Source organism: Oncorhynchus kisutch, linkage group LG1 (genome assembly GCF_002021735.2).
Source record: "Oncorhynchus kisutch isolate 150728-3 linkage group LG1, Okis_V2, whole genome shotgun sequence".
NCBI lineage: Eukaryota > Metazoa > Chordata > Actinopteri > Salmoniformes > Salmonidae > Oncorhynchus > Oncorhynchus kisutch.
The window spans coordinates 2,574,540-2,646,628 of NC_034174.2; the positions used below are offsets into that span (position 1 = coordinate 2,574,540).

The window sequence follows — 72,089 nt, forward strand, 5'->3', positions numbered from 1 at the left end:
TTCACCTGTAGGCTCAAATCTGAGTAAGTGGAAACACCGGTACTGTTTGCCCCCAGAGAGTTAGTTTTTGTTTTGTTGATGAAACTGAGGAGAGGAGACTCCAGCATCGTGGTGATCGTTTATTATTGTTTTGTTTCATTGATGAAACTGAGGAGAGGAGCCTCCAGCATCGTGGTGATCATTTATTATTGTTTGGTTTCATTGATGAAATGGAGAAGAGGAGCCTCCAGCATCGTGGTGATGAAACGGAAGAGCCTCCAACATGGTGGTGATCGCAGTACATACTCTGTTCTATCGGGCTACAATGTCAGAAAGGGCAAAAAAAGCTTCTTGTTTTGAAGTAACTTTTCCGGTTTTCCGGTGTTGTAATATCGTAAACAGACATGGCAGTTTCAGTACAGATTCCAGCTGTAAGAAAACGTTGTTTTCCTTATGAAACCTGTGGATTGCGATTACTTAATGTCTTTGACTACAGAATGATAGGTTCAGTAGGAAGATACTGTAGGAAACGGAGAGGACAGTAGTAGTCTCATATCACCTGTAGATGGTGCCAATGAACCAAACTAAACTTTCTTTGCCTATGTTCTGGCTCAACACCTCGGTTTCTGGGACCAATCAGACGGTCTAGAATGTGTTTCCATTCTAGAAATCATAGGGGAGGTACTCAGATCCAGACTCATTGGGGAGAAAAGTAGTATTTTGGTAGGGAATAGGGTGCAATTTGGTAGGGAATAGGGTGCCATTTGGTAGGGAATAGGGTGCCATTTGGTAGGGAATAGGGTGCCATTTGGGAGGATATAGGGTGCCATTTGGTAGGGAATAGGGTGCCATTTGGTAGGGAATAGGGTGCCATTTGTTAGGGAATAGGGTGCCATTTGTTAGGGAATAGGGTGCCATTTGTTAGGGAATAGGGTGCCATTTATTAGGGAATAGGGTGCCATTTGGTAGGGAATAGGTTGCCATTTGGTAGGGAATAGGGTGCCATTTGGTAGGGAATAGGGTGCCATTTGGTAGGGAATAGGGTGCCATTTGGTAGGGAAGAGGGTGCCATTTGGTAGGGAATAGGGTGCCATTTGGTAGGGAATAGGGTGCCCTTTGTTAGGGAATAAGGTGCCATTTGGTAGGGAATAGGGTGCCATTTGGTAGGGAATAGGGTGCCCTTTGTTAGGGAATAGGGTGCCATTTGGTAGGGAATAGGGTGCCATTTGGTAGGGAATAGGGTGCCATTTGGTAGGGAATAGGGTGCCATTTGGTAGGGAATAGGGTGCCATTTGGTAGGGAATAGGGTGCCATTTGGGAGGGAATGGGGTGCCATTTGCTGGGGAATAGGGTGCCATTTGGGAGGGAATAGGGTGCCATTTGGGAGGGAATATGGTGCCATTTGCTGGGGAATAGGGTGCCATTTGGGAGGGAATAGGGTGCCATTTGGGAGGGAATAGGGTGCCATTTGCTGGGGAATAGGGTGCCATTTGGGAGGGAATAGGGTGCCATTTGGGAGGGAATATGGTGCCATTTGGGGGGAATAGGGTGCCATTTGGGAGGGAATAGGGTGCCATTTGGGAGGGAATAGGGTGCCATTTGGGAGGGAATAGGGTGCCATTTGGGAGGGAATATGGTGCCATTTGGGGGGAATAGGGTGCCATTTGGGAGGGAATAGGGTGCCATTTGGGAGGGAATAGGGTGCCATTTGGGAGGGAATAGGGTGCCATTTGGGAGGGAATAGGGTGCCATTTGGGAGGGAATAGGGTGCCATTTGGGAGGGAATAGGGTGCCATTTGGGAGGGAATATGGTGCCATTTGGGGGGAATAGGGTGCCATTTGGGGGGAATAGGGTGCCATTTGGGAGGGAATAGGGTGCCATTTGGGAGGGAATAGGGTGCCCTTTGGGAGGGAATAGGGTGCCATTTGGGGGGAATAGGGTGCCATTTGGGAGGGAATAGGGTGCCATTTGGGAGGGAATAGGGTGCCATTTGGGAGGGAATAGGGTGCCATTTGGGGGGAATAGGGTGCCATTTGGGAGGGAATAGGGTGCCATTTGGGAGGGAATAGGGTGCCATTTGGGAGGGAATAGGGTGCCATTTGGGAGGGAATAGGGTGCCATTTGGGAGGGAATAGGGTGCCATTTGGGAGGGAATAGGGTGCCCTTTGGGAGGGAATAGGGTGCCATTTGGGGGGAATAGGGTGCCATTTGGGAGGGAATAGGGTGCCATTTGGGAGGGAATAGGGTGCCATTTGGGAGGGAATAGGGTGCCATTTGGGGGGAATAGGGTGCCATTTGGGAGGGAATAGGGTGCCATTTGGGAGGGAATAGGGTGCCATTTGGGACACAGCCTATGAGAAGAGAGCTCTGTGATGGAGGAAATCCTGTTTGGTTTATATTACTGCTCTTTTAAATTGGTTTTCCAGTCTGATTACGTTCACCTTGTCACACTGCCTGTGTGTGTGTGTGTGCCTGCGTGTTTGTGTATGTGTGTTTTTGTGTGTGTGTGTGTGTGTGTGTATGTGTCTGCGTGTGTCTACAGAATAATATTTTGTCATGTTGCCCCGATTTCTGTGGTACTTTGTCTCGTCTGAACAATGCACTCCAGTCCCCAAACAGATCATCTCTACTTTATTTGCATCTGGACTAATGCTGGCTGGAACAATCCATGTTGGCATGTAATTACTACTTATCCATCCAGTACTGTGCGTTAAAACTTCATCGATTGCAGATAGCACAGCCACAACTGTGGACACTTGAAGAACATTGAAGTGTCCCTCAGGGCCGTCCCTCAGGTCCCGTCCCTCAGGGCCCGTCGTTCAGGGCCCGTCCCTCAGGGCCCGTCCCTCAGGGCCCGTCGCTCAGGGCCCGTCGCTCAGGGCCCGTCGTTCAGGGCCCGTCGTTCAGGGCCTGCCCCTCAGGGCCCGTCGCTCAGGGCCCGTCGCTCAGGGCCCGTCCCTCAGGGCCCGTCGCTCAGGGCCCGTCCCTCAGGGACTCTCTCTCCTCAGGGCCTGTCCCTCAGGGCCCGTCGCTCAGGGCCCATCCCTCAGGGCCCATCCCTCAGGGACTCTCTCTCCTCAGGGCCCGTCGTTCAGGGCCCGTCGCTCAGGGCCCGTCACTCAGGGCCCGTCCCTCAGGTCCCGTCGCTCAGGGCCCGTCCCTCAGGGCCCGTCACTCAGGGCCCGTCGCTCAGGGCCCGTCCCTCAGGGCCCGTCCCTCAGGGACTCTCTCTCCTCAGGGCACGTCCCGTTTGGTTTTTCAGGGAATGAAGTCATTCCAAACCCTCTCTAATTAAACCACATGGAAATAACAATAATAGATATTTAATTGTTAGATTAAGCATTTCACTGTTAGTCTACACCTGTTGTTTACAAAGCATGTGACAAATAACATCAGATTTAATCTCACACAAACCTCTCCTGTAAATAAAAATCACATTGACCTATTGATCTGGTGAAAATATACCTCTTGATTAGAGGAAAACTCTGACTGTGTCTGAAAACATCGGACTACTGATTACACTGGGTAATCTACTGGTATAGACCAGGATTAAACTGGTCTGTCTAGGACTTAAAACTTAAAACCACTTTACAGATCAGCCAAAAACTATCCAGGAAGAACAAAGAGTCCTCCTCAGTCAAAAGTGCCAGTACTTGTCTTGAGTAATAGACAAAATGTACAATACTTAAAGGAGAAATACAGCTGTAGAGCATCCTGGTCACCAGAGACCAGGGAGACGTGCCAGGGAGACGTGCCAGGGAGACGTGCCAGGGAGACGTGCCAGGGAGACGTGCCAGTTTGTCACAGAGAAACAAGCTCTGAAGACTGACTTGAGAAGCTTTCTGGCAAAGTTGCGGCATAGTTGGAGAGTGGGAACAATACATCAGCCTCCTCACATCTCTCTTTCCCTCTCTCTCCTCACATCTCTCTTTCCCTCTCTCCTCACATCTCTCTTTCCATCTCTCTTTCCCTCTCTCATTACATCTCTCTTTCCCTCTCTTCTTTACATCTCTCTTTCCCTCTCTCTCCTCACATCTCTCTTTCCTTCTCTCCCCTCACATCTCTCTTTCCCTCTCTCCTCACAACTCTCTTTCCCTCTCTCCTCACATCCCTCTTTCATTCTCTCCTCACATCCCTCTTTCATTCTCTCCCCTCACATATCTCTTTCCCTCTCTCCTCACATCTCTCTTTCCCTCTCTCTCCTCACATCTCTCTTTCCATCTCTCTTTCCCTCTCTCATTACATCTCTCTTTCACTCTCTTCTTTACATCTCTCTTTCCCTCTCTCTCCTCACATCTCTCTTTCCTTCTCTCCCCTCACATCTCTCTTTCCCTCTCTCTCCTCACATCTCTCTTTCCCTCTCTCTCCTCACATCTCTCTTTCCCTCTCTCTCCTCACATCTCTCTTTCCCTCTCTCCTCTCCTCACATCTCTTTCCCTTTCTTTCCTCACATCTATTTCCCTTTCTCTCTTCACATTTCTTTCACCCTCTCTCCTCACATCTCTTTCCCTCTCTCTCTCTCCTCCCTCTCTTTCTCCCTCTCTCTCCTCACATCTCTTTCCCCCTCTCTCCTCCCTCTCTTTCCCTCTCTATCCTCCCTCTTTCCCTCTCACTCCTCCCTCTTTCCCTCTCTCTCCTCACATCTATTTCCCCCTCTCTCCTCCCTCTCTTTCCCTCTCTCTCCTCACATATATTTCCCTTTCTCTACTCACATCTCTTTCCCTCTCTCTCCTCCCTCTCTTTCCCTCTCTGTCCTCACATCTCTTTCCCCCTCTCTCCTCCCTCTCTTTCCCTCTCTCTCCTCACATATATTTCCCTTTCTCTCCTCACATCTCTTTCCCTCTCTCTCCTCCCTCTCTTTCCCTCTCGCTCCTCACATCTCTTTCCCTCTCTCCCCTCTCTCTCTTTCCCCCTCTCTCCTCACATCTCTTTCCCCCTCTCTCCTCACATCTCTTTCCCTCTCTCTCCTCCCTCTCTCTCTCTCCTCCCTCTCATCCCTCTCTCTCTCTTCACATTTCTCTTTCTTTCTCCTCACATCTCTTCCCCCCCTCTCTCCCATGAGGGGGAAAGAGAGATGGAAGAAAGAGTGACGTGAGGATGGAGAGAAAGTTGTGGTTGTGCTAAAGTGCTCAGTGGTGTAAAGTACTTAAGTAAAAATACTTTAAAGTACTACTTGGGGTATCTGTACTTACAATTTTTACTTTTACTTCACAACATTCCTGAAGAAAATGATGTACTTTTTACTCGTTACATTTTGAATGCTGGACAGAACACGACAGAGCAGAGCAGGACAGAAAATAGTCCAATTCGCACACTTTTCAAGAGAACATCCCTGGTCATCCCTACTGCCACTGATCTGGAGGACTCACTAAACAGAGAACATCCCTGGTCATCCCTACTGCCACTGATCTGGTGGAATCACTAAACACACATGTTTTGTGTTTAAATTATGTCTGATTGATGGAGTGTGACCCTGGCTATCCGTAAATAAATAAAAAACAAGAAAATTGTGCCATCTGGTTTACTTAATATAAGGAATTTTTAATTATTCGTACTTTTACTTTTGATACTTAAGTATATTTTAGTAACTACATTTACTTTTGATAAAGTATATTGATTAAGTATATCTAAAACAAACTACTTTTAGACTTTTACTCAATTTGTATTTTAATGGGTGACTTTTACTTGAGTCATTTTCTATTAAGGTATCTTTACTTTTACTCAAGTATGGGTTTTAGTACTTTTTCAACCACTGCTTGTACTTTAAAGTATTTTTACTTAAGTACTTTATACCACTGCGTTTTTGTGAGTGAGATATGGTTGTCCTTGTTTCATAGAGCTATTGGACGTCTTTCAGCGATGATCCTATCGGTCGATTCATTGCTAAATATACAAGCAGACACATTTTTTCCATTCTCTGAAAGACTACAACTTGTGTTGGGCGGTGCTTCATGCTCTGGCCCACATCTCTCCCCAAAGGCGGGCTTTTGTTTTACGTTCTACTTCGGGATCGGTGTTCCTTCCACGGGACGGTTGAGCTAACGTAGGCTAATGCGATTAGCATGAGGTTGTAAGTAACAAGAACATTTCCCAGGACATAGACATATCTGATATTGGCAGAAAGCTAAAATTCTTGTTAATCTAACTGCACTGTCCAATTTACAGTAGCTATTACAGTGAAAGACTACCATGCTATTTTTTGAGGAGAGTGCAAAATTTTGAACATGAAAAGTTATTAATAAACAAATAAGCACATTTGGGCAGACTTGATACAACATTTTGAACAGAAATGCCATCATCTTTGAAATGCAAGAGAAAGGCCATAATGTATTATTCCAGCCCATGTGCAATTTTGGCCACTAGATGGCATCAGTGTATGTGAAAAGTTTTAGACTGATCCAATGAACCATTGCACACAAAAATACAAAGAACGGTTGATTTATTCTTCGTATTATCTTTTACCAGATCTATTGTGTTACATTCCTTTCACATTTCCATAAACTTCAAAGTGTTTCCTTTCAAATGGCACCAAGAATATGCATATCCTTGCTTTTCAGGTCCTGAGCTGAAGGCAGTTAGATTTGGGTATGTCATTTTAGGAGAAAATTTAAAAATAAGTGGCTAATCCTTAAGAGGATGAAGGACACAAACAACAAACCTTTTGGCAAAACTGAAAGCACTGATCAGATGCAATGGCTTCAAGTGATTCCTCTCATCAACATGAATTTGACGAGCATCTATTAGCTACATCGTGACATTAAACCTGAATATAACAAAGAGGATTTGAAACAAATAGTTGGATTTAGCTAACATTATTTATTTATTCGTTATTTTACTGTGTAAGTTGACTGAGAACACGTTCTCATTTACAGCAACGACCTGGGGAATAGTTACAGGGGAGAGGAAGGGGATGAATGAGCCAATTGTAAGCCCCACTACAGCCGATGCAAGCACCAAGAGGGCAACTTAAGTTTATCTACTGAAAACATATTGTGTATTGGTGGCTAACATACTACTGTGTTAGTGGGGGATAATCAATAATGTTCTCTTTGCTAACTATGCAGCTAGCTAGGTAGGTAGCTAGCTAAACAACTACTAGTAGCCATATCTATGACTAAAAATAGAATATGTTGTACAATCAGAACTTTTGTATCTCGATTGTAAAACCTCTTCTCTTTTTAGTCGTAGATATGGCTACTAAACAGCAAGCTACAACCAGCCACCTAATGCTAGGTTTACCTGCGGACATTAACACATGAATGAAGCCTGGCACCTGCTAACTTGTTTTGCACCACAACTCACATTTGTAACTTGTTTGCAAATGTGTAACGTCAGCAACTGTAAATAATTTTACTGGCTAGCTATGTAACATAAGCCACTGTAAATCATTTTTACTAGCTAGCTTTGTAGGGTTGACATTGGTTATGATTATGACCGGGGATGCATTTTAATCTCACAAAATAATATACATGACACAAGATAGGATTCCAAACAGATGTAAATAACATTGCATATCCAGCTAGCTAGCTAGCTAAATTTACCAGCAAACAGTGAGGGGAAACAACAATATAAAATTAAAATCTCTAAATCTGAAGCTGGTATTACGTAAAAAAATATTTGCCTAAGCATGCTGTAGCTAAATATTGTCTGCCTACTTACTGTACCTAGGTACATCTACAGTGGGGCAAAAAAGTATTTAGTCAGCCACCAATTGTGCAAGTTCTCCCACTTAAAAAGATGAGAGAGGCCTGTAATGTACATCTATATGCCTATACTCATGTAAGCATGTTCAAGCATTTCGCTACATCTGCTAAAAATGTGTATATGAACCAAAAATGTGATTTGATCTGAACTAGTCTACCCTAATGTTGATGTTATGCTGGCATGGTTCAACTGTTGTTCAAACTGTACAATGGTATAATTTAAAAAAAGAATTATTATAGACAATAACATGTGGTGCCTGGGCTTCTTCCTGGAGACGATTCTATATGGGGAGAAACATAATTAATTTGCCTACGTGTGTCATTGTAGCAGAACTGTATCTCGTGATCTCTATCCCTCTTGAGGGATTAGACATTATGCTGAATTTCAAGCTGATGCCTCATGAGGAGCTGAATGGCAGTTTGGTCATGCGAACACTCCTCCCACAGCTTTACAAGTATTTCCTGAACTTACTGTATGTTTCTTTGGAATGGCAGTTTCATCATGACCACCTCTCGAATCATCTGCTGATCACCAGTTCTCTTCGCTGTATAATGTGATTTAACCAATTACAGCCTCAAGTCTTCTTGGGTTTGAAGCTATGAGCTTGGCACACCTGTATTTGGGGAGTTTCTCCCATTCTTCTCTGCAGATCCTCTCAAGCTCTGTCAGGTTGGGGAGTGTTGCTCCACAGCTATTTTCAGGTCTCTCCAGAGATGTTCAATCAGGTTCAAGTCTGGGCTCTGGCTGGACCACTCAAGGACATTCAGATACTTGTCCCTAAGCAACTCCTGCATTGTCTTGGCTGTGTGTTTAGGGTCAGTGTCCGGTGAACCTTCGCCCCAGTCTGAGGTCCTGGGCACTCTGGAGCAGTTTTTCATCAAAGATCTCCTTGTACTTTTCTAAGTTAATCTTTCCCTCGATCCTGACTAGTCTCCTGGTGCCAGGTTTCCTCCAGATGTGATGCTTGGCATTTGGGCCAAAGAGTTAAATCGTGGTTTCATCAGAACAGAGAATCTTGTTTCTCATGATCTGAGAGTCCTTTCGGTGCCTTTTGGCAAAGTCCAAGCGGGCTGTCATGTGCTTTTTACTGAGGAGTGACCTCTGTCTGGCCACTCTACCATAAAGGCCTGATTGGTGGTGGAGTGCTGCAGAGATGGTTGTCCTTCTGTAAGGTTCTCCCATATCCACAGAATAACTTTAGAGCTCTGTCAGAGTGACCATTGGGTTCTTGGTCACCTCCCTGACCAAGGCCCTTCTCCCTCGAGTGCTCAGTTTGGCCGGGCGGCCAGCTCTAGGAAGAGTCTTGGTGGTTCCAAACTTCTTCCATTATAGAATGATGGAGGTCACTGTGTTCTTGGGGTCTTTCAATGCTGCAGAAATATTTTGGTACCCTTCCCCAGATCTGTGTCTCAGGGTTCTACGGACAATTCCTTCGACCTCATGGCTTGGTTTTTTCCTCTGACATGCACTGTCAACTGTGGGACCTTATATAGACAGGTGTGTGCCTTTCCAAATCATGTCTAATCAATTGAATTTGCCACAGGTGGACTCCAATCAAGTTGTAGAAACATCTCAAGGATGATCAATGGAAGCAGGATGCACCTGAGCTCAATATCGAGACTCATAGCAAAGGGTCTGAATACTTATGTAAATAAGTATGTAATTACATTTTGTGTTTTTGTTCATTTTCATAAATGTATAAAAAAAATGTTTCGCTTTGTCATTATTTGTGTGTAGATTGCTGATTGATTTATTTTGACTCCATTTTAGAATAAGGCTGTAACGTAACAATGTGGAAAAAGTCAACGGGTCTGAATCATTTCCGAAGTCAATGTATAAACGGAAGCAAAATCAAACCTTGTGGAATGCCACATGTGATGTGTATTTTCTCTCTGTTCTCCAAGGTTGACAAAAAACTCTTGACCGATTAAATAGGTCCTAAACCAATTTAGAACTGGACCAGAGAAGCCAACCCACCTCTCCGGTCTGTCCAGAAGGACATCACGGTCAACAGTGTTGAATGCAGCACTTAAATCTAAGAGTACAAGGACAGAGAGCTGTTTGGCATCTGTGTTGGCCATTAGATACTTCACCACTTTAACTAAGACTGTCGCTGTGCTGTGTCGGGCACGAAAAAAACAGATTGGAATAACAATTAAAATAACAGCTGGCCGAATTTTTGTTTAAGAATGGAAGGTTGGAGATTGACCGAAATTGCTAAAAAAGTGGAGAATCTAGATTACTTTCCTTCAGAAGGTGTTTCATCGTAACAGTTTTTTAGTGCAGTGAGGAAACTGTGAACAGGGAGGGATTAAAAATAGCACTTCTTCAGATATGCAATTAAAAACTGTTTTGAAGAAGGTGGTGGGGGATAGGATGGAGAAGGCAGGTAGAAGGTGGTGAGGATAGGATGGAGGTAGAAGGTGGTGGGGGATAGGATGGAGAAGGCAGGTAGAAGGTGGTGAGGATAGGATGGAGAAGGCAGGTAGAAGGTGGTGAGGATAGGATGGAGAAGGCAGGTAGAAGGTGGTGAGGATAGGATGGAGGTAGAAGGTGGTGGGGATAGGATGGAGAAGGCAGGTAGAAGGTGGTGAGGATAGGATGGAGGTAGAAGGTGGTGGGAGATAGGATGGAGAAGTCAGGTAGAAGGTGGTGGGGGATAGGATGGAGAAGGCAGGTAGAAGGTGGTGAGGATAGGATGGAGAAGGCAGGTAGAAGGTGGTGGGGGATAGGATGGAGAAGGCAGGTAGAAGGTGGTGGGGATAGGATGGAGAAGGCAGGTAGAAGGTGGTGAGGATAGGATGGAGAAGGCAGGTAGAAGGTGGTGAGGATAGGATGGAGAAGGCAGGTAGAAGGCTTAAGTTGTGATATCACTTTCCTGAGCATGTCTGTGTCAACCAAGGAAAATAAATACGTAGTGCCTTTGTGTGGTAGGCTAGGGCTCATATCATTAAACTTCTCATCAGGTCTTGACTGATACCCAGCCTTGTGTTGGTTGTCTCTGAAATATGCCACATTTAGATGTGGAGGAAAGTTCACATAGGTTTACAGGGGTTAGGATTCATCAGGTAATCAATGGTTGAGAAGAGCACTCTCCAATTATTCTGATTATTAGTGATCAATTTTGTCAAATGAGCCCATTTGGCATTTCTAATTGCCCTGTTATATATGCCATGATGCTCTCGTAGAAAATCTTAGATTTTCTCCACTTTCACTCTGCCTTTCTGCAATTTGTCATGAATCTATTAAATGCCCCCTACAGCTGAGAGCATTAGTAAAAATAAAGGCCCCCCCACCCTTTCCCCTTTTCAGATAGAGTATGAAAAGCTGTAGTTAAGGGGGGTGGTCTTCAATAAGAGCAGCACCACAGTCTGAAGACAGCAATGTTTCAGTGAGAAACATGCAATTAACTTCGCGCTCAGTAATGAGCCAGAGGCATAGCACCCTACAAACCCTGGATGGGAGACCAGATGCTGCTGGAAGTGGTGTTGGAGGGCACTCCAACAAAAAAAAAACAAAAAAAAATCCCAATGCAGTTTTTGTATTTATTTTTTATTTCACCTTTATTTAACCAGGTAGGCTAGTTGAGAACAAGTTCTCATTTGCAACTGGCCCAACCAACGAGAGCATACAGGTCGCAATGGTGGGTAGTGTATGGGGCTTTGGTGACAAAACGGATGGCACTGTGATAGAATGCATCCAGTTTGTTAAGTAGAGTGTTGGAGGCTATTTTATAGATGACATCACCGAAGTCGAGGATCGGTACGATGGTCAGTTTTACGAGGGTATGTTTGGCAGCATGAGTGAAGGATGCTTTGTTGCGGTATAGGAAGCCGATTCTAGATTTAATTTTGGATTGGAGATGCTTAATGTGAGTCTGGAAGGAGAGTTTACAATCGAACCAGACACCCAGGTATTTGTAGTTGTCCATGTATTCTAAGTCAGAGCCGTCCAGAGTAGTGATGCTGGACGGGCGAGCAGGTGCGGGCAGTGATCAATTGAATAGCATGCATTTAGTTTTACTTGCGTTTAAGAGCAGTTGGAGGCCACGGAAGGAGAGTTGTATGGCATTGAAGCTCATCTGGAGGTTAGTTATCACAGTGTCCAAGAAGGGGCCAGAAGTATACAGAATGGTGTCGTCTGCGTAGAGGTGGATCAGAGAATCACCAGCAGCAAGATCAACATTGTTGATGTATACAGAAAAGAGAGTCGGCCCGAGAATTGAACCCTGTGGCACACCCATAGAGACTGTTAGAGGTCCGGGCAACAGGCCCTCCGATTTGACACACTGAACTCTATCAGAGAAGTAGTTGGTAAACCAGGCGAGGCAATCATTTGAGAAACCAAGGCTGTCGAGTCTGCCAATAAGAATGTTGTGATTGACAGAGTCGAAAGCCTTGGCCAGGTCGATGAATACGGCTGCACAGTAATGTCTCTTATCGATGGCGGTTATGATGTCGTTTAGAACCTTGATCGTGGATGAGGTGCACCCATGACCAGCTCTGAAACCAGATTGCATAGCAGAGAAGGAATGGTGGGATTCGAAATGGTCAGTAATCTGTTTGTTAACTTGGCTTTCGAAGACCTTAGAAAGACAGGGTAGGATAGATATAGGTCTGTAGCAGTTTGGGTCTAGAGTGTCACCCCCTTTGAAGAGGGGGATGACCGCGGCAGCTTTCCAATCTTTGAGAATCTCAGACGATACGAAAGAGAGGTTGAACAGGCTAGTAATAGGGGTTGCAACCCCTAGTAATAGGGGTTGCAACAATTTCGGCAGATCATTTTAGAAAGAGAGGGTCCACATTGTCTAGCCCGGCGGATTTGTAGGGGTCCAGGTTTTGCAGCTCTTTCAGAACATCAGCTATCTGTATTTGAGTAAAGAAGAAATGGTGGGGGCTTTGGTGGGTTGCTGTGGAGGGTCCCGGGCAGTTGACCGGGGTAGGGGTAGCCATGTGGAAAACATGGCCAGCTGTAGAGAAATGCTTATTGAAATTCTCAATTATAGTGGATTTATCGGTGGTGACAGTGTTTCCTAGCCTCAGAGAAGTGGACTTTACAGTGTCCCAGAACTTTTTTGAGTTAGTACTACAGGATGCAAATTTCTGTTTGAAAAAGCTTGCCTTAGCTTTTATAACTACCTGTGTATATTTGTTCCTAACTTCCCTGAAAAGTTGCATAACACATATTTGATGCTAATGCAGAACGCCACAGGATGTTTTTGTGCTGGTCAAGGGCAGACAGGTCTGGAGTGAACCAAGCACTATATCTATTCCTAGTTTTACATTATTTTGAGAGGGGCATGCTTATTTAAGATGGTGAGGAAGGCACTTTTAAAGAATAGCCAGGCATTATCTACTGACGGGATGAGGTCAATGTCATTCCAGGATACCCCGGCCAGGTCGATTAGAAAGGCCTGCTCGCAGAAGTGTTTCAGGGAGCGTTTGACAGTGATGAGGGGTGGTCGCTTGGTCGCAGACCCATTACGGATGCAGGCAATGAGGCAGTGATCACTGAGATCTTGATTGAAAACAGCAGAGGTGTATTTGGAGGGCGAAATAGTTAGACATCTATGAGGGTGCCCGTGTTTACTGATTTGGGGTTGTACCTGGTAGGTTCATTGATAATTTGTGTGAAATTGAGGGCATCAAGCTTAGTTTGTAGGATGGCCGGGGTGTTAAGCATGTCCCAGTTTAGGTCACCTAGTAGCACGAGCTCAGAAGATAGATGGGGGGCAATCAATTCACATATGGTATCGAGGGCACAGCTAGGGGCAGAGGGAGGTCTACAGCAAGCGGCAACAGTGAGAGACTTGTTTCTGGACAGGTGAATTTTTAGAAGTAGAAGCTCAAATTGTTTGGTTACAGACTTAGATAGTAATACAGAACTCTGCAGGCTATCTTTGCAGTAGATTGAAACACCGCCCCCTTTGGTAGTTCTATCTTGGCAGAAAACGCTATAGTTAGCAATGGAGATTTCAGGGTTTTATGTGGTTTTCCTAAGCCAGGATTCAGACATGGCTAAGACATCTCAGTTGGCAGAGTGTGCTAAAGCAGTGAGTAAAACAAACTTAGGGAGTAGGCTTCTAATGTTTCCATGCATGAAACCAAGGCTTTTACGTTTACAGAAGTCAACAAATGAGAGCACCTGGGGAGTGGGAGTGGAGCTAGGCACTGCAGAACCTGGATTAATCTCCACATCACCAGAGGAACAGAGGAGAAGTAGGATAAGGGTACGGCTAAAGACGATACGAACTGGCCGTCTAGCACGTTCAGAACAGAGAGTAAAAGGAGCAGGTTTCTGGGCACGATAGCATAGATTCAAGGCATAGTGTACAGACAAAGGTAAGGTAGGATGTGAGTACATTGGAGGTAAACCTAGGCATTGAGTAATGAAGAGAGAGATATAGTCTCTAGAGATGTTTAAACCAGGTGATGTCATCGCATATGTAGGAGGTGGAACAACATGGTTGGTTAAGGCATATTGAGCAGGGCTAGAGCCTCTACAGTGAAATAAGACAGTAATCACTAACCAGGACAGTAATGGACAAGGCATATTGATATTAGAGAGAGGCATGCGTAGCCAAGTGAACATATGGGTCCAGTGAGTGGTTGGGCTGGCTGGGGACATGGCGATTCAGACAGTTAGCAGGCTAACAAGCTAACAGTTAGTAGGCCAGGGCTAAACAAGCTAGCAACTAGTAGACTGGGGCAAGCTAGCAGTTAGCAGGCCGGGTTAGCAAGCAAGAAGTTAGCATGGGCTAGCAGTTACAGACAGTGCAGGTCAGCTAGCAGATAGCAGGCCAGGTTAGCAAGCAAGCAGTTAGCATGGGCTAGCAGTTACAGACCGGGCAGGTCAGCTAGCAGTTAGCAGGCCAGGTTAGCAAGCAAGCAGTTAGCATGGGCTAGCAGTTACAGACCGGGCAGGTCAGCTAGCGGTTAGCAGGCCGGGGCTGGCAGCCTGCAGCAGTGATTGGGGACATTGCCCTGTGTGAAGTCCTGTCTTCGGATGGGATATTAAACAGGTGTCCTGACTCTCTGTGAAAACTTAAGATCCAATGGCACTTATTGTGAGAGTAGGGGTGTTAACCCCGGTGTCCTGGCTAAATTCCCAATCTAGCCCTCATACCATCATGGTCAGCTAATCATCCCCAGCTTCCAATTGGATCATTCATCCCCCTCCTCTCCCCTGTAACTATTCCCCAGGTCGTTGCTGTAAATGAGAATGTGTTTTCAGTCAACTTACCTGGTAAAATAAGGTCTAGATAAATAAAATACATTCACGAGAAATGCTCTAACATTGTGATTGTTCTAACATTTAAACGCGCCATATTCAATGAGTGTTGGCCACTCTGCCCCAGTGGCCTCTGCCTTGAGGTAAACAATGGAAAAACAACCAAATGATTAACGTTACAACCATGTTTTCTGACAGTCTCCAATCCATCAGAACGGTAGGAGATAACAGTTTGTATAAACTCACTAGAAGGCGGAGTTAAAGGAACATAAATTAGGTCACAATAATCATAGTGACATAGTGACATAGTGACATAGTGACATAGTGACATAGTGACATAGTGACTAGCAGCAGCAGCTGAGTGGAGAGGAGGTGTTTCCCTCTGTCTAAACCTGCAACCAAGGGGTTAAAGTCTGTTCCATAAACTCTCCCGTGCTTCAAGAATATCCTTGTGCAGGCTTTAAATACTGATTTGACCAATCACATTTTACACACAGCCTGCCACTGAGAAAATAACTTACTACTACTACTACTAGCCCATAGCTTGCACTGCCTCCTCACACTTTACCACAGCTTCCAGCTAGGTAACACACCACAGCACAGACACGATGGGAACTGTGAGAATGTTACTCTTCTCCGTTATACTGTCACCGTGGGTGCTCTCCTTGACTGGGAAACACTTTAACCAGGATTCAACGCTCCGACTGAAACAACAGGATGTATTGTTCGATAGAGAAGTGTATCTGGAAGCAAGGAGGTCTAAGGTAAGATGTATTTTTTTTATATCAGTATTCTTTTCCAGTATTGAAAATAATGCAAAGAGTGATCAAAGCTGTCATTAATGCAAAGGATGGCTACTTTGAAGAATCTTCAACATAAAACACATTTTGATTTGTTTAAACACTTTTTTTGGTTACTACATGATTCCATATGTATTATTTGGTAGTTTTGATGTCTTCACTATTATTCTACAATGTAGGAAATAGTGAAAATAAAGAAAAACCCTGGAATGACTGGTACTGTGTGTATATATATATATATATATATATACTATGTAATTAGAGGCAAATAATTACATAACCAGTTGCTTGTTTTATACTTTGAAAACAAATAATCTACTTTCCTTTGAACATTCTATTTTTTTAGTTGTATGCAAAGGTTGTCTTATTCATGCATTATTTAACAATGCCTCAGCAATAACAACTGGTCTATATTATTATGTCAGTAGCAAATCAAACCATAGCCATTGGCCTCAGTCCCACTTCACTGTAACAGTCCGATTTGGATGACAGTCCGAGTCTAATTTCTCTATCCCCTAGTCTAATTCCTGCGGGGTGAAATCTGTGCCATCAATGACTGATTTGAAAGCGGTTGGCTGGGCTGTCTGTCCAGAGCTCCAGACTCATAGTGGTTGTGATTAGTCAGCACAGTAGGGTTCCACTGCCCCAGTAGAATGGAGGTTCCACTGCCCCAGTAGAATGGAGGTTCCACTGCCCCAGTAGAATGGAGGTTCCACTGCCCCAGTAGAATGGAGGTTCCACTGCTCTAGTAAAATGGAGGTTCCACTGCCCTAGTATAATGGAGGTTCCACTGCCCTAGTAGAATGGAGGTTCCACTGCTCTAGTAGAATGGAGGTTCCACTGCCCCAGTAGAATGGAGGTTCCACTGCCCTAGTAGAATGGAGGTTCCACTGCTCTAGTAGAATGGAGGTTCCACTGCCCCAGTAGAATGGAGGTTCCACTGCCCCAGTAGAATGGAGGTTCCACTGCCCTAGTAGAATGGAGGTTCCACTGCTCTAGTAGAATGGAGGTTCCACTGCCCTAGTAGAATGGAGGTTCCAATGCCCCAGTAGAATGGAGGTTCCACTGCCCTAGTAGAATGGAGGTTCCACTGCCCTAGTAGAATGGAGGTCCACTGCCCTAGTAGAATGGAGGTCCACTGCCCTAGTAGAATGGAGAGTTGTTCCTTTAAATCAAGACCAAAAAGCACATTTTAGCTTTCATGAATTTTTACAATATAGCCAATATTCCTTAGCAGCTGGAAAGTGCTGAGTTCTGCCTCAAGGGCTCATGACAATCAGGCTGGTTCCAGTCTGCTGAGCTCCTTTCCAAACAACATGCCTGGTTTAGCTGCCAAGGGGCCAGGATTCAGGGCTCACTCAGCAAACAGTTAACATTCCTAAAACTTTGGGTAACATTCCAATGGAGTCCAAATGTAGTTTGGTTGCTGCGGGAGTCTCCAACTGAGTTGAGGTATGGAGCAGTGAACCCCTATCCAAACAGCAGTCCTGTCTCTGAAGCCAAGGGGCCCTGCTTTTCCCCTTGCTAAGAGGCCAGCGCTCAATTCTCACCCAGCAAACAGTTAACGTTCCTGTAATGTTAGATTATGTTGGAGTAAGGTACTGTAGGTAACCAATGGAGTCCCAATGGAGCAGAAGCAGTCTAGGAACTCACAGCAGCCCTGGTCTGGCAGCCAAGAAAACAGTGAATGTTTCTACAATGTTAGGCAACGATATCAAATCAAATCAAATTTATTTATATAGCCCTTCGTACATCAGCTGATATCTCAAAGTGCTGTACAGAAACCCAGCCTAAAACCCCAAACAGCAAGCAATGCAGGTGTAGAAGCACGGTGGCTAGGAAAAACTCCCTAGAAAGGCCAATACCTAGGAAGAAACCTAGAGAGGAACCAGGCTATGTGGGGTGGCCAGTCCTCTTCTGGCTGTGCCGGGTGGAGATTATAACAGAACATGGCCAAGATGTTCAAATGTTCATAAATGACCAGCATGGTCGAATAATAATAAGGCAGAACAGTTGAAACTGGAGCAGCAGCACAGTCAGGTGGAAGTTGAAACTGGAGCAGCAGCATGGCCAGGTGGACTGGGGACAGCAAGGAGTCATCATGTCAGGTAGTCCTGGGGCATGGTCCTAGGGCTCAGGTCAGTTGAAACTGGAACAGCAGCATGGCCAGGTGGACTGGGGACAGCAAGGAGTCATCATGTCAGGTAGTCCTGGGGCATGGTCCTAGGGCTCAGGTCCTCCGAGAGAGAGAAAGAAAGAGAGAAGGAGAGAATTAGAGAACGATCTAATGGAGTCCCCATGGAGCAGAACTGAGATTCCAGTCTGGAGAACTCCCATCCAAACAGTTGCCATGGGGCCCTCCTCCTCCTGCCAAGGAGCCCTCTTCCTCCTCCTGCCAAGGGGCCTTCTTCCTCCTCCTGCCAAGGGGCCCTCCTCCTCTTCCCGCCAAGGGGCCCTCCTCCTCCTCCCGCCAAGGGGCCTTCTTCCTCCTGCTGCCAAGGGGCCCTCCTCCTCCTCCCGTCAAGGGGCCCTCCTCCTGCCAAGGGGCCCTCCTCCTCCTCCCACCAAGGGGCCCTCCTCCTCCTCCCGCCAAGGGGCCCTCCTCCCGCCAAGGGGCCCTCCTCCTCCTCCCGCCAAGGGGCCCTCCTCCCGCCAAGGGGCCCTCCTCCTCCTCCTGCCAAGGGGCCTTCTTCCTCCTCCCGCCAAGGGGCCCTCCTCCTCCTCCCCCCAAGGGGCCCTCCTCCTCCTGCCAAGGGGCCCCTCTCCTTCTGCCAAGGGGGCCTCCTCCTTCTGCCAAGGGGCCAAAAAAGCTCAGGGCTTGAATGTTCCATGGACGTTAGGTAGGCTTAAATTCCAAGGCTCATCCCTGGTTCTGAATCCAAAGAAGGGGCCAAAGATCAGGGCTCACCCAGAACACAGTGAATAGTGAATAGTTATGCACGCTCAAGTTTTCTGTTGTTTTTATCTTATTTCTTGTTTGTTTCACAAGAAAAACAATTTTGCATCATCAAAGTGCCAGGCATGTTGTGTAAATCAAATTATACGAAGCCCCCTCAATTTTAATTCCAGGTTGTAGGGCATCAAAATAGAAAAAATGCCAAGGGGGGTGAATACTTTTGCATGCCACTGTATGGGTAAGAGATTCTGGACTGCCATTATGCTGCAACTGAAATGCCCAGCAATGGAATAATAGAGACTTCTGGAATAAGAAACTAAACAGCTTTTAGTTAGTTTTACTAAAAGAAGTGAAGAGTGTATACTCTTGAAAGACACCAAAGTCAAACAATGCTAACAAAACCTCAAAGTTGATGTTTCTGCCAGATGGCTAGAGAAGCTGGAAGATCACAGTACATCTGTGCTCTCCAAAATACAACAACAAACTATGACAGAAACAATCAGATCTTCAGGGAAGCCAATATAAAGTACTTGGTGCTACAGTTTCTCCCACCATATGACCAACTGAACTGAGAAGTTGCGTGCACAGGTATACCATATGTCAAAATTACAGTAACATCCCGAAAATTCCCAGGTTTTACAGAAATCCCGGTTGAAAGATGTCCGAAATAAGGAGGGATTAGGATATCCGGGATTGTGGACTTCAGAAAGAGGAGGACCGAGCAAGCCCCCATTCTCATCGACAAGCCCCCATTCTCATCGACAAGCCCCCATTCTCATCGACAAGCCCCCATTCTCATTGACAAGCCCACATTCTCATTGACAAGCCCCCATTCTCATTGACAAGCCCCCATTCTCATCGACAATCCCCCATTCTCATCTACAAGGCTGTAGTGGAGAAGGTTGCCTCTACATTGACCCTGTACCAGAACCCCCTGTATATAGCCTCCACATTGACTCTGTACCGTAATACCCTGTATATAGCCTCCACATTGACTCTGTACCAGAACCCCCTGTATATAGCCTCCACATTGACTCTTTGGAGTCTAGTTTTCATAAGTGTGTTGGTCTGTTCCCATCTAGAGAGAGGTAGCAGGTCTGTTCCCACCCAGAGAGAGGTAGCAGGTATTTTCCCACCCAGAGAGAGGTAGCAGGTCTGTTCCCACCCAGAGAGAGGTAGCAGGTCTTTTCCCACCCAGAGAGAGGTAGCAGGTCTTTTCCCACCCAGAGAGAGGTAGCAGGTCTGTTCCCATCTAGAGAGAGGTAGCAGGTCTGTTCCCACCCAGAGAGAGGTAGCAGGTCTGTTCCCACCCAGAGAGAGGTAGCAGGTCTGTTCCCACCCAGAGAGAGGTAGCAGGTCTGTTCCCACCCAGAGAGAGGTAGCAGGTCTGTTCCCACCCAGAGAGAGGTAGCAGGTCTGTTCCCACCCAGAGAGAGGTAGCAGGTCTGTTCCCACCCAGAGAGAGGTAGAAGCCCTGTGGCTGGGGGAGGACTGTGACTCCAGCATGGTCTGCAGCAGGGGGATTGAACTATTTCCCTACCAAGTGTGGACCCTGCTGGTTTTCTGTTCTGTCTGATAATGAATTTCACACACCTGGTGTCACAGGTCTAAATCAGTCCCTGATTAGAGGGAAACAATGGAGAAAAAAAGCAGTGGACCTGTCTGAGGTCCAGAGTTGAATTTGACGGGTCTGCAGTATTTATCCTAACAGTGTTTTTCTACAGTATTAATCCTAAATGTTACTCTACAGTATTAATCCTAAATGTTACTCTACAGTATTAATCCTAAATGTTACTCTACAGTATTAATCCTAAATGTTACTCTACAGTGTTAATCCTAACAGTGTGACTCTACAGTGTTAATCCTAACAGTGTGACTCTATCCTCCACTAGAGAGAGGCAGCAGCGTTGTGGCTGGGAGAGGACTATGACTCCAGAATGGTCTTCCTGCCTGCTGATGAACCAGACGATGCCCCAGCCTCAGGTAAGATAGCTACTTTAGCTTTCTTGTTCCTCCCTCCCTGCCTCTTCCTCCCTCCCCTTCTCCCTCTGTCCATACTGGTCTCTCTCTGCCTCTTCATCCCTCTCTGCCTCTTCATTCCTCCTCTTCTCTCTCCATCCATACTGGTCTCTCCCTTTGACTCTCCCTCTCTCCCCGCCTCACTATCCATCTCCCTCTCTCCCTGCCTCTCTCCCTGTCTTTGACTCCCTGTCTCCCCATGCCTCTCCCTCTCTACCTGCCTCAGTCTTTGACTCCTTGTCTATCCATGCCTCTCCCTCTCTACCTGCCTCAGTCTTTGACTCCCTGTCTATCCATGCCTCTCCCTGCCTCTTCCTCTCCCAGACTCACTCTCTTTCTCCTTCCCTCTTCCTCTCCCAGACTCACTCTCTTTCCTGATGTACTGCCTAGCTGTGTGGGGTAGCAAAGGGAACACACAACAGCACTAAATGGAAGCTGTCATGCACCACGTCTGCCTGTGTGTGTGTCTGCATGTCTGTCTGCCTGGCTTGTCTATCTTTCTGTCTGCTGTGTTTGTGGGTTTCCTGTCGGCCTGGGAGAAGACCAGACGCGCGCGCGCGCACACACACACACACACACACACACCAACGAAAGCAACCTTTGCAACTACAATAGCCTAAAAGTGCTATCTGCATGGCACAAGTAATTGTTCCAACAATTGTTTACAGACAGATTATTTAACTTATTGTTGGTCAGAAGTTTACGTACACTAAGTTGACTGTGCCTTTAAACAGCTTGGAAAATTCCCGAAAATGATGTCATGGCTTTAGAAGCTTCTGATAGGCTAATTGACATCATTTGAGTCAATTGGAGGTGTACCTGTGGATGTATTTCAAGGCCTATCTTCAAATTCAGTGCCTCTTTGCTTGACATCATGGGAAAATCAAAAGAAATCAGCCAAGACCTCAGAAAAAATTGTAGACTTCCACAAGTCTGGTTCATCCTTGGTAGCAATTTCCAAAATACTGAAGGTACCAATTTCATCTGTACAAACAATAGTACGCAAGTATAAACACCATGGAACCTCAAGACATCAGTCAGAAAGTTAAAGCTTGGTCGCAAATGGGTCTTCCAAATGGACAATGACCCCAAGCATACTTCCAAAGTTGTGGCAAAATATCTTAAGGACAACAAAGTCAAGGTCCTTGAGTGGCCATCACAAAGCCCTGACCTCAATCACATAGAACATTTGTGGTCAGAACTGAAAAAGCGTGTGCGAGCAAGGAGGCCTACAAACCTGACTCAGTTACACCAGCTCTGTCAGGAGGAATGAGCCAAAATTCACCCATCTTATTGTGGGAAGCTTGTGGAAGGCTACCCGAAACGTTTGACCCATGTTAAACAATTTAAAGGCAATGCTACCAAATACTAATTGAGTGTATGTAAACTTCTGACACACAGGGAATGTGATGAAATAAATAAAAGCTGAAATAAATAATTCTCCCTACTATTATTTTGACATTTCACATTCTTAAAATATAGTGGTGATCCTAACTGACCTAAGACAGGGAATATTTACTATGAATAAATGTCTGGACTTGTGAAAAACTGAGTTTAAATGTATTTGGCTAATGTGTATGTAAACTTCCAACTTCAACTGTAGGTTGGACATCTGTAAGATTCAAGACCCTTTAATGACACAAAAATCTGTCAGTCAGTCAATCCACCCATGACATCCATCCATCCATCCATCATGTGTGTTCTGTGTCTCCAGAGCTGCCCACATGCCTGCTGTGTGTGTGTTTGACCGGCTCTGTGTACTGTGAGGAAGTTGTTCCTGAGATGACTGCTGTGCCAACCCTGCCCAAGGAGACTGCCTACCTCTACGCCCGATATAACAAGATCAACAAGATCACCAATAAAGACTTCGCAGATATCGGTGAGTCGGGGTTGAAACATACAGGAAGTTAATAGATATGAAGTTCACTGATTTCACCAAATGTCCTGGTTGGAGGATTCTCTCCTTGCTTATTTTCACCTGAAGCCAGATATCTTATATATATCATATATCTGGGACATATCTATCTATATATCATATATCTGGGAAATACAGGATTTCTAGAAACCTGGAATGTAAAACTACTGGAACATGCCCTACATATATAATACTACTGAACATGTCCTACATATATAATACTACTGGAACATGCCCTACATATATAATACTACTGGAACATGCCCTACATATATAATACTACTGAACATGCCCTACATATATAATACTACTGGAACATGCCCTACATATATAATACTACTGGAACATGCCCTACATATATAATACTACTGGAACATGCCCTACATATATAATACTACTGGAACATGCCCTACATATATAATACTACTGGAACATGCCCTACATATATAATACTACTGGAACATGCCCTACATATATAATACTACTGGAACATGCCCTACATATATAATACTACTGGAACATGCCCTACATATATAATACTACTGGAACATGCCCTACATATATAATACTACTGGAACATGCCCTACATATATAATACTACTGGAACATGCCCTACATATATAATACTACTGGAACATGTCCTACATATATAATACTACTGGAACATGCCCTACATATATAATACTACTGGAACATGTCCTACATATATAATACTACTGGAACATGTCCTACATATATAATACTACTGGAACATGCCCTACATATATAATACTACTGGAACATGCCCTACATATATAATACTACTGGACATGCCCTACATATATAATACTACTGGAACATGCCCTACATATATAATACTACTGGAACATGCCCTACATATATAATACTACTGGAACATGCCCTACATATATAATACTACTGGAACATGCCCTACATATATAATACTACTGGAACATGCCCTACATATATAATACTACTGGAACATGCCCTACATATATAATACTACTGGAACATGCCCTACATATATAATACTACTGGAACATGCCCTACATATATAATACTACTGGAACATGCCCTACATATGTAATACTACTGAACATGCCCTACATATATAATACTACTGGAACATGCCCTACATATATAATACTACTGAACATGCCCTACATATATAATACTACTGGAACATGCCCTACATATATAATACTACTGGAACATGCCCTACATATATAATACTACTGGAACATGCCCTACATATATAATACTACTGGAACATGTCCTACATATATAATACTACTGGAACATGCCCTACATATATAATACTACTGGAACATGCCCTACATATATAATACTACTGGAACATGCCCTACATATACAGAGGAAAATTAATTCAGGGATGAAAGAAAGATAACAGATGGACATTTTCTTGGCCTTGCGGAGGGTCTGTAGACATCTAAATGCTTCCTTTAGTTGGGCATATGTTTGTGTTTGTGGATGTTATGTGGGCCCCTCGAGGCCTGGCCCTGGCCCTTTACTGACATAAGTAGAGGCACATCTGGATTTAAAGCTGGCGAGACGGAATGTCTGGCAAACTCTCTCGGTCTCAATCCCGGTTTTAGATTAACAGAAGTTTAAACTCCCAGAAGGGTAGTTCTGAATCATCCATATTTCTGTGTGTACATTAGAAAAATAGTCAAAATATTGCATAACTTACTTTATTTACAGATAAACCATTCCTATCAGAGCATGAGGGCTATAGCTTAGCAGTGCCTTGTGTTAGATAAAACAGCATTTTCACAATTTTACAACCTCTGATCGACAATTAAGGTCTATTCTTCTCCAATCTATTCTATGCCAGAGACTCTGAAGAGGATCAACCTGACGGAGAACCTGATCTCTGAACTTATGTTCTATTCTGATTCGAGAATTAGAGTATGTTCTTTGTCCTACGTTCTATTCCATTTTATCTCCAGTGACTCTGAAGAGAATCGACCTGACGGGAAACCTGATCTCTGAGATCCAGGACGGAGCATTCTCCAAGCTTAACCTATTGGAGGAACTCAATTTGGCTGAGAACCATCTGGTCAAGCTGCCCATGCTGCCCGGCAAGCTCACAACCTTCAACGCCAACCACAATCAGCTCAAAACCAAAGGGGTCAAGGCCAACGCCTTCAAGGTATGTTTCAGTGTATTATACTCCCATGTGGTGTATAATAAAAGACACTCAACAACAACGTTTCCATCCCACTGGAATCTTTGTCAGGTAAGACAGTGCAAGACGTTGCGGGATTGTGTAGCTAGCTACAATGTAAGCCACCTTGGGCGACTGTGGCTCGTCAGGCGTTTCCAGGACTACCCTCTTAACATACCCTAGCATGTTGGAAGGATGGAGTTGTAAAAAGGAATGAGATCCTTGTATACTGACTATTAAAAGAGGATATTTCAAGATGGATCATCATCAGCATATATTTAGAATATAATATATCTGGCGGCAGCGTGGCCTAGTGGTTGGAGCGTTGGAGCTGTAACCGGAAGGTTGCAAGTTCAAATCCCCGAGCTGACAAGGTACAATTCTGTCGATCTGCCCTTGAACAGGCAGTTAACCCACTGTTCCTAGGCCGTCATTGAAAATAAGAATTAGTTCTTAACTGACTTGCCTCGTTAAATAAAAATATAATAAGGTTGGTGATTTGTGCTCTGTCTTTTGGTGCAGAAACTGAGGCAGCTGGTTAACCTGTTCCTCGGAGACAATGAGCTGGAGGCTGTGCCAGTGATCCCTGAGAGCGTCCGCATGATTCACCTACAGGTCAGTACCACACACTAGACTCAGACTAGACACTACAGAATGAGTTCAAAATGGCATGCATAGGAGTCTGAGTTTATCCTGACAGGGGTAGCGAAGTTTCAGAAACGTTTTCAAAGTTTCCCAGAAATCTGAGCTCTGATGAACTGCTTGTCCTGACCAGGAAAAAGTATTGAAATGGTCAAATAGCTCTGCTGTCTTTATGTTGGTCAAAAAGCACTGCTCTCTGAGTGCGGTCTGGGGCCTGAGTTTCTCCTGACTAGGATAGCTCTAATGTCTGGGGCCTGAGTTTCTCCTGCTCATACATGATCAAGAAAAACTCCTAGAGCAGGGACTACCCTTACCCAGAGATGGGCAACTGATGGCCCAGAACTCTGAATTTACTGTTGAGAGTAGAGGCTACTGGTAAAATGCATTTAGTTAATAAGAGTTAAAGCTGCAATGTGTCACTTTTTGGTCGACTCGACCAAATTCGCATAGATATGTGTTTTATAGATCTGTCATTCTCATTGAAAGCAAGTTTAAGAAGTGGTAGATCTGTTTTATGTGCAGTATTTCTATGCTTCCCATCCTCAAGTTTAGTTTTTACTTTTGGTTTTGTCCACCAGCTTGAAATAGAATCAAATACAAATATTTTTGTTTATGGAAAATATATTTCACAGTTGTTTAGATGGTACAATAATTCTCTACACTGATTTTGTCACATAAACGGAAATTTTTGCAACCAGGAAATGGCGGAGCTATTTCTGCATATTGCACCTTTAAGTACTTTAACAGCACAAATCACTTGACTGCATGTGTGTGTATGGATGTGCGTATGCAGACCCTCGAACCACTGCGGTCCCACATGATTCATTACCCCATCCAAGTTGCCCATCCCTGTCCTAGAGTAATAGTTATCCTGCTCTTCATCTCTCTTTTCTCTACCATACAGAACAACAACATCACTGATGTCACCTCCGACACGTTCTGTAATGGCAACAACACGTACTACATCAGACCCAACCTGATAGAGGTGAGGTTGGATGGGAACCCAGTGCTGCTGTCCAAGTCCCCCGACAGCTTCACCTGCCTCAAGTCTCTCCCCGTCGGAAAGTACCGCTAAACAGAAGACTCCCTGGGGAAAGGGATTTCGCTAACTTTTCCAAAATTCCCAGGTTTTCCAGAAATCCTAGTTTCTTGAATGAGTAGGGAATAAACAGGGAATCCGGAATACTCCAAACAGGATTTCTGTATAACTAGGGGATTTAGGAAAAGTTTTCCAATGTTAATGGACTTCCTGGTTATTAAATAACATTACAGTAGTAAAACAGACAGCTTCTACAGGGCTTTCAGCCAGACAGACACATACTGAATAGATTCAACGCAATTCCCTAATCTACTTGACCTAGACAAGACCATCTGATATGACTGGTCGTCTACACAATACATTCCATTTCTGTCTGAACGTTTCTTCTGTAAAAGATTGTGCCCAGGTCTTTCTCAGTGTCTTTCAGAAGGCTAGTGGATTGGGACTGAAAAGTTAGCGTGTCCCATTAGCAAGCTACGTCAGGCTTCCTCTCTGTGTGGTTTCTGATTTAATTTCCTTTACATTTAGACTGGTCTTGAACATAAACTTGAACACATGAGCTAAATGGTCTGAAGCCTTTGTAAATACACCTTTTATTCAATGTCTGCTTCTGCATAATGTATGAATTATGACTTCTTCAAAATGTTGAGTCAAGCTTTTGGCTTTCTGAATTCTGTGAATTACCTTCATGTAAACTAGTTCTTAAGTAGAAGTTGACAGTAAATGTGTCTTTGAAATACGTTGCCTGTAGTAATGTGAACCTAATGGGTCTCAACATTGTAAGCTTTGATATTGAAATGGTGGAATCAGAGATGGTATGATCCTTTTCTAAAGTCCTTTTAAAAAAGGATCCTTAGGAATTATTACCTGTGGTTATTACCTGTGATTACTACCTGTGGTTACTACCTGTGGTTACTACCTGTGGTTACTACCTGTGGTTACTACCTGTGGTTATTGCCTGTGATTACTACCTGTGGTTATTACCTGTGATTACTGCCTGTGGTTACTGCCTGTGGTTATTGCCTGTGATTACTACCTGTGGTTATTACCTGTGGTTATTGCCTGTGATTACTACCTGTGGTTACTACCTGTGGTTATTGCCTGTGATTACTACCTGTGGTTATTACCTGTGATTACTGCCTGTGGTTACTGCCTGTGGTTATTACCTGTGGTTATTACCTGTGATTATAACCTGTGATTATTACCTGTGGTTATTACCTGTGGTTATTGCCTGTGGTTATTACCTGTGATTATAACCTGTGGTTATTACCTGTGGTTATTACCTGTGATTATAACCTGTGATTATTACCTGTGGTTATTACCTGTGGTTACTACCTGTGGTTATTGCCTGTGATTATAACCTGTGATTATAACCTGTGGTTATTACCTGTGGTTATTACCTGTGGTTATTGCCTGTGGTTACTACCTGTGATTACTACCTGTGATTATTACCTGTGGTTATTACCTGTGGTTATTACCTGTGATTATTACCTGTGGTTATTACCTGTGATTATTACCTGTGATTATTACCTGTGGTTATTACCTGTGATTATTACCTGTGATTACTACCTGTGATTATTACCTGTGGTTATTACCTGTGATTATTACCTGTGATTATTACCTGTGGTTATTACCTGTGATTATAACCTGTGATTATTACCTGTGGTTATTACCTGTGGTTATTGCCTGTGGTTATTACCTGTGATTATAACCTGTGGTTATTACCTGTGGTTATTACCTGTGATTATAACCTGTGATTATTACCTGTGGTTATTACCTGTGGTTACTACCTGTGGTTATTGCCTGTGATTATAACCTGTGATTATTACCTGTGATTATTACCTGTGGTTACTACCTGTGATTATTACCTGTGATTATTACCTGTGATTATTACCTGTGGTTACTACCTGTGATTATTAGCTGTGATTATTACCTGTGGTTACTACCTGTGATTATTACCTGTGGTTACTACCTGTGATTATTACCTGTGATTATTACCTGTGGTTACTACCTGTGATTATTACCTGTGGTTACTACCTGTGATTATTACCTGTGGTTACTACCTGTGATTATTACCTGTGGTTACTACCTGTGGTTACTACCTGTGATTATTACCTGTGGTTACTACCTGTGGTTATTACCTGTGGTTACTACCTGTGGTTATTACCTGTGGTTACTACCTGTGGTTATTACCTGTGGTTATTACCTGTGATTATTACCTGTGATTATTACCTGTGGCTACTACCTGTGATTATTACCTGTGGTTATTACCTGTGATTATTACCTGTGGTTACTACCTGTGATTACTACCTGTGGTTACTACCTGTGATTATTACCTGTGGTTACTACCTGTGATTACTACCTGTGATTATTACCTGTGATTATTACCTGTGGTTACTACCTGTGATTACTACCTGTGATTATTACCTGTGGTTACTACCTGTGATTATTACCTGTGGTTATTACCTGTGGTTACTACCTGTGGTTACTACCTGTGATTATTACCTGTGGTTACTACCTGTGGTTACTACCTGTGATTATTACCTGTGATTACTACCTGTGGTTACTACCTGTGATTATTACCTGTGGTTACTACCTGTGATTATTACCTGTGGTTACTACCTGTGGTTACTACCTGTGATTATTACCTGTGGTTACTACCTGTGGTTATTACCTGTGGTTACTACCTGTGGTTATTACCTGTGGTTACTACCTGTGGTTATTACCTGTGGTTATTACCTGTGATTATTACCTGTGATTATTACCTGTGGTTACTACCTGTGATTATTACCTGTGGTTATTACCTGTGATTATTACCTGTGGTTACTACCTGTGATTACTACCTGTGGTTACTACCTGTGATTATTACCTGTGGTTACTACCTGTGATTACTACCTGTGATTATTACCTGTGATTATTACCTGTGGTTACTACCTGTGATTACTACCTGTGATTATTACCTGTGGTTACTACCTGTGATTATTACCTGTGGTTATTACCTGTGGTTACTACCTGTGGTTACTACCTGTGATTATTACCTGTGGTTACTACCTGTGGTTACTACCTGTGATTATTACCTGTGATTACTACCTGTGGTTACTACCTGTGGTTACTACCTGTGATTATTACCTGTGGTTACTACCTGTGATTACTACCTGTGATTATTACCTGTGATTATTACCTGTGGTTACTACCTGTGATTACTACCTGTGATTATTACCTGTGGTTATTACCTGTGATTACTACATGTGATTATTACCTGTGGTTATTACCTGTGATTATTACCTGTGATTATTACCTGTGGTTACTACCTGTGATTACTACCTGTGATTACTACCTGTGGTTACTACCTGTGATTATTACCTGTGGTTACTACCTGTGGTTACTACCTGTGGTTATTACCTGTGATTATTACCTGTGGTTACTACCTGTGGTTATTACCTGTGGTTATTACCTGTGGTTACTACCTGTGGTTATTACCTGTGATTATTACCTGTGGTTACTACCTGTGGTTACTACCTGTGGTTACTACCTGTGGTTACTACCTGTGATTATTACCTGTGGTTACTACCTGTGGTTATTACCTGTGGTTACTACCTGTGATTATTACCTGTGGTTACTACCTGTGGTTACTACCTGTGGTTATTACCTGTGGTTACTACCTGTGATTATTACCTGTGGTTACTACCTGTGGTTATTACCTGTGGTTACTACCTGTGATTATTACCTGTGATTATTACCTGTGGTTACTACCTGTGGTTATTACCTGTGGTTACTACCTGTGATTATTACCTGTGGTTACTACCTGTGGTTATTACCTGTGGTTATTACCTGTACAGTAAAACCCCCAAATTGTATTTGACCGTGGCTGTGTCTTTATATATTTTAATATAATTAAAATACTTTTTTAAAAATTAAACCCTGCATGAACGACAACCAAACAAAAACCCATTTTGTTTTTCTGAGTGTAATTTGTAAACAACAACAACCATTTACATTGACACGGTATAGAGAAGTGATTAAGAGCAAGGGATAGTTTGTTATCGTGGAGAAAGCTATGAACTGCAAGGAAAGCAAATATCTACGGTTTTAATAGTTTACCACACATTCAAATAGTGAAGACCTGGGTGAATAATGTTCCTTTAGGCCAGCCAACTTGGCAGACCACTACACACTCCAAGTAAACAGGAGAATGGTTTCCAATCCATATTGCTCCTGCAGGTTGATTTCCTTTCTTGATATAAAACATGCTTTCAGATCTCCCCCCTCTAATACAGACACACAACTCACAATGATCTACAGCTCCCCACCCCTCTAACAATCAGAAGCTCAATACAAACTTCTGTATCCTACTAGGCAAACTATTTCCACTGATATACAGTATAACAGCACATCACCAGATATATGCTTTTCTAACCGGGTATAATAATACGAGTATGTTTATACTGTTTAGCCTGATTCTCCAACAAGAATGTGATATCTGGCAAAATATATCACACTGAGCTACTGCTCATCTGTAAGCTTGACAGGTTGGCTAGGCTATAAGAGGGTAGGCTTGGGTATATGAGGTTGGCTACGCTATAGGAGGTAGGCTAGGGTATAGGAGGTAGGCTAGGGTATAGGAGGTAGGCTAGGTTAAAAGAGGGTAGGATAGATTATAAGAGGTTGGCTAGGTTATAAGAGGTTGGCTAGGTTATAAGAGGTTGGCTAGGTTATAAGAGGTTGGCTAGGTTATAAGAGGTTGGCTAGGTTATAAGAGGTTGGCTAGGTTATAAGAGGGTAGGCTAGGTTATAAGAGGTTGGCTACGCGTATAGGAGGTTGGCTAGGTTATAAGAGGGTAGGCTAGGGTATAGGAGGTTGGCTAGGTTATAAGAGGGTAGCCTCTTATAGCCTCGTATAGCCTAGCCTACCTCTTATAACCTGGCCTACCTCTTATAACCTAGCCTACCTCTTATAGCCTAGCCTACCTCTTATAGCCAAGCATACCTCCTATAACCCAGTCTACCTTGTATAGCACAGCCTACCTCCTATAGCCTAGCCTACCTCTTATAGCCTCTTATAGCGTAGCCTACCTCTTATTACCTAGCCTACCTCCTACAGCCTAGCCTACCTCTTATAGCCTCTTATAGCATAGCCTACCTCTTATAGCCCAGCCTACCTCCTATAGCCTAGCCTACCTCCTATAGCCTCTTATACCCTAGCCTACCTCCGATACCCTGGCATACCTCTTATATACTCTTATAGCCTATACTACCTCGTATAGCCTAGCCTACCTCCTATAGCCTAGCCTACCTCTTATAGCCTCTTATATCCTAGCCTACCTCTTATAGCCTAGCCTAAGTCTTATAACCTCTTATTGCTTTGCCTACCTCTTTTAGCCACTTATATCCTGGCCTACCACTTATAGCCTAGCCAAACTATTATAGCCTGGCCTACCACTTATAGCCTAGCCAAACTCTTATAACCTGGCCTACCACTTATAGCCTAGCCAAACTCTTATAGCCTGGCCTACCACTTATAGCCTAGCCAACCTCTTATATCCTAGCCTACCTCTTATAGCCTAGCCTAAGTCTTATAACCTCTTATTGCTTTGCCTACCTCTTTTAGCCACTTATATCCTGGCCTACCTCTTATAGCCTAACCAACCTCCTATAGCCTAATAAACCTCTTATAACCTAGCCTACCTCTTATAGCCTAATAAACCTCTTATAACCTAGCCTACCTCCTATAGCCTAGCCTACCTCTTATAGCCTCTTATACCCTAGCCTATCTCCTATACCCTAGCATACCTCTTATATACTCTTATAGCCTATCCTACCTCGTATAGCCTAGCCTACCGCCTATAGCCTAGCCTACCTCTAATAGCTTCTTATAACCTAGTCTACCTCCTATAACCTCCTATAGCCTAGCCTACCTCCTATAGCCTCTTATACCCTAGCCTACCTCCGATACCCTGGCATACCTCTTATATACTCTTATAGCCTATACTACCTCGTATAGCCTAGCCTACCTCCTATAGCCTAGCCTACCTCTTATAGCCTCTTATATCCTAGCCTACCTCTTATAGCCTAGCCTAAGTCTTATAACCTCTTATTGCTTTGCCTACCTCTTTTAGCCACTTATATCCTGGCCTACCACTTATAGCCTAGCCAAACTATTATAGCCTGGCCTACCACTTATAGCCTAGCCAAACTCTTATAACCTGGCCTACCACTTATAGCCTAGCCAAACTCTTATAGCCTGGCCTACCACTTATAGCCTAGCCAACCTCTTATATCCTAGCCTACCTCTTATAGCCTAGCCTAAGTCTTATAACCTCTTATTGCTTTGCCTACCTCTTTTAGCCACTTATATCCTGGCCTACCTCTTATAGCCTAACCAACCTCCTATAGCCTAATAAACCTCTTATAACCTAGCCTACCTCTTATAGCCTAATAAACCTCTTATAACCTAGCCTACCTCCTATAGCCTAGCCTACCTCTTATAGCCTCTTATACCCTAGCCTATCTCCTATACCCTAGCATACCTCTTATATACTCTTATAGCCTATCCTACCTCGTATAGCCTAGCCTACCGCCTATAGCCTAGCCTACCTCTAATAGCTTCTTATAACCTAGTCTACCTCCTATAACCTCTTATAGCCTAGCCTACCTCTTATAGCCTTTTATACCCTAGCATACCTCTTATAGTCTATTATAGCCTAGTCTACCCTTATACCTTGCCTACCTTATAGCCTCTTATAGCCAACCTCTTATAGCCTAGCCAACTCTTTTAACCAAGGCAACCTCTTATAGGCCAGCCTACCTCCTATAGCCTAGCCTACCTCTTATAGCCTCTTATACCCTAGCCTTCCTCCTATACCCTAGCATACCTCTTATATACTCTTATAGCCTATCCTACCTCATATAACCTAGCCTACCTCTTATAGCTTCTTATAACCTAGCCTACCTCCTATAACCTCTTATAGCCTAGCCTACCTCCTACAGCCTAGCCTACCTCTTATAGCCTTTTATACCCTAGCATACCTCTTATAGTCTCTTATAGCCTAGTCGACCCTTATACCTTGCCTACCTTATAGCCTCTTATAGCCTAGCCAACCTCTTATAGCCTAGCCAACTCTTTTAACCAAGACATCCTCTTATAGCCTAGTCAACCTCTTATAACCTAGCCAACTCTCTTTTAACCAAGGCAACCTCTTATAGCCTAGCCAACTTCTTATAGCCTAGCCTACCTCTTATAGCCTAGCCTATGTCTTATAACCTCTTATTGCTTTGCCTACCTCTTATAGCCTCTTATAGCCTCATATAGCCTAGGAGGTAGGCTGGGCTATAAGAGGTAGGCTAGGCTATGAGAGGTAGGCTGGGCTATAAGAGGTAGGCTAGGCTATGAGAGGTAGGCTAGGTTATAAGAGGTAGGCCAGGTTATAAGAGGTAGGCTAGGTTATAAGAGGTATGCTAGGTTACAAGAGGTTGGCTAGGTTACAAGAGGTTGGCTAGGTTACAAGAGGTTGGCTAGGTTACAAGAGGTTGGCTAGGTTACAAGAGATTGGCTAGGTTACAAGAGATTGGCTAGGTTACAAGAGGTTGGCTAGGTTACAAGAGGTTGGCTAGGTTACAAGAGGTTGGCTAGGCTATAAGAGGTTGGCTAGGCTATAAGAGGTTGGCTAGGCTATAAGAGGTAGGCTAGGTTATACAAGATTTGTTAGGCTATAAGAGGTTGGTTAGGCTATAAGAAGTAGGCTAGGCTATTAGAGGTTGGCAAAGCTATAAGAGGTTGGTAAAGCTATAAGAGGTTGGCAAAGCTAAAAGAGGTTGGCTAAGCTATAAGAGGTTGGCTAGGATATAAGAGGTTGGCCAAGCTATAAGAGTTTGGCTAGGCTATAAGTGGTAGGCCAGGATATAAGTGGCTAAAAGAGGTAGGCTAGGCTATATGAGATTATAAGAGGTAGGCAAAGCAATAAGAGGTTATAAGACGTAGGCTAGGCTATAAGAGGTAGGCTAGACTATAATATGTGGGCTAGGCTATAAGAGGTTGTCTTGGTTAAAAGAGAGTTGGCTAGGTTATGAGAGGTTATAGGATGTAGGCTATGTTATAAGCGGTAGACTAGGATATAAGAGGCTATAAGAGGTAGGCTAGGCAATAGGAGGTAGGCTAGGCTATAAGAGTATATAGGAGGTATGCTAGGCTATAGGAGGTAGGCTAGGGTATAAGAGGCTATAAGAGGTAGGCTAAGCTATAGGAGGTAGGCTGTGCTATACCAGGTAGACTAGGTTATAAGAGGTATTCCAGGTTATAAGAGGTAGGCTAGGTTATAAGAGGTTGGCTAGGTTATAAGAGGTAGGCTAGGTTATATGAGGTAGGCTAGGTTATAAGAGGTTGGTTAGGCTATAAGAAGGTAGGCTAGGCTATTAGAGGTTGGCAAAGCAATAAGAGGTTATAAGACGTAGGCTAGGCTATAAGAGGTAGGCTAGACTATAATATGTGGGCTAGGCTATAAGAGGTTGTCTTGGTTAAAAGAGAGTTGGCTAGGTTATGAGAGGTTATAGGATGTAGGCTATGTTATAAGCGGTAGACTAGGATATAAGAGGCTATAAGAGGTAGGCTAGGCAATAGGAGGTAGGCTAGGCTATAAGAGTATATAGGAGGTATGCTAGGCTATAGGAGGTAGGCTAGGGTATAAGAGGCTATAAGAGGTAGGCTAAGCTATAGGAGGTAGGCTGTGCTATACCAGGTAGACTAGGTTATAAGAGGTATTCCAGGTTATAAGAGGTAGGCTAGGTTATAAGAGGTTGGCTAGGTTATAAGAGGTAGGCTAGGTTATATGAGGTAGGCTAGGTTATAAGAGGTTGGTTAGGCTATAAGAAGGTAGGCTAGGCTATTAGAGGTTGGCAAAGCTATACGAGGTTGGCTAAGCTATCAGAGGTTGGCTAGGCTATAAGAGGCTGGCCAGGCTATAAGAGTTTGGCTAGACTATAAGAGGTTGGCTAGGCTAGAAGAGTTTTGCTAAGCTATAAGTGGTAGGTCAGGATATAAGTGGCTAAAAGAGGTAGGCTAGGCTATACGAGGCTATAAGAGACTATAAGAGGTAGGCAAAGCAATAAGAGGTTAGAAGACATAGGCTAGGCTATAAGAGGTTGTCTTGGTTAAAAGAGAGTTGGCTAGGTTATAAGAGGTTGGCTAGGCTATAAGAGGCTATAAGAGGTTGTCTTGGGTAAAAGAGTTGGCTAGGCTATAAGAGAATGGCTAGGCTATAAGAGGTATGCTAGGGTATAAAAGGCTATAAGAGGTTGACTAGGCTGTAGGAGGTAGGCTAGGCTATAGGAGGTTATAGGAGGTAGGCTAGGTTATAAGTGGTAGGCTAGGATATAAGAGGCTATAAGAGGTAGGCTAGGCTATAGGAGGTAGGCTAGGCTATACAAGGTAGAATAGGCTATAAGATTATATTAGAGGTATGCTTGAATATAGGAGGTAGGCTAGAGTTTAAGAGGCTATAAGAGGTAGGCTGTGCTATACGAGGTAGACTAGGCTATAAGCGGTAGACCGGTTACTAGTCCTAGCCAATGCTCTAACCACTAGGCTACCCTGCCGCCCCGGTTATAAGAGGTAGGTTAGGTTATAAGAGGTTGGTTAGGCTATAAGAGTTAAGCTAGGGTACAAGAATTTGGCTAGGCTGTAAGAGGTTGGCTAGGCTATAAGAGGTTGGCTAGACAAAGAAGTTGGCTAGGCTAGAAGAGGTTGGCTAGGCTATGAGAGGTTGGCTAGCTTATAAGAGTTTGGCAAGGTTATAAAAGGTTGTCAAAGGTATAAGAGGTTGTCAAGGGTATAAGAGGTAGGCTAGGTTATAAGAGGTTGGCTAGGCTACAAGAGGTTGGCTAGGTTATAAGAGGTAGCCTAGGCTATAAGATGTAAGCAAGGATATAGGAGGTTGGCTAGGGTATACAAGGCTATAAGAGGTTGGCTATAGGAGGTAGGGTATAAGAGGCTATAAGAGATTGGCTGGGTTAGAAGAGGTAGACTACGTTATAAGAGGTAGGCCAGGGTATAACAAACAGGTCACTGACCATCTCGAATCCCACCGTACCTTCTCCGCTGTGCAATCTGGTTTCTGAGCCGGTCACGGGTGCACCTCAGCCACGCTCAAGGTACTAAACGATATCATAACCGCCATCGATAAAAGACAGTACTGTGCAGCCGTCTTCATTGACCTTGCCAAGGCTTTTGACTCTGTCAATCACCATATTCTTATCGGCAGACTCAGTAACCTCGGTTTTTCGGATGACTGCCTTGCCTGGTTCACCAATTACTTTGCAGACAGAGTTCAGTGTGTCAAATCGGAGGGCATGCTGTCCGGTCCTCTGGCAGTCTCTATGGGGGTGCCACAGGGTTCAATCCTCGGGCCGACTCTTTTTTCTGTATATATCAATGATGTTGCTCTTGCTGTGGGCGATTCCCTGATCCACCTCTACGCAGACGACACCATTCTATATACTTCCGGCCCGTCCTTGGACACTGTGCTATCTAACCTCCAAACGAGCTTCAATGCCATACAACACTCCTTCCGTGGCCTCCAACTGCTCTTAAACGCTAGTAAAACCAAATGCATGCTTTTCAACCGTTCGCTGCCTGCACCCGCACGCCTGACCAGCATCACCACCCTGGATGGTTCCGACCTTGAATATGTGGACATCTATAAGTACCTAGGTGTCTGGCTAGACTGTAAACTCTCCTTCCAGACTCATATCAAACATCTCCAATCGAAAATCAAATCAAGAGTCGGCTTTCTATTCCGCAACAAAGCCTCCTTCACTCACGCCGCCAAACTTACCCTAGTAAAACTGACTATCCTACCGATCCTCGACTTCAGCGATGTCATCTACAAAATTGCTTCCAACACTCTACTCAGCAAACTGGATGCAGTTTATAACAGTGCCATCCGTTTTGTCACTAAAGCACCTTATACCACCCACCACTGCGACTTGTATGCTCTAGTCGGATGGCCCTCGCTACATATTCGTCGCCAAACCCACTGGCTCCAGGTCATCTACAAGTCCATGCTAGGTAAAGCTCCGCCTTATCTCAGTTCACTGGTCACGATGGCAACACCCATCCGTAGCACGCGCTCCAGCAGGTGTATCTTTTTGATCATCCCTTAAGCCAACACCTCATTTGGCCGCCTTTCGTTCCAGTTCTCTGCTGCCTGTGACTGGAACGAATTGCAAAAATCGCTGAAGTTGGAGACTTTTATCTCCCTCACCAACTTCAAACATCTGCTATCTGAGCAGCTAACCGATCGCTGCAGCTGTACATAGTCTATCGGTAAATAGCCCACCCATTTTTACCTACCTCATCCCCATACTGTTTTTATTTATTTACTTTTCTGCTCTTTTGCACATCAATATCTCTACCTGTACATGACCATCTGATCATTTATCACTCCAGTGTTAATCTGCAAAATTGTAATTATTCGCCTACCTCCTCATGCCTTTTGCACACAATGTATATAGACTCTCTTTTTTTCTACTGTGTTATTGACTTGTTAATTGTTTACTCCATGTGTAACTCTGTGTTGTTGTCTGTTCACACTGCTATGCTTTATCTTGGCCAGGTCGCAGTTGCAAATGAGAACTTGTTCTCAACTAGCCTACCTGGTTAAATAAAGGTTAAATATTTTTTTTTTTTAAGAAATAAGAGGTTTCTTAGGCTATATGATGATATAAAGGTAGGCTAGGCTATAAGAGGCTATAAGAGGTAGGCTAGGCTATTGGAGGTAGGCTAGGTTATAAGAGGCAATAAGAGGTATGCTAGGGTATAAGAGGTAGGCTAGGGTATAAGAGATAGGCTCGGCTATAAGTGGTAGGCTAGGGTATAATAGGCTATGAGGTAGACTAGGGTATAAGAGGCTATAAGAGCTATGCTGGGCTATAGGAGGTAGGCTGGGCTATAGGAGGTAGGCTAGGCTATAAGAGACTATAAGAGGTATATTAGGGATTAAAAAACTATAAGAGGTAGGCTAGGCTATAAGAGGTTATGTGGTGGGCTAGGGTATAAGAGGCTATAAGAGGTAGGCTAGCCTATACGAGGTAGACTAGGGTATAAGAGGTTACTTAGGCTATATGATGTTGTAAAAGGTAGACTAGGATATACAGTGCCTTGCGAAAGTATTCCTTGAACTTTGCGACCTTTTGCCACATTTCAGGCTTCAAACATAAAGATATAAAACTGTATTTTTTTGTGAAGAATCAACAACAAGTGGGACACAATCATGAAGTGGAACGACATTTATTGGATATTTCAAACTTTTTTAACAAATCAAAATGTCACGCCTTGGTCTTAGTGTTTTGTGTTTTCGTTATATATTTTGGTCAGGCCAGGGTGTGACATGGGTTTACGTGTTGTGTTTCATATTGGGGTTTTATAGGATTTGGGATTGCTATGTTTAGGGGTGTGTCTAGTTAGGCTTGGCTGCCTGAGGCGGTTCTAAATCTGGAGTCAGGTGATTCTCGTTGCCTCTGATTGGGAACCGTATTTAGGTAGCCTGAGTTTCACTTTGTATTTCGTGGGTGATTGTTCCTGTCTCTGTGTAGTTTCACCAGATAGGCTGTATTAGGTTTCACGTTCCGTTTGTTGTTTTGTATTTATTAAGTTATTTCATGTATCGTCACTTTTTTCATTAAAGACATGAGTAACCACCACGCTGCATTTCAGTCCTCTCTTTCGACAAACGAAGAACGCCATTACACAAAAACTGAAAGATTGGGCGTGCAAAATTATTCAGCCCCTTAAGTTAATACTTTGTAGCGCCACCTTTTGCTGCGATTACAGCTGTAAGTCGCTTGGGGTATGTCTCTATCAGTTTTGCACATCGAGAGACTGAAATGTTTTCCCATTCCTCCTTGCAAAACAGCTCGAGCTCAGTGAGGTTGGATGGAGAGCATTTGTGAACAGCAGTTTTCAGTTCTTTCCACAGATTCTCGATTGGATTCAGGTCTGGACTTTGACTAGGCCATTCTAACACCTGGATATGTTTCTTTTTGAACCATTCCATTGTAGATTTTGCTTTATGTTTTGGATCATTGTCTTGTTGGAAGACAAATCTCTGTCCCAGTCTCAGGTCTTTTGCAGACTCCATCAGGTTTTCTTCCAGAATGGTTCTGTATTTGGCTCCATCCATCTTCCCATCAATTTTAACCATCTTCCCTGTCCCTGCTGAAGAAAAGCAGGCCCAAACCATGACGCTGCCACCACCATGTTTGACAGTGGGGATGGTGTGTTCAGGGTGATGAGCTGTGTTGTTTTTACGCCAAACATAACATTTTGCATTGTTGCCAAAAAGTTCAATTTTGGTTTCATCTGACCAGAGCACCTTCTTCCACATGTTTGGTGTGTCTCCCAGGTGGCTTGTGGCAAACTTTAAACGACACTTTTTATGGATATCTTTAAGAAATGGCTTTCTTCTTGCCACTCTTCCATAAAGGCCAGATTTGTGCAATATACGACTGATTGTTGTCATATGGACAGAGTCTCCCACCTCAGCTGTAGATCTCTGCAGTTCATCCAGAGTGATCATGGGCCTCTTGGCTGCATCTCTGATCAGTCTTCTCCTTGTATGAGCTGAAAGTTTAGAGGGACGGCCAGGTCTTGGTAGATTTGCAGTGGTCTGATACTCCTTCCATTTGAATATTATCGCTTGCACAGTGCTCCTTGGGATGTTTAAAGCTTGGGAAATATTTTTGTATCCAAATCCGGCTTTAAACTTCTTCACAACAGTATCTCGGACCTGCCTGGTGTGTTCCTTGTTCTTCATGATGCTCTCTGCGCTTTTAACGGACCTCTGAGACTATCACAGTGCAGGTGCATTTATACGGAGACTTGATTACACACAGTTGGATTGTATTTATCACCATTAGTAATTTAGGTCAACATTGGATCATTCAGAGATCCTCACTGAACTTCTGGAGAGAGTTTGCTGCACTGAAAGTAAAGGGGCTGAATAATTTTGCACGCCCAATTTTTCAGTTTTTGATTTGTTAAAAAGTTTGAAATATCCAATAAATGTCGTTCCACTTCATGATTGTGTCCCACTTGTTGTTGATTCTTCACAAAAAAATACAGTTTTATATCTTTATGTTTGAAGCCTGAAATGTGGCAAAAGGTCGCAAAGTTACAGGGGGGCCGAATACTTTTGCAAGGCACTGTAAATGTAGGCTAGGCTATAAGAGGCTATAAGAGGTATGCTAGGGTATAAGAGGTGTGCTAGGGTATAAGTGGTAGGCTAGGCTATAAGAGGCGATGAGGTAGGCTAGGGTATAAGAGGCTATAAGAGGTATGCTAGGCTATAGGAGGTAGGCTGGGCTATAAGAGGTAGGCTAGGCTATAAGAGGCTCTAAGAGGTATGTTCTGGTATAAAAGGCTATAATAGGTAGACTAGGCTATAGGAGGTAGACTAGGCTATAAGAGACTATAAGAGGTAGGCTAGGGTCTAAGAGGTTGGCTAGGCTATAGGAGGTAGACTAGGCTATAAGAGACTATAAGAGTTAGGCTAGGGTCTAAGAGGTAGGCTAGGCTATAGGAGGTAGACTAGGCTATAAGAGACTATAAGAGGTAGACTAGGCTATAAGAGACTATAAGAGGTAGACTAGGCTATAAGAGACTATAAGAGGTAGACTAGGCTATAAGAGACTATAAGAGGTAGACTAGGCTATAAGAGACTATAAGAGGTAGGCTAGGGTATAAGAGGTTGGCTAGGCTATAAGCACAACGTATTATAGTAAAAGTAAATCCGTGACACGCTTCACCGTGAGGCAGTCCAACGGAGGAGGGGGTTGGTTTCATGGTTCTGCCTTGGCCTCTTAGTTTCAGTGAAGGAACATCTTAACGCTTTTGTGCTTCCAACTTTGTGGCAACAGTTTGGGGAAGGCCTTTTCCTGTTTCAACATGGCAATGCCCCCCCGTGTACAAAGCGAGGTCCATACAAAAATGGTTTGTCGAGATCAGTGTGGATGAACTTGACTGGCCTGCAAAGATAAATTGGAACGCCGACTGTGAGCCAGGCCTAATCGCCCAACCTCACTAATGCGCTTGTGGCTGAATGGAAGCAAGTCCCAACATCTAATGGAAAGCCTTCCCAGAAAATAGAAGGCTGTTATAGCAGCAAAGGGGGGACCAACTCCATATTATTTCCTCTGATTTTGGAATGAGATGTTCGATGAGCAGATGTCCACATACTTAGTGTATATAGTAGATGCTTCAGAGTGACATGTAGTGTATATAGTAGATGCTTCAGAGTGACATGTCAGTCATTTAGCAGATGCTCTTATCCAGAGCCACTTTCGTTTAGTGAATTAATCTGCAGATAGCCAGGTGAGACAACCACATATCACAGTCATAGTCAGTACATTCACCTTCAGATAGCTAGGTGGACCAGTCATAGTCAGTACATTCACCTTCAGATAGCTAGGTGGACCAGTCATAGTCAGTACATTTCCTCTTCAAATAGCTAGGTGGACCAGTCATAGTCAGTACATTTCCTCTTCAGATAGCTAGGTGGACCAGTCATAGTCAGTACATTTCCTCTTCAGATAGCTAGGTGGACCAGTAGATTTTATTTGATTTATTTTACCTTTATTTAACTAGGCAAGACATTTAAGAACCAATTCTTATTGTCAATGACGGTCTAGGAACGGTGGGTTAACTGCCTTGCTCAGGGGCAGAACGACAGATTTTTACCTTGTCAGCTCAGGGATTCGAAACCGCAACCTTTCGGTTACAAGGCCAACGCTCTAACCACTAGGCTACCTACCTCCCCCATCTAACCACTAGGCTATCTGCCTCCCCCCTCTAACCACTAGGCTACCTGCCTCCCCCATCTAACCACTAGGCTATCTGCCTCCCCCCTCTAACCACTAGGCTACCTGCCTCCCCCCTCTAACCACTAGGCTACCTGCCTCCCCCATCTAACCACTAGGCTACCTCTTAACAGAGAAGTATAGGGTCAGTAGGTCCTCTTAACAGAGAAGTATAGGGTCAGTAGGTCCTCTTAACAGAGAAGTATAGAGGGTCAGTAGGTCCTCTTAACAGAGAAGTAGAGGGTCAGTAGGTCCTCTTAACAGAGAAGTATAGAGGGTCAGTAGGTCCTCTTAACAGAGAAGTAGAGGGTCAGTAGGTCCTCTTAACAGAGAAGTATAGAGGGTCAGTAGGTCCTCTTAACAGAGAAGTATAGAGGGAGTCAGATGGTCCGAACTGACTTCAAAAAGCTCAAATCGCTCAGCAATAGGACAGACCAAATGTTTGCTGCAGAAGAGAAAACTTTTGATGCCGTTTCTATTTGGAAGGAGCAGATCTGTTGAAATCTCCAGATTGAAGTTGATCAATTCACTAAAGTTAACATATGTCTATAAACTTAATACCCACTCAGGATTCAGCAATAAAATGGCTTAAATCTATGGCTACTTTTCCACAACTGGGCAAATATAACTAGAGAGATGATGCCAAGTCTCTGGTCAAGCCAAACACAAAGGTTACTTCCCAAATTGTTCCCTATTCCCTACATAGTGCACTAATTCTGAAGGGCCCATTATCCCATATGGCATCTTATTCCCTACATAGTGCACTACTTTTTACCAGGGCCCCTGCACACTATTCCCTATATAGTGCCCTTCTTTTGACCAAAACACTATGGGCCCTGGTCAAAAGTAGTACACTACATAGGGAATAGGGTGCCATTTGGGATGCGTAAGAGAACAGTCTCCCAGCAACACAGACTTCGGTTCTAATGAGATCGGTTCTCATCAAACAACAGCCTGTAGATTTTTCTCTAACCTGGGCAGTGAGCCGACTAACCAGAACCAATGTCATACACACCCGCCCTCTGATCCTGCTCCAATGTTGAAAGCAGTGCACTTCTCTTATAATAGTGTTTAGTAGAGAACTAATTCAACTCAATAAACGTCAACACATGAACTGAACAACAACTACAACAGCCTCATTTCTGGGTTGTTTCATGTTTAACATTTACAGATGACGTGGACCAATAAGGAGGTCTGTATCATTATGACATGGACCAATAAGGATGTCTGTATCATTATGATGTGGACCAATAAGGAGGTCTGTATCATTATGATGTGGACCAATAAGGATGTCTGTATCATTATGACGTGGACCAATAAGGAGGTCTGTATCATGATGACGTGGACCAATAAGGAGGTCTGTATCATTATAACGTGGACCAATAAGGAGGTCTATATCATTATGACGTGGACCAATAAGGAGGTCTGTATCATTATGACGTGGACCAATAAGGAGGTCTGTATCATTATGACGTGGACCAATAAGGAGGTCTGTATCATTATGACGTGGACCAATAAGGAGGTCTGTATCATTATGACGTGGACCTATAAGGAGGTCTATATCATTATGACGTGGACCAATAAGGAGGTCTGTATCATTATGATGTGGACGAATTAGGAGGTCTATATCATTATGACGTGGACCAATAAGGAGGTCTGTATCATTATGACGTGGACCAATAAGGAGGTCTGTATCATTATGATGTGGACGAATTAGGAGGTCTATATCATTATGATGTGGACGAATTAGGAGGTCTATATCATTATGACGTGGACCAATAAGGAGGTCTGTATCATTATGACGTAGACCAATAAGGAGATCTATATCATTATGATGTGGACCAATAAGGAGGTCTGTATCATTATGACGTGGACCAATAAGGAGGTCTGTATCATTATGACGTGGACCAATAAGGAGGTCTGTATCATTATGACGTGGACCAATAAGGAGGTCTGTATCATTATGACGTAGACCAATAAGGAGATCTATATCATTATGATGTGGACCAATAAGGAGGTCTGTATCATTATGACGTGGACCAATAAGGAGGTCTGTATTATATAGGTTGTACCCTGTTTCCCAACTCAACAAAACATTTCCCAAATATGACAACAAAGATGTGGACGGAGAGAAAGTCAGTACACCTCAACAAAACGTGGAGGCTTTGGAATTCATTATTCAACATAATCTTTACCCAGACACACATTATTCAATATAATCTTTACCCAGACACACATTATTCAATATAGTCTTTACCCAGACACACATTATTCAATATAGTCTTTACCCAGACACACATTATTCAACATAATCTTTACCCAGACACACATTATTCAATATAGTCTTTACCCAGACACACATTATTCAACATAGTCTTTACCCAGACACACATTATTCAACATAATCTTTACCCAGACACACATTATTCAATATAGTCTTTACCCAGACACACATTATTCAATATAGTCTTTGCCCAGACACACATTATTCAACATAATCTTTACCCAGACACACATTATTCAATATAGTCTTTACCCAGACACACATCATTCAACATAATCTTTACCCAGACACACATTATTCAATATAGTCTTTACCCAGACACACATCATTCAACATAATCTTTACCCAGACACACATTATTCAATATAGTCTTTACCCAGACACACATTATTCAATATAGTCTTTACCCAGACACACATTATTCAATATAGTCTTTACCCAGACACACATTATTCAACATAATCTTTACCCAGACACACATTTCCAGAAATCCTGAATCTCTGTGCTGTCCATGACAATGTTCAGATCACAGTATCAATGAACCAAATCATATCAACCAATAGACACATGATAGACAGAAATGATACTTACCAACAAAGGCAGGCTATGGTCTATAATCACATCATTGATCTATAATCACATCATTGATCTATAATCACATCATTGATCTATAATAACAACATTGGTCTATAATCACAACATTGGTCTATGATCACAACATTGATCTATAATAACAACATTGGTCTATAATCACAACATTGGTCTATAATAACAACATTGGTCTATAATCACAACATTGGTCTATAATCACAACATTGATCTATAATCACATCATTGATCTATAATCACATCATTGGTCTATAATCACAACATTGGTCTATAATCACAACATTGGTCTATAATCACAACATTGGTCTATAATCACAACATTGGTCTATAATCACAACATTGGTCTATAATCACAACATTGGTCTATAATCACAACATTGGTCTATAATCACAACATTGGTCTATAATCACAACATTGGTCTATAATCACAACATTGGTCTATAATCACAACATTGGTCTATAATCACAACATTGGTCTATAATCACAACATTGGTCTATAATCACAACATTGGTCTATAATAACAACATTACAGTATTAAAACAGACGCTCTGGCCTTCTGTTTTGATATTTTCAGTGGTATTTTTTAAACAAACACAACCCCATAAAGACATGTAGAATGATTAAAACCATGTTCAGCCCCTGGTGTGACTGTGATCTGGCAGAGTTACTCCACCTCAAGAACACCATTTGGCGAAAGACTCAGGACACTCACATTCAGGCCGACTGGCTCTCGTTCAGGCAAATGAGAAATAAGTGCACTCAGGCTATCTGGAGGGCCAAAGTTAGTTACTTTAAGGAGCAGTTCTCTCTCTGTGGGTCAAACCCCAAGAAGTTCTGGAAAATGGTTAAAGACCTGGAAAATAAACCCTCCTCCTCACAGCTGCCCATGTCCCTTAATGGTGATTATGTGGTTGTTACTGACAAGAAGCACATGGCTGAGCTCTTTAATCACCACTTCATTAAGTCAGGATTCCTAACTGACTCAGCCATGCCTCCATGCCCGTCCAACTTTTCCTCATCACACACATCCCTGGGTCGCTCGTCTTTTCAGTTTGCTGCAGCTAGCGACTGGAACGAGTTGTAAAATACACTCAAACTGGACAGTTTTATCTCCGTCTCTTCATTCAAAGACACAATCATGGTCACTCTTACTGACAGTTGTTGCTGCTTTGTGTGATGTATCGTTGTCTCTATCTTCTTTCCCTTTGTGCTGTTGTCTGTGCCCAATAATGTTTGTACCATGTTTTGTGCTGCTACCATGTTGTGCTGCTGCCATGTTGTGTTGCTACAGTACCATGTTGTTGTCAGTCTGTGCTGCTGCCATGTTGTGTTGCTACAGTACCATGTTGTTGTCAGTCTGTGCTGCTGCCATGTTGTGTTGCTACAGTACCATGCTGTTGTCAGTCTGTGCTGCTACCATGTTGTGCTGCTGCCATGTTGTGTTGCTACCATGCTGTTGTCAGTAGGTGCTGCTACCATGCTGTGTTTTCATGTGTTGCTGCCTTGCTATGTTGTTGTCTTAGGTCTCTCTTTATGTAGTGTTGTTGTCTTAGGTCTCTCTTTATGTAGTGTTGTTGTCTTAGGTCTCTCTTTATGTAGTGTTGTTGTCTTAGTTCTCTCTTTATGTAGTGTTGTCTCTCTTTATGTAGTGTTGTTGTCTTAGGTCTCTCTTTATGTAGTGTTGTTGTCTTAGGTCTCTCTTTATGTAGTGTTGTTGTCTTAGGTCTCTCTTTATGTAGTGTTGTTGTCTTAGGTCTCTCTTTATGTAGTGTTGTTGTCTTAGGTCTCTCTTTATGTAGTGTTGTTGTCTTAGGTCTCTCTTTATGTAGTGTTGTTGTCTTAGTTCTCTCTTTATGTAGTGTTGTCTCTCTTTATGTAGTGTTGTGTTGTCTCTCTTTATGTAGTGTTGTGGTCTCTCTTTATGTAGTGTTGTAGTGTCTCTCTTGATGTAGTGTTGTAGTGTCTCTCTTTATGTAGTGTTGTGTTGTCTCTCTTTATGTTTTGTTGTAGTGTCTCTCTTTATGTAGTGTTGTAGTGTCTCTCTTTACCCCTCTTTATGTGGTGTTGTCTTAGGTCTCTCTTTATGTAGTGTTGTCTCTCTTTATGTAGTGTTGTCTTAGGTCTCTCTTTATGTAGTGTTGTAGTGTCTCTCTTTATGTAGTGTTGTAGTGTCTCTCTTTATGTAGTGTTGTGTTGTCTCTCTTTATGTAGTGTTGTTGTGTCTCTCTTTATGTAGTGTTGTTTTGTCTCTCTTTATGTAGTGTTGTGTTGTCTCTCTTTATGTAGTGTTGTGTTGTCTCTCTTTATGTAGTGTTGTGTTGTCTCTCTTTATGTAGTGTTGTAGTGTCTCTCTTTATGTAGTGTTGTGTTGTCTCTCTTTATGTAGTGTTGTGTTGTCTCTCTTTATGTAGTGTTGTCTCTCTTTATGTAGTGTTGTGGTCTCTCTTTATGTAGTGTTGTAGTGTCTCTCTTGATGTAGTGTTGTAGTGTCTCTCTTTATGTAGTGTTGTGTTGTCTCTCTTTATGTAGTGTTGTCTCTCTTTATGTAGTGTTGTGGTCTCTCTTTATGTTGTGTTGTGGTGTCTCTCTTTATGTAGTGATGTGGTGTCTCTCTTTATGTAGTGTTGTAGTGTCTCTCTTTATGTAGTGTTGTAGTGTCTCTCTTTATGTAGTGTTGTAGTGTCTCTCTTTATGTAGTGTTGTGGTCTCTCTTTATGTTGTGTTGTGGTGTCTCTCTTTATGTACTGTTGTAGTGTCTCTCTTTATGTAGTGTTGTAGTGTCTCTCTTTATGTAGTGTTGTGTTGTCTCTCTTTATGTAGTGTTGTCTCTCTTTATGTAGTGTTGTAGTGTCTCTCATTATGTAGTGTTGTGCTGTCTCTCTTTATGTAGTGTTGTAGTATCTCTCTTTATGTAGTGTTGTTTCTCTTTATGTAGTGTTGTGTTGTCTCTCTTTATGTAGTGTTGTCTCTCTTTATGTAGTGTTGTAGTGTCTCTCTTCATGTAGTGTTGTGGTGTCTCTCTTTATGTACTGTTGTAGTGTCTCTCTTTATGTAGTGTTGTAGTGTCTCTCTTTATGTAGTGTTGTAGTGTCTCTCTTTATGTAGTGTTGTGTTGTCTCTCTTTATGTAGTGTTGTGTTGTCTCTCTTTATGTAGTGTTGTAGTGTCTCTCTTTATGTAGTGTTGTGTTCTCTCTCTTTATGTAGTGTTGTCTCTCTTTATGTAGCGTTGTCTCTCTTTATGTGGTGTTGTCTTAGGTCTCTCTTTATGTAGTGTTGTAGTGTCTCTCTTTATGTAGTGTTGTAGTGTCTCTCTTTATGTAGTGTTGTGTTGTCTCTCTTTATGTAGTGTTGTTGTGTCTCTCTTTATGTAGTGTTGTTTTGTCTCTCTTTATGTAGTGTTGTGTTGTCTCTCTTTATGTAGTGTTGTGTTGTCTCTCTTATGTAGTGTTGTGTTGTCTCTCTTTATGTAGTGTTGTGTTGTCTCTCTTTATGTAGTGTTGTAGTGTCTCTCTTTATGTAGTGTTGTGTTGTCTCTCTTTATGTAGTGTTGTCTCTCTTTATGTAGCGTTGTCTCTCTTTATGTGGTGTTGTCTTAGGTCTCTCTTTATGTAGTGTTGTAGTGTCTCTCTTTATGTAGTGTTGTAGTGTCTCTCTTTATGTAGTGTTGTGTTGTCTCTCTTTATGTAGTGTTGTTGTGTCTCTCTTTATGTAGTGTTGTTTTGTCTCTCTTTATGTAGTGTTGTGTTGTCTCTCTTTATGTAATGTTGTGTTGTCTCTCTTTATGTAGTGTTGTGTTGTCTCTCTTTATGTAGTGTTGTAGTGTCTCTCTTTATGTAGTGTTGTGTTGTCTCTCTTTATGTAGTGTTGTGTTGTGGTGTCTCTCTTTATGTAGTGATGTGGTGTCTCTCTTTATGTAGTGTTGTAGTGTCTCTCTTTATGTAGTGTTGTAGTGTCTCTCTTTATGTAGTGTTGTAGTGTCTCTCTTTATGTAGTGTTGTGGTCTCTCTTTATGTTGTGTTGTGGTGTCTCTCTTTATGTACTGTTGTAGTGTCTCTCTTTATGTAGTGTTGTAGTGTCTCTCTTTATGTAGTGTTGTGTTGTCTCTCTTTATGTAGTGTTGTCTCTCTTTATGTAGTGTTGTAGTGTCTCTCATTATGTAGTGTTGTGCTGTCTCTCTTTATGTAGTGTTGTAGTATCTCTCTTTATGTAGTGTTGTTTCTCTTTATGTAGTGTTGTGTTGTCTCTCTTTATGTAGTGTTGTCTCTCTTTATGTAGTGTTGTAGTGTCTCTCTTCATGTAGTGTTGTGGTGTCTCTCTTTATGTACTGTTGTAGTGTCTCTCTTTATGTAGTGTTGTAGTGTCTCTCTTTATGTAGTGTTGTAGTGTCTCTCTTTATGTAGTGTTGTGTTGTCTCTCTTTATGTAGTGTTGTGTTGTCTCTCTTTATGTAGTGTTGTAGTGTCTCTCTTTATGTAGTGTTGTGTTCTCTCTCTTTATGTAGTGTTGTCTCTCTTTATGTAGCGTTGTCTCTCTTTATGTGGTGTTGTCTTAGGTCTCTCTTTATGTAGTGTTGTAGTGTCTCTCTTTATGTAGTGTTGTAGTGTCTCTCTTTATGTAGTGTTGTGTTGTCTCTCTTTATGTAGTGTTGTTGTGTCTCTCTTTATGTAGTGTTGTTTTGTCTCTCTTTATGTAGTGTTGTGTTGTCTCTCTTTATGTAGTGTTGTGTTGTCTCTCTTTATGTAGTGTTGTGTTGTCTCTCTTTATGTAGTGTTGTGTTGTCTCTCTTTATGTAGTGTTGTAGTGTCTCTCTTTATGTAGTGTTGTGTTGTCTCTCTTTATGTAGTGTTGTCTCTCTTTATGTAGCGTTGTCTCTCTTTATGTGGTGTTGTCTTAGGTCTCTCTTTATGTAGTGTTGTAGTGTCTCTCTTTATGTAGTGTTGTAGTGTCTCTCTTTATGTAGTGTTGTGTTGTCTCTCTTTATGTAGTGTTGTTGTGTCTCTCTTTATGTAGTGTTGTTTTGTCTCTCTTTATGTAGTGTTGTGTTGTCTCTCTTTATGTAATGTTGTGTTGTCTCTCTTTATGTAGTGTTGTGTTGTCTCTCTTTATGTAGTGTTGTAGTGTCTCTCTTTATGTATTGTTGTGTTGTCTCTCTTTATGTAGTGTTGTGTTGTCTCTCTTTATGTAGTGTTGTCTCTCTTTATGTAGTGTTGTAGTGTCTCTCTTTATGTAGTGTTGTAGTGTCTCTCTTTATGTAGTGTTGTGTTGTCTCTCTTTATGTAGTGTTGTAGTGTCTCTCTTTATGTAGTGTTGTCTCTCTTTATGTAGTGTTGTGTTCTCTCTTTATGTTGTGTTGTGGTGTCTCTCTTTATGTACTGTTGTAGTCTCTCTTTATGTTGTGCTGTTTTGTCTCTCTTTATGTTGTGTTGTAGTGTCTCTCTTTATGTAGTGTTGTAGTGTCTCTCTTTATGTAGTGTTGTATTGTCTATCTATATGTTGTGTTGTTTTGTCTCTCTTTATGTTGTGTTGTAGTGTCTCTCTTTATGTAGTGTTGTGTTGTCTCTCTTTATGTAGTGTTGTGTTGTCTCTCTTTATGTAGTGTTGTAGTGTCTCTCTTTATGTAGTGTTGTAGTGTCTCTCTTTATGTAGTGTTGTGTTGTCTCTCTTTATGTAGTGTTGTGTTGTCTCTCTTTATGTAGTGTTGTAGTGTCTCTCTTTATGTAGTGTTGTGGTGTCTCTCTTTATGTAGTGTTGTAGTGTCTCTCTTTATGTAGTGTTGTTTCTCTTTATGTAGTGTTGTGTTGTCTCTCTTTATGTAGTGTTGTGTTGTCTCTCTTTATGTAGTGTTGTGGTCTCTCTTTATGTAGTGTTGTTGTGTCTCTCTTTATGTAGTGTTGTAGTGTCTCTCTTTATGTTGTGTTGTCTCTCTTTATGAAGTGTTGTAGTGTCTCTCTTTATGTAGTGTTGTTGTGTCTCTCTTTATGTAGTGTTGTGTTGTCTCTCTTTATGTAGTGTTGTTGTGTCTCTCTTTATGTAGTGTTGTGTTGTCTCTCTTTATGTAGTGTTGTGTTGTCTCTCTTTATGTAGTGTTGTGTTGTCTCTCTTTATGTAGTGTTGTAGTGTCTCTCTTTATGTAGTGTTGTGTTGTCTCTCTTTATGTAGTGTTGTCTCTCTTTATGTAGCGTTGTCTCTCTTTATGTGGTGTTGTCTTAGGTCTCTCTTTATGTAGTGTTGTAGTGTCTCTCTTTATGTAGTGTTGTAGTGTCTCTCTTTATGTAGTGTTGTGTTGTCTCTCTTTATGTAGTGTTGTTGTGTCTCTCTTTATGTAGTGTTGTTTTGTCTCTCTTTATGTAGTGTTGTGTTGTCTCTCTTTATGTAGTGTTGTGTTGTCTCTCTTTATGTAGTGTTGTGTTGTCTCTCTTTATGTAGTGTTGTGTTGTCTCTCTTTATGTAGTGTTGTAGTGTCTCTCTTTATGTAGTGTTGTGTTGTCTCTCTTTATGTAGTGTTGTCTCTCTTTATGTAGCGTTGTCTCTCTTTATGTGGTGTTGTCTTAGGTCTCTCTTTATGTAGTGTTGTAGTGTCTCTCTTTATGTAGTGTTGTAGTGTCTCTCTTTATGTAGTGTTGTGTTGTCTCTCTTTATGTAGTGTTGTTGTGTCTCTCTTTATGTAGTGTTGTTTTGTCTCTCTTTATGTAGTGTTGTGTTGTCTCTCTTTATGTAGTGGTGTGTTGTCTCTCTTTATGTAGTGTTGTGTTGTCTCTCTTTATGTAGTGTTGTAGTGTCTCTCTTTATGTAGTGTTGTGTTGTCTCTCTTTATGTAGTGTTGTGTTGTCTCTCTTTATGTAGTGTTGTCTCTCTTTATGTAGTGTTCTAGTGTCTCTCTTTATGTAGTGTTGTTTCTCTTTATGTAGTGTTGTGTTGTCTCTCTTTATGTAGTGTTGTGTTGTCTCTCTTTATGTAGTGTTGTAGTGTCTCTCTTTATGTAGTGTTGTATTGTCTCTCTTTATGTAGTGTTGTTTCTCTTTATGTAGTGTTGTGTTGTCTCTCTTTATGTAGTGTTGTGGTGTCTCTCTTTATGTAGTGTTGTGGTCTCTCTTTATGTAGTGTTGTTGTGTCTCTCTTTATGTAGTGTTGTGTTGTCTCTCTTTATGTAGTGTTTTAGTGTCTCTCATTATGTAGTGTTGTGTTGTCTCTCTTTATGTAGTGTTGTAGTGCCTCTCTTTATGTAGTGTTGTTTCTCTTTATGTAGTGTTGTGTTGTCTCTCTTTATGTAGTGTTGTGTTGTCTCTCTTTATGTAGTGTTGTAGTGTCTCTCTTTATGTAGTGTTGTGGTGTCTCTCTTTATGTAGTGTTGTAGTGTCTCTCTTTATGTAGTGTTGTTTCTCTTTATGTAGTGTTGTGTTGTCTCTCTTTATGTAGTGTTGTGTTGTCTCTCTTTATGTAGTGTTGTAGTGTCTCTCTTTATGTAGTGTTGTGGTGTCTCTCTTTATGTAGTGTTGTAGTGTCTCTCTTTATGTAGTGTTGTAGTGTCTCTCTTTATGTAGTGTTGTAGTGTCTCTCTTTATGTAGTGTTGTGTTGTCTCTCTTTATGTAGTGTTGTGTTGTCTCTCTTTATGTAGTGTTGTAGTGTCTCTCTTTATGTAGTGTTGTGTTGTCTCTCTTTATGTAGTGTTGTCTCTCTTTATGTAGCGTTGTGTCTCTTTATGTGGTGTTGTCTTAGGTCTCTCTTTATGTAGTGTTGTAGTGTCTCTCTTTATGTAGTGTTGTAGTGTCTCTCTTTATGTAGTGTTGTGTTGTCTCTCTTTATGTAGTGTTGTGTTGTCTCTCTTTATGTAGTGTTGTAGTGTCTCTCTTTATGTAGTGTTGTGTTGTCTCTCTTTATGTTGTGTTGTCTCTCTTTATGTAGTGTTGTGTTGTCTCTCTTTATGTAGTGTTGTAGTGTCTCTCTTTATGTAGTGTTGTGTTGTCTCTCTTTATGTAGTGTTGTCTCTCTTTATGTAGCGTTGTCTCTCTTTATGTGGTGTTGTCTTAGGTCTCTCTTTATGTAGTGTTGTAGTGTCTCTCTTTATGTAGTGTTGTAGTGTCTCTCTTTATGTAGTGTTGTGTTGTCTCTCTTTATGTAGTGTTGTTGTGTCTCTCTTTATGTAGTGTTGTTTTGTCTCTCTTTATGTAGTGTTTGTGTTGTCTCTCTTTATGTAGTGTTGTGTTGTCTCTCTTTATGTAGTGTTGTGTTGTCTCTCTTTATGTAGTGTTGTGTTGTCTCTCTTTATGTAGTGTTGTAGTGTCTCTCTTTATGTAGTGTTGTGTTGTCTCTCTTTATGTAGTGTTGTCTCTCTTTATGTAGCGTTGTCTCTCTTTATGTGGTGTTGTCTTAGGTCTCTCTTTATGTAGTGTTGTAGTGTCTCTCTTTATGTAGTGTTGTAGTGTCTCTCTTTATGTAGTGTTGTGTTGTCTCTCTTTATGTAGTGTTGTTGTGTCTCTCTTTATGTAGTGTTGTTTTGTCTCTCTTTATGTAGTGTTGTGTTGTCTCTCTTTATGTAGTGGTGTGTTGTCTCTCTTTATGTAGTGTTGTGTTGTCTCTCTTTATGTAGTGTTGTAGTGTCTCTCTTTATGTAGTGTTGTGTTGTCTCTCTTTATGTAGTGTTGTGTTGTCTCTCTTTATGTAGTGTTGTCTCTCTTTATGTAGTGTTCTAGTGTCTCTCTTTATGTAGTGTTGTGTTGTCTCTCTTTATGTAGTGTTGTAGTGTCTCTCTTTATGTAGTGTTGTGTTGTCTCTCTTTATGTAGTGTTGTGTTGTCTCTCTTTATGTAGTGTTGTCTCTCTTTATGTAGCTTTGTCTCTCTTTATGTAGTGTTGTCTTAGGTCTCTCTTTATGTAGTGTTGTGGTGTCTCTCTTTATGTAGTGTTGTGGTCTCTCTTTATGTAGTGTTGTTGTGTCTCTCTTTATGTAGTGTTGTGTTGTCTCTCTTTATGTAGTGTTGTCTCTCTTTATGTAGCTTTGTCTCTCTTTATGTAGTGTTGTCTTAGGTCTCTCTTTATGTAGTGTTGTGGTGTCCTCTCTTTATGTAGTGTTGTGGTCTCTCATTATGTAGTGTTGTGTTGTCTCTCTTTATGTAGTGTTGTAGTGCCTCTCTTTATGTAGTGTTGTTTCTCTTTATGTAGTGTTGTGTTGTCTCTCTTTATGTAGTGTTGTGTTGTCTCTCTTTATGTAGTGTTGTAGTGTCTCTCTTTATGTAGTGTTGTGGTGTCTCTCTTTATGTAGTGTTGTAGTGTCTCTCTTTATGTAGTGTTGTTTCTCTTTATGTAGTGTTGTGTTGTCTCTCTTTATGTAGTGTTGTGTTGTCTCTCTTTATGTAGTGTTGTAGTGTCTCTCTTTATGTAGTGTTGTGGTGTCTCTCTTTATTAGTGTTGTAGTGTCTCTCTTTATGTAGTGTTGTAGTGTCTCTCTTTATGTAGTGTTGTAGTGTCTCTCTTTATGTAGTGTTGTGTTGTCTCTCTTTATGTAGTGTTGTGTTGTCTCTCTTTATGTAGTGTTGTAGTGTCTCTCTTTATGTAGTGTTGTGTTGTCTCTCTTTATGTAGTGTTGTCTCTCTTTATGTAGCGTTGTGTCTCTTTATGTGGTGTTGTCTTAGGTCTCTCTTTATGTAGTGTTGTAGTGTCTCTCTTTATGTAGTGTTGTAGTGTCTCTCTTATGTAGTGTTGTGTTGTCTCTCTTTATGTAGTGTTGTTGTGTCTCTCTTTATGTAGTGTTGTTTTGTCTCTCTTTATGTAGTGTTGTGTTGTCTCTCTTTATGTAGTGGTGTGTTGTCTCTCTTTATGTAGTGTTGTGTTGTCTCTCTTTATGTAGTGTTGTAGTGTCTCTCTTTATGTAGTGTTGTGTTGTCTCTCTTTATGTAGTGTTGTGTTGTCTCTCTTATGTAGTGTTGTCTCTCTTTATGTAGTGTTGTAGTGGTCTCTCTTTATGTAGTGTTGTTTCTCTTTATGTAGTGTTGTGTTGTCTCTCTTTATGTAGTGTTGTGTTGTCTCTCTTTATGTAGTGTTGTAGTGTCTCTCTTTATGTAGTGTTGTGGTGTCTCTCTTTATGTAGTGTTGTAGTGTCTCTCTTTATGTAGTGTTGTTTCTCTTTATGTAGTGTTGTGTTGTCTCTCTTTATGTAGTGTTGTGTTGTCTCTCTTTATGTAGTGTTGTAGTGTCTCTCTTTATGTAGTGTTGTGGTGTCTCTCTTTATGTAGTGTTGTAGTGTCTCTCTTTATGTAGTGTTGTAGTGTCTCTCTTTATGTAGTGTTGTAGTGTCTCTCTTTATGTAGTGTTGTGTTGTCTCTCTTTATGTAGTGTTGTGTTGTCTCTCTTTATGTAGTGTTGTCTCTCTTTAATGTAGCGTTGTCTCTCTTTATGTGGTGTTGTCTTAGGTCTCTCTTTATGTAGTGTTGTAGTGTCTCTCTTTATGTAGTGTTGTAGTGTCTCTCTTTATGTAGTGTTGTGTTGTCTCTCTTTATGTAGTGTTGTTGTGTCTCTCTTTATGTAGTGTTGTTTTGTCTCTCTTTATGTAGTGTTGTGTTGTCTCTTTTATTTAGTGTTGTGTTGTCTCTCTTTATGTAGTGTTGTGTTGTCTCTCTTTATGTAGTGTTGTGTTGTCTCTCTTTATGTAGTGTTGTAGTGTCCTCTCTTTATGTAGTGTTGTGTTGTCTCTCTTTATGTAGTGTTGTCTCTCTTTATGTAGCGTTGTCTCTCTTTATGTGGTGTTGTCTTAGGTCTCTCTTTATGTAGTGTTGTAGTGTCTCTCTTTATGTAGTGTTGTAGTGTCTCTCTTTATGTAGTGTTGTGTTGTCTCTCTTTATGTAGTGTTGTTGTGTCTCTCTTTATGTAGTGTTGTTTGGTCTCTCTTTATGTAGTGTTGTGTTGTCTCTCTTTATGTAGTGGTGTGGTGTCTACTCTTTATGTAGTGTTGTGGTTTGTCTCTCTTTATGTATAGGTTGTAGTGTCTCTCTTTATGTAGTGTTGTGTTCTCTCTGTATGTAGGTTGTTGTTATTGTTCTCTCTTTATGTAGTGTTGTCTCTCTTTATGTAGTGTTGTAGTGTCTCTCTTTATGTAGTGTTGTTTCTCTTTATGTAGTGTTGTGTTGTCTCTCTTTATGTAGTGTTGTGTTGTCTCTCTTTATGTAGTGTTGTAGTGTCTCTCTTTATGTAGTGTTGTAGTGTCTCTCTTATGTAGTGTTGTTTCTCTTTATGTAGTGTTGTGTTGGTCTCTCTTTAATGTAGTGTTGTGGTGTCCTCGCTTTATGTAGTGTTGTGGTCTCTCTTTATGTAGTGTTGTTGTGTCTCTCTTTATGTAGTGTTGTGTTGTCTCTCTTTATGTAGTGGTTTAGTGTCTCTCATTATGTAGTGTTGTGTTGTCTCTCTTTATGTAGTGTTGTAGTGCCTCTCTTATGTAGTGTTGTTTCTCTTTATGTAGTGTTGTGTTGTCTCTCTTTATGTAGTGTTGTGTTGTCTCTCTTTATGTAGTGTTGTAGTGTCTCTCTTTATGTAGTGTTGTGGTGTCTCTCTTTATGTAGTGTTGTAGTGTCCTCTCTTTATGTAGTGTTGTTTCTCTTTATGTAGTGTTGTGTTGTCTCTCTTTATGTAGTGTTGTGTTGTCTCTCTTTATGTAGTGTTGTAGTGTCTCTCTTTATGTAGTGTTGTGGTGTCTCTCTTTATGTAGTGTTGTAGTGTCTCTCTTTATGTAGTGTTGTAGTGTCTCTCTTTATGTAGTGTTGTAGTGGCTCTCTTTATGTAGTGTTGTGTTGTCTCTCTTTATGTAGTGTTGTGTTGTCTCTCTTTATGTAGTGTTGTAGTGTCTCTCTTTATGTAGTGTTGTGTTGTCCTCTCTTTATGTAGTGTTGTCTCTCTTTATGTAGCGTTGTGTCTCTTTATGTGGTGTTGTCTTAGGTCTCTCTTTATGTAGTGTTGTAGTGTCTCTCTTTATGTAGTGTTGTAAGTGTCTCTCTTTATGTAGTGTTGTGTTGTCCTCTCTTTATTTAGTGGTGTTGTGTCTCTCTTTAATGTAGTGTTGTTTGGTCTCTCTTTATGTAGTGTTGTGTTGTCTCTTCTTTATGTAGTGGTGTGGTTGTCTTCCGCTTTATGTAGTGTTGTGTTGTTCTCTCTTTAGGTAGTGTTGTAGTTTCTCTCTTATGTAGTGTTGTTGTTGTCTCTCTTTATGTAGTGTTGTGTTGTCTCTCTTTATGTAGTGTTGTCCTCTCTTTATGTAGTGTTGTAAGTGTCTCTCTTTATGTAGTGTGGTTTTGTCTCTCTTTATGTAGTGTTGTGGTTTGTCTCTCTTTAGTAGTGGTGTGTTTGCTCTCTTTATGTAGTGTTGTGTTGTCTCTCTTTATGGTAGTGTTGTAGTGTCTCTATCTTTATGTAGTGTGTGTTGTCTCTCTTTATGTAGTGTTGTGTTGTCTCTCTTTAGTAGTTTGTCTCTCTTTATGTAGTGTTGTAGTGCTCTGCTTTATGTAGTGTTGTTTCTCTTTATGTAGTGTTGTGTTGTCTCTCTTTATGTAGTGTTGTGTTTGTCTCTCTTTATGTAGTGTTGTAGTGTCTCTCTTTATGTAGTGTTGTAGTGTCTCTCTTTATGTAGTGTTGTTTCTCTTTATGTAGTGTTGTTGTTGTCTCTCTTTATGTAGTGTTGTGGTGTCTCTCTTTATGTAGTGTTTTGGTCTCTCTTTATGTAGTGTTGTTGTGTCTCTTTATGTAGTGTTGTGTTGTCTCTCTTTATGTAGTGTTTTAGTGTCGTCTCATATGTAGTGTTGTGTTGCTCTCTTTATGTAGTGGTTGTAGTGCCTCTCTTTATGTAGTGTTGTTTCTCTTTATGTAGTGTTGTGTTTGTCTCTCTTTATGTAGTGTTGTGTTGTCTCTCTTTATGTAGTGTTGTAGTGTCTCTCTTTATGTAGTGTTGTGGGTGTCTCTCTTATGTAGTGTTGTAGTGTCTCTCTTTATGTAGTGTTGTTTCTCTTTATGTAGTGTTGTTGTTGTCTCTCTTTATGTAGTGTTGTGTTGTCTCTCTTTATGTAGTGTTGTAGTGTCTCTCTTTATGTAGTGTTGTGTGTCTCTCTTTATGTAGTGTTTGTAGTGTCTCTCTTTATGTGTTGTTGTGTTCTCTCTTTATGTAGTGTTGTGTGTCTCTCTTTATGTAGTGTTGTGTGTCTCTCTTTATGTAGTGTTGTAGTGTGTCTCTTTATGTAGTGTTGTGTGGTGTCTCTCTTTATGTAGTGTTGTGTTGTCTCTCTTTATGTAGTGTTGTGTGTCTCTCTTTATGTAGTGTTGTGTTGTCTCTCTTTATGTAGTGTTGTTCTCTTTATGTAGTGTTGTCTCTCTTTATGTGGTGTTGTCTTAGTCTCTCTTATGTAGTGTTGTAGTGTCTCTCTTTATGTAGTTGTGTAGTGTCTCTCTTTATGTAGTGTTGTTTCTCTTTATGTAGTGTTTGTTGTCTCTCTTTATGTAGTGTTGTGTTGTCTCTCTTTATGTAGTGTTGTAGTGTCTCTCTTTATGTAGTGTTTGGTCTCTCTTTATGTAGTGTTGTAGTGTCTCTCTTTATGTAGTGTTGTTTCTCTTTATGTTAGTGTTGTGTTTTCTCTCTTTATGTAGTGTTGTGTTGTCTCTCTTTATGTAGTGTTGTAGTGTCTCTCTTTATGTAGTGTTGTTTGTGGTGTCTCTCTTTATGTAGTGTTGTAGTGTCTCTCTTTATGTAGTGTTGTAGTGTCTCTCTTTATGTAGTGTTGTAGTGTCTCTCTTTATGTAGTGTTGTGTTGTCTCTCTTTATGTAGTGTTGTGTTGTCTCTCTTTATGTAGTGTTGTAGTGTCTCTCTTTATGTAGTGTTGTGTTGTCTCTCTTTATGTAGTGTTGTCTCTCTTTATGTAGCGTTGTCTCTCTTTATGTGGTGTTGTCTTAGGTCTCTCTTTATGTAGTGTTGTAGTGTCTCTCTTTATGTAGTGTTGTAGTGTCTCTCTTTATGTAGTGTTGTGTTGTCTCTCTTTATGTAGTGTTGTTGTGTCTCTCTTTATGTAGTGTTGTTTTGTCTCTCTTTATGTAGTGTTGTGTTGTCTCTCTTTATGTAGTGTTGTGTTGTCTCTCTTTATGTAGTGTTGTGTTGTCTCTCTTTATGTAGTGTTGTGTTGTCTCTCTTTATGTAGTGTTGTAGTGTCTCTCTTTATGTAGTGTTGTGTTGTCTCTCTTTATGTAGTGTTGTCTCTCTTTATGTAGTGTGTGTCTCTCTTTATGTGTGTGTTCTTAGGTCTCTCTTTATGTAGTGTTTGTAGTGTCTCTCTTTATGTAGTGTTGTAGTGTCTCTCTTTATGTAGTGTTGTGTTGTCTCTCTTATGTAGTGTTGTTGGGTCTCTCTTTATGTAGTGTTGTTTTGTCTCTCTTTTTGTAGTGTGGTGTGTCTCTCTTTATGTAGTGGTGTGTTGTCTCTCTTTATGTAGTGTTGTGTTGTCTCTCTTTATGTAGTGTTGTAGTTCTCTCTTTATGTAGTGTTGTGTTGTCTCTCTTTATGTAGTGTTGTGTTGTCTCTCTTTATGTAGTGTTGTCTCTCTTTATGTAGTGTTGTAGTTCCTCTCTTTATGTAGTGTTGTTTCTCTTTATGTAGTGTTGTTGTGTGTCTCTCTTTATATAGTGTTGTGTTGTCTCTCTTATTAGTGTTTGTAGTGTCTCTCTTTATGTAGTGTTGTAGTGTCTCTCTTTATGTATGTTGTTTCTCTCTTATTAGTGTTGTGTTGTCTCTCTTTATGTAGTGTTGTGTTGTCTCTCTTTATGTAGTGTTGTGTGTCTCTCTTTATGTAGTGTTGTGGTGTCTCTCTTTATGTAGTGTTTGTAGTGTCTCTCTTTATGTAGTGTTGTAGTGTCTCTCTTTATGTAGTGTTGTATGGTGTCTCTTTATGTAGTGTTGTGTTGTCTCTCTTTATGTAGTGTTGTGTTGTCTCTCTTTATGTAGTGTTGTAGTGTCTCTCTTTATGTAGTGTTGTGTTGTCTCTCTTTATGTAGTGGTTTGTCTCTCTTTATGTAGTTGTTGTCTCTCTTTATGTGTGGTTGTCTGAGGTCTCTCTTTATGTAGTGTTGTAGTGTCTCTCTTATGTAGTGTTGTAGTGTCTCTCTTTATGTAGTGTGGTGTTGTCTCTCTTTTGTAGTGTTGTTGTGTCTCTCTTTATGTAGTGTTTTTTGTCTCTCTTTATGTAGTGTTGTGTTGTCTCTCTTTATGTAGTTTGTGTGTTGTCTCTCTTTATGTAGTGTTGTGTTGTCTCTCTTTATGTAGTGTTGTGTTGTCTCTCTTTATGTAGTTTGTGTAGTGTCTCTCTTTATGTCGTGTTGTGTTGTCTCTCTTTATGTAGTGTTTGTCTCTCTCTTTATGTACGTTGTCTCTCTTTATTGTGGTGTTGTCTTTAGGTCTCTCTTTATGTAGTGTTGTAGTGTCTCTCTTTATGTAGTTTGTAGTGTCTCTCTTTATGTAGTGTTGTGTTGTCTCTCTTTATGTAGTGTTGTTTGTCTCTCTTTATGTAGTGTTGTTTTTGTCTCTCTTTATGTAGTGTTGTTGTCTCTCTTTATGTAGTGTTGTAGTGTCTCTCTTTATGTAGTGTTGTGTTGTCTCTCTTTATGTAGTGTTTGTGTTGTCTCTCTTTATGTAGTGTTGTCTCTCTTTATGTAGTGTTGTAGTGTCTCTCTTTATGTAGTGTTGTTTCTCTTTATGTAGTGTTGTGTTGTCTCTCTTTATGTAGTGTTTTGTGTTGTCTCTCTTTATGTAGTGTTGTAGTTCCCTCTCTTTATGTAGTGTTTGTGGTGTCTCTCTTTATGTAGTGTTGTAGTTTCTCTCTTTATGTAGTGTTGTTTCTCTTTATGTAGTGTTGTGTTGTCTCTCTTATGTAGTGTTGTGTTGTCTCTCTTTATGTAGTGTTGTAGTGTCTCTCTTTATGTAGTGTTGTGGTGTCTCTCTTTATGTAGTGTTGTAGTGTCTCTCTTTATGTAGTGTGTGTTGTGTCTCTCTTTATGTAGTGTTGTATGTCTCTCTTTATGTATGTTGTGTTGTCTCTCTTATGTAGTGTTGTGTTGTCTCTCTTTATGTAGTGTTGTAGTGTCTCTCTTTATGTAGTTTTGTGTCTCTCTTTTATGAGTGTTTGTCTCTCTTTATGTAGCGTTGGGTGATTAACTAGTCACCAACACCATGGTCAGGTGATTGACTAACTAGTCACCAACTACATGGTCAGGTGATTAACTAGTCACCAACCACCATGGTAGGTGATTAACTAGTCACCAACACCATGGTCAGGTGATTGGCTAATAGTCAACAACACATGGTCAGGTGATTGACTAACTAGACAACAACTACATGGTCATGAGATTAAATAGTCACCAACCCCATGGTCAGGTGGATTAAACTAGTCACCAACACCATGGTCAGGTGATTAACTAGTCACCAACACCATGGTCAGGTGATTAATAGTCAACAACTACATGGTAGGTGATTAACTAGTCACCAACACCTAATGGATCAGGTGATTAACTAGTCCCCAAACTACATGGTCAGGTGATTAATAGTCACCAACTACATGGTCAGGTGATTAACTAACTAGACAACCAACACCATGGTCAGTGATTGAATTAACTAGTCACCACACCATGGTCAGGTGATTAACTAGTCACCAACAACATGGTCAGGTGTGCTTAAACTAGTCACCAACACATGGTCAGGTGATTAACTAGTCACCAACTACATGGTCAGGTGAAGCACTAGTCACCAACTACATGGTCAGGTGATAACTAGTCACCAAACACATGGTCAGGTGATTAAATAGTCACCAATACATGGCAGGTGATTAACTAGTCACCAAACACATGGCCAGGTGATTAACTAGTCACCAACAACACCATGGTAGGTGATTAACTAGTCACCAACACCATGGTCAGGTGATTAACTAGTCACCAACACCATGGTCGGTGATGACTAACTAGTCAACAAATACATGGTCAGGTGATTAACTAGTCACCAACACCATGGTCAGGTGATTACTAGTCACCAACACCATGGTCAGGTGATGGACTAACTAGTCAACAATTACATGGTCAGGTGATTAACTAACAGACAACAACATATGGTCAGGAGATAACTAGTCACCAACACCATGGTCAGGTGATTAACTAGTCAACAACTACAGGTCAGGTGATTAACTAGTCCAACTACATGGTCAGGTGATGAACTAGTCACCAAATACATGGCCAGGTGATTAATAGTCACCAACACCATGGTCAGGTGATTAACTAGTCACAACACCATGGTCAGGTGATGTAAATAGTCACCAAACACCATGGTCAGGTGATTGACTAACTAGTCACCAACTACATGGTCAGGTGATTAACTAGTCACCAACACCATGGTCAGGTGATATTAACTAGTCACCAACACCATGGTCAGGTGATTGACTAAAGCACCAACTACATGGTCAGGATGATTAACTAGTCAACACATACATGGTCAGGTGATTAACTAGTCACCAACACCATGGTCAGGTGATTAACTAGTCACCAACACATGGTCAGGTGATTAACTAGTCACCAACACCATGGTCAGGTGATTAATAGTCACCAACTACATGGTCAGGTGATTAACTAGTTCAAATAGTCACCAACTACATGGTCAGGTGATTAACTAGTCACCAACACCATGGTCAGGTGATTAATAGTCACCAAAACATGGTCAGGTGATTAACTAGTCACCAACACCATGGTCAGGTGATTAACTAACTAGACAACAAACACATGGTCAGGTGATTGACTAAACTAGTCACCAACACCATGGTCAGGTGATTAACTAGTCACCAACAACATGGTCAGGTGATTAACTAGTCACCAACACATGGCAGGTGATTAACTAGTCACCAACACATGGTCAGGTGATTAACTAGTCACCAACTAATGGTCAGGTGATTAACTAGTCACCAACTACATGGTCAGGTGATTAACTAGTCACCAAACTACATGGTCAGGTGATTAACTAGTCACCAACAACCATGGTCAGGTGATTAACTAGTCACCAAACACATGGTCAGGTGATTAACTAGTCACCAACACATGGTCAGGTGATTAACTAGTCACAACACCATGGTCAGGTGATTAACTAGTCACCAACTACATGGTCAGGTGATTAACTAGTCACCAACACCATGGTCAGGTGATTAACTAGTCACCAACTACATGGTCAGGTGATGATAACTAGTCACCAAACACATGGTCAGGTGATTAATAGTCACCACTACATGGTCAGGTGATTAACTAGTCACCCAACACATGGTCATGTGACTAACTAGTCACCAACACATGGTCAGGTGATTAACTAGTCACCAACACCATGGTCAGGTGATTAACTAGTCACCAACACCATGGTCAGGTGATTAACTAGTCACAAACACATGGTCAGGTGATTAACTAGTCACCAACACCATGGTTAGGTGATTAATAGTCACCAACACCATGGTCAGGTGATTAACTAGTCACCAACTACATGGTCAGGTGATTAACTAGTCACCAACACCATGGTCAGGTGATTGACTAAACTAGTCACCAAACACATGGTCAGGTGATTAACTAGTCACCAACACATGGTCAGGTGATTAACTAGTCACCAACACCATGGTCAGGTGATTAACTAGTCACCAACACCATGGTCAGGTGATTAACTAGTCACCAACTACATGGTCAGGTGATTAACTAGTCACCAAACTACATGGGTCAGGTGATTAACTAGTCACCAACACCATGGTCAGGTGATTGATAACTAGTCACCAACACCATGGGAGGTGATGATTAACTAGTCACAAACCATGGTCAGGTGATTAACTAGTCACCAACACATGGTCAGGTGATTAACTAGTCACCAACACCATGGTCAGGTGATTAACTAGTCACCAACTACATGGTCAGGGAGTGACTAACTAGTCACCAAACACATGGTCAGGTGATTGACTAAACTAGTCACCAACACCATGGTCAGGTGATTACTAATAGTCACCAACACCATGGTCAGGTGATTAACTAGTCACCAACACCATGGTCAGGTGATTAACTAGTCACCAACTACATGGTCAGGTGATTAACTAGTCACCAACACCATGGTCAGGTGATAACTAGTCACCAACTACATGGTCAGGTGATTAACTAGTCACCAACACCATGGTCAGGTGATTAACTAGTCACCAACTACATGGTAGGTGATTAACTAGTCACAACACATGGTCAGGTGATTAACTAGTCACCAACTACATGGTCATGAGATTAACTAGTCACCAACACCATGGTAGGTGATTAACTAGTCACCAACACATGGTCAGGTGATTAACTAGTCACCAACTACATGGTCAGGTGATTAACTAGTCACCAACACCATGGTCAGGTGATTTAACTAGTCACCAACTACCATGGTCAGGTGATTAACTAGGGGGTTTTTACACCAACAACATGGTCAGGTGATTAACTAGTCACCAACACCATGGTCAGGTGATTAACATAGTCACCAACACCATGGTCAGGTGATTAAATAGTCACCAACACCATGGTCAGGTGATTGACTAACTAGTCACCAACTACATGGTCAGGTGATTAACTAGTCACCAACACCATGGTCAGGTGATTAACTAGTCACCAACACCATGGTCAGGTGATGACTAACTAGACAACAACTACATGGTCAGGTGATTAACTAACTAGACAACAACTACATGGTCATGAGATTAACTAGTCACCAACACCATGGTCAGGTGATTAACTAGTCACCAACACCATGGTCAGGTGATTAACTAGTCACCAACACATGGTCAGGTGATTAAATAGTCACCAACTACATGGTCAGGTGATTAACTAGTCACCAACACATGGTCAGGTGATTAACTAGTCAACAACACATGGTCAGGTGATTAACTAGTCACCAACTACATGGTCAGGTGATTAACTAGTCACCAACCATGGTCATGGTGAGTGATTAACTAGTCACCAACACCATGGTCAGGTGATTAACTAGTCACAACTACATGGTCAGGTGATTAACTAGTCACCAACACATGGTCAGGTGATTAACTAGTCACCAACACATGGTCAGGTGATTAACTAGTCACAACTACATGGTCAGGTGATTAACTAGTCACCAACACCATGGTCAGGTGATTAACTAGTCACCAACACATGGTCAGGTGATAACTAGTCACCAACACATGGTCAGGTGATTAACTAGTCACCAACACCATGGTCAGGTGATTAACTAGTCACCAACACCATGGTCAGGTGATTAACTAGTCACCAACACCATGGTCAGGTGATGATAACTAGTCACCAACTACATGGTCAGGTGATTAACTAGTCACCAACACATGGTCAGGTGATAACTAGTCACCAACACATGGTCAGGTGATTAACTAGTCAACAACTACATGGTCAGGTGATTAATAACTAGACAAAACTACATGGTCAGGTGATTAACTAGTCACCAACACATGGTCAGGTGATTAACTAGTCACCAACACCATGGTCAGGTGATTAACTAGTCACCAACACATGGTCAGGTGATTAACTAGTCACCAACTACATGGGCAGGTGATTAACTAGTCACCAACACCATGGTCAGGTGATTAACTAGTCACCAACACCATGGTCAGGTGATTAACTAGTCACCAACACCATGGTCAGGTGATTAACTAGTAACAACACCATGTCAGGTGATGATTAACTAGTCACCAACCCATGGTCAGGTGATTAACTAGTCCCCAACACATGGTCAGGTGATTAACTAGTCACCAACACCATGGTCAGGTGATTAACTAGTCACCAACACCATGGTCAGGTGATTAACTAGTCACAACACCATGGTCAGGTGATTAATAGTCACCAACACATGGTCAGGTGATTAACTAGTCACCAACACCATGGTCAGGTGATTAACTAGTCACCAACACCTGGTCAGGTGATTAACTAGTCACAACACCATGGTCAGGTGATTAACTAGTCACCAACTACATGGTCAGGTGATTAACTAGTCACCAAACCATGGTCAGGTGATTAACTAGTCACCAATACATGGTCAGGTGATTAAATAGTCACCAATACATGGTCAGGTGATTAACTAAATAGTCACCAACACCATGGTCAGGTGATTAACTAGTCACCAACACCATGGTCAGGTGATTAACTAGTCACCAACACCATGGTCAGGTGATTAACTAGTCACCAACACCATGGTCAGGTGATTAACTAGTCACCAACACCATGGTCAGGTGATTAACTAGTCACCAACTACCATGGTCAGGTGATTAACTAGTCACCAACTACCATGGTCAGGTGATTAACTAGTCACCAACTACATGGTCAGGTGATTAACTAGTCACCAACACATGGTCAGGTGATTAACTAGTCACCAACACCATGGTCAGGTGATTAACTAGTCACAACACCATGGTCAGGTGATTAACTAGTCACCAACACATGGTCAGGTGATTAACTAGTCACCAACACCATGGTCAGGTGATTAACTAGTCACCAACTACATGGTCAGGTGATTAACTAGTCACCAACACATGGTCAGGTGATTAAACTAGTCACCAACACATGGTCAGGTGATTAACTAGTCACCAACTACATGGTCAGGTGATTAACTAGTCACCAAACACCATGGTCAGGTGATTAACTAGTCACCAACACATGGTCAGGTGATTAAATAGTCACCAAACCATGGTCAGGTGATTAACTAGTCACCAACACCATGGTCAGGTGATTAACTAGTCACCCAACACCATGGTCAGGTGATTAACTAGTCACCAACACCATGGTCAGGGTGATTACTACTAGTCACCAACTACATGGTCAGGTGATTAACTAACTAGTCACAACACACATGGTCATGTGATAACTAGTCACCAACACATGGTCAGGTGATAACTAGTCACCAACTACCATGGTCAGGTGATTAATAGTCACCACACATGGTCAGGTGATTAACTAGTCACCAACACCATGGTCAGGTGATTAACTAGTCACCAACACCATGGTCAGGTGATTAACTAGTCACCAACACCATGGTCAGGTGATTAACTAGTCACCACACACCATGGTCAGGTGATATACTAGTCACCAACACCATGGTCAGGTGATTAACTAGTCACCAACACATGGTCAGGTGATTAACTAGTCACCAAACTACATGGTCAGGTGATTAACTAGTCACCAACTACATGGTCAGGTGATTAAAGTCACCAAACACATGGTCAGGTGATTAACTAGTCACCAACACCATGGTCAGGTGATTAACTAGTCACCAACACCATGGTCAGGTGATTAACTAGTCACAACACCATGGTCAGGTGATAACTAGTCACCAACACCATGGTCAGGTGATTAACTAGTCACAAACACCATGGTCAGGTGATTAACTAGTCACCAAACTACATGGTCAGGTGATTAACTAGTCACCAACACATGGTCAGGTGATTAACTAGTCACCAACACCATGGCAGGTGATTAACTAGTCACCAACTACATGGTCAGGTGATGATTAACTAGTCACAACTACATGGTCAGGTGATAACTAACTAGACCAAAAACCATGGTCAGGTGAGGACTAACTAGTCACCAACACCATGGTCAGGGTGGATTAACTAGTCACCAACTACATGGTCAGGTGATTTAACTAGTCACCAACACATGGTCAGGTGATTAACTAGTCACCAACACCATGGTCAGGTGATTAACTAGTCACCAACACCATGGTCAGGTGATTAACTAGTCACCAACTACATGGTCAGGTGATTAACTAGTCACCAACTACATGGTCAGGTGATTAACTAGTCACCAACACATGGTCAGGTGATTAACTAGTCACCAACACCATGGTCAGGGTGATTAACTAGTCACCAACCATGGTCAGGTGATAACTAGTCACCAACACCATGGTCAGGTGATTAACTAGTCACCAACACATGGTCAGGTGATTAACTAGTCACCAACACCATGGTCAGGTGATTAACTAGTCACCAAACACATGGGGTCAGGTGATTAACTAGTCACCAACTACATGGTCAGGTGATTAAATAGTCACCAACTACATGGTCAGGTGATAACTAGTCACCAAACACCATGGTCAGGTGATAACTAGTCACCACTACATGGTCAGTGAGATAACTAGTCACCAACACCATGGTCAGTGATTAACTAGTCACCAACACCATGGTCAGGTGATTAACTAGTCACCAACCAACATGGTCAGGTGATAAACTAGTCACAAACTACATGCCAGGTGATTAACTAGTCACCAACACCATGGTCAGGTGTTAACTAGTCACCAAACTACATGGTCAGGTGATGTCTGGTCTCTCTTTATGTAGTGTTGTTGTGTCTCTCTTTATGTGTGTTGTGTTGTCTCTCTTTATTGTAGTGGTGTGTTGTCTCTCTTTATGTAGTGTTGTGTTGTCTCTCTTTATGTAGTGTTGTAGTGTCTCTCTTTATGTAGTGTTGTGTTGTCTTCTTTATGTAGTATGTTGTGTTGTCTCTCTTTATGTCGTGTTGTCTCTCTTTAGTATTGTTGTAGTGTCTCTCTTTATGTAGTGTTGTTTCTCTTTATGCAGTGTTGTGTTGTCTCTCTTTATGTAGTGTTGTGTGTCTCTCTTTATGTAGTGTGTAGTGTCTTCTCTTATGTAGTGTTGTGGTGTCTCTCTTTATGTAGTGTTGTAGTGTCTCTCTTTATGTAGTGTTGTTTCTCTTTATGTAGTGTTGTGTTGTCTCTCTTTATGTAGTGTTGTGTTGTCTCTCTTTATGTAGTGTTTGTAGTGTCATCTCTTTATGTTAGTGTTGTGGTGTCTCTCTTTATGTAGTGTTGTAGTGTCTCTCTTTATGTAGGTTGTAGTGTCTCTCTTTATGTAGTGTTGTAGTGTCTCTCTTATGTAGTGTTGTAGTGTCTCTCTTTATGTAGTGTTGTGTGTCTCTCTTTATGTAGTGTTGTAGTTGTCTCTCTTTATGTAGTGTTGTGTTGTCTCTCTTTATGTAGTGTTGTCTCTCTTTATGTAGCGTTGTCTCTCTTTATGTGGTGTTGTCTTAGGTCTCTCTTTATGTAGTGTTTAGTGTCTCTCTTTATGTAGTGTTGTAGTGTCTCTCTTTATGTAGTGTGTGTTGTCTCTCTTTATGTAGTGTTGTTGTCTCTCTTTATGTAGTGTTGTTTTGTCTCTCTTTATGTAGTGTTGTGTTGTCTCTCTTTATGTAGTGTTGTGTTGTCTCTCTTTATGTAGTGTTGTGTTGTCTCTCTTTATGTAGTGTTGTTGTGTCTCTCTTTATGTAGTGTTGTATTGTCTCTCTTTATGTAGTGTTGTGTTGTCTCTCTTTATGTAGTGTTGTCTCTCTTTATGTAGCGTTGTCTCTCTTTATGTGGTGTTGTCTTAGGTCTCTCTTTATGTAGTGTTGTAGTGTCTCTCTTTATGGTAGTGTTGTAGTGTCTCTCTTTATGTAGTGTTGTGTTGTCTCTCTTTATGTAGTGTTGTTGTGTCTCTCTTTATGTAGTGTTGTTTGTCTCTCTTTATGTAGTGTTGTGTTGTCTCTCTTTATGTAGTGTTGTGTTGTCCTCTCTTTATGTATGTGTTGTGTTGTCTCTCTTTATGTAGTGTTGTAGTGTCTCTCTTTATGTAGTGTTGTGTTGTCTCTCTTTATGTAGTGTGTGTTGTTGTCTCTCTTTATGTAGTGTTGTGTTGTCTTCCTTTATGTAGTGTTGTAGTGTCTCTCTTATGTAGTGTTGTGTTGTCTCTCTTTATGTAGTGTTGTGTTGTCTCTCTTTATGTAGTGGTTGTCTCTCTTTATGTAGTGTTGAGTGTCCTCTCTTTATGTAGTGTTGTGTGTCTCTTTATGTAGTGTTGTTGTCTCTCTTTATGTAGGTTGTGTTGTCTCTCTTTATGTAGTGTTGTAGTTGTCTCTCTTTATGTAGTGTTAGTGTGTCCTCTCTTATGTAGTGTTGTAGTGTCTCTCTTTATGTAGTGTTGTTTCCTCTTTATGTAGTGTTGTTTCTCTTTATGTAGTGTTGTGTTGTCTCTCTTTATGTAGTGTTGTGTTGGCTCTCTTTATGTAGTGTTGTAGTGTCTCTCTTATGTAGTGTGTGGGTTGTCTCCTCTTTATGTAGTGTTGTAGTGTCTCTCTTTATGTAGTGTTGTAGTGTCTCACTTTATGTAGTGTGTAGTGTCTCTCTTTATGTAGTGTTGTGTTGTCTCTCTTTATGTAGTGTTGTGTTGTCTCTCTTTATGTAGTGTTGTAGTTGTCTCTCTTTATGTAGTGTTGTGTTGTCTCTCTTTATGTAGTGTTGTCTGTCTTATGTAGCGTTGTCTCTCTTATGTGTGTGTTGTCTTAGGTCTCTCTTTATGTAGTGTGGTAGTGTCTCTCTTTATGTAGTGTTGTAGTGTCTCTCTTTATGTAGTGTTGTGTTGTCTCTCTTTATGTAGTGTTGTTGTGTCTCTCTTTATGTAGTGTTGTTTTGTCTCTCTTTATGTAGTGTTGTGTGCTCTCTTTGTGTTGTCTCTCTTTATGTAGTGTTGTGTTGTCTCTCTTTATGTAGTGTTTGTGTTGTCTCTCTTTATGTAGTGTTGTGTTGTCTCTCTTTATGTAGTGTTGTAGTGTCTCTCTTATGTAGTGTTGTGTTGTCTCTCTTTATGTAGTGTTGTCTCTCTTTATGTAGCGTTGTCTCTCTTTATGTGGTGTTGTCTTAGGTCTCTCTTTATGTAGTGTTGTAGTGTCTCTCTTTATGTAGTGTTGTAGTGTCTCTCTTTATGTAGTGTTGTGTTGTCTCTCTTTATGTAGTTTTGTTGTGTCTCTCTTTATGTAGTGTTGTTTTGTCTCTCTTTATGTAGTGTTGTGTTGTCTCTCTTTATGTAGTGTTGTGTTGTCTCTCTTTATGTAGTGTTGTGTTGTCTCTCTTTATGTAGTGTTGTCTCTCTTTATGTAGTGTTGTAGTGTCTCTCTTTATGTAGTGTTGTAGTGTCTCTCTTTATGTAGTGTTGTGTTGTCTCTCTTTATGTAGTGTTGTAGTGTCTCTCTTTATGTAGTGTTGTCTCTCTTTAGTGTATGTGTTGGTTCTCTCTTTATGTTGTGTTGTGGTGTCTCTCTTTATGTACTGTTGTAGTCTCTCTTTATGTTGTGTTGTTTTGTCTCTCTTTATGTTGTGTTGTAGTGTCTCTCTTTATGTAGTGTTGTGTTGTCTCTCTTTATGTAGTGTTGTGTTGTCTCTCTTTATGTAGTGTTGTAGTGTCTCTCTTTATGTAGTGTTGTGGTGTCTCTCTTTATGTAGTGTTGTAGTGTCTCTCTTTATGTAGTGTTGTTTCTCTTTATGTAGTGTTGTGTTGTCTCTCTTTATGTAGTGTTGTGTTGTCTCTCTTTATGTAGTGTTGTAGTGTCTCTCTTTATGTAGTGTTGTGGTGTCTCTCTTTATGTAGTGTTGTAGTGTCTCTCTTTATGTAGTGTTGTAGTGTCTCTCTTTATGTAGTGTTGTAGTGTCTCTCTTTATGTAGTGTTGTGTTGTCTCTCTTTATGTAGTGTTGTGTTGTCTCTCTTTATGTAGTGTTGTAGTGTCTCTCTTTATGTAGTGTTGTGTTGTCTCTCTTTATGTAGTGTTGTCTCTCTTTATGTAGCGTTGTCTCTCTTTATGTGGTGTTGTCTTAGGTCTCTCTTTATGTAGTGTTGTAGTGTCTCTCTTTATGTAGTGTTGTTTCTCTTTATGTAGTGTTGTGTTGTCTCTCTTTATGTAGTGTTGTGTTGTCTCTCTTTATGTAGTGTTGTAGTGTCTCTCTTTATGTAGTGTTGTGGTGTCTCTCTTTATGTAGTGTTGTAGTGTCTCTCTTTATGTAGTGTTGTAGTGTCTCTCTTTATGTAGTGTTGTAGTGTCTCTCTTTATGTAGTGTTGTGTTGTCTCT

General features: G+C 41.6%; 1 protein-coding gene across 1 annotated transcript; it reads left to right on the forward strand.

Moving 5' to 3' along the window:
- The first annotated feature begins 14,909 nt into the window (after positions 1 to 14,909).
- Positions 14,910 to 30,270, forward strand: LOC109880436 (mimecan-like). Its single transcript, XM_020472639.2, has 6 exons — positions 14,910 to 15,678; positions 20,503 to 20,593; positions 22,344 to 22,508; positions 24,515 to 24,717; positions 25,255 to 25,347; positions 26,279 to 30,270. Exons 1-6 carry the CDS (start codon positions 15,523 to 15,525, stop codon positions 26,447 to 26,449), a joined length of 879 nt encoding a protein of 292 aa, XP_020328228.1. The 5' UTR covers positions 14,910 to 15,522; the 3' UTR covers positions 26,450 to 30,270.
- Positions 30,271 to 72,089: the final 41,819 nt, after the last annotated feature.

What these genes read in the sequence shown, in the direction of transcription:
- LOC109880436 (XM_020472639.2), top strand. Translation starts at nt 15,523, where the DNA reads ATGGGAACTGTGAGAATGTTACTCTTCTCCGTTATACTGTCACCGTGG. An exon ending in TGGAAGCAAGGAGGTCTAAG is followed by an intron (nt 15,679 to 20,502) that starts GTAAGATGTATT and finishes ATCCTCCACTAG; the next exon opens with AGAGAGGCAGCAGCGTTGTG. An exon ending in TCCGCATGATTCACCTACAG is followed by an intron (nt 25,348 to 26,278) that starts GTCAGTACCACA and finishes TCTACCATACAG; the next exon opens with AACAACAACATCACTGATGT.